General features: G+C 36.3%; 1 pseudogene; it reads left to right on the top strand.

Annotated features, from left to right (window-relative positions):
- Window positions 1–56048: 56048 nt before the first annotated feature.
- On the top strand, window positions 56049–59407 carry LOC122473607 (annotated as a pseudogene).
- Window positions 59408–72089: the final 12682 nt, after the last annotated feature.

The following is a 72089-nucleotide window of genomic DNA, read 5'->3' as shown; positions in this document are numbered from 1 at the left end:
CAACAACTCCAACAAAACTGGGGCTGGGTAGGACTTTTCTGCCCTTGAAGAGATGGAAGAAGTCTGTGACTGCTGCCTGGGGCTGTGGCTTTTGAAAGCTGCTAGAGTGAGCAGAAGCAACTAAACAAGCAGCACTTGGGCCAAACCACCTGCTGATTCAGTGACTAACTTTGCAATTCCTCCAATGTCACCCTGGAACAAAAATCCACCTGTGGAAACAGAGTGGGGGATGTGGAGAAAGGGAATGGTAAGTCATTTCCACTATTATGAGCCTCAACATGAATCTTCCAATCACATACAGAAAATGTAACATTAAGAAAGAGAAGCAACAAAATTAGCAAAAAGAAGTTGTATTCACTACTGACAAAATGCAAATAATATAGAATCTTAAAATGACTTAACTGTATATTAACAATCCTAAAACTGGTAAGGATAGGAAATTAACCATAAAAATAATGATAGAATACAAATAGCTATAAATTAAGGTCAAACCAATATGAAAAATAACCAGCTAACAATCCTTGAAATGAAAAATACAGTCACTGGATTGAAGAATTCATCAGATAGGAATTCTAGATTGGATCCAATCATGGAAACAATGTCATAGTACCTAAAGTTCAGCCTAATGAAGCACAGAGAGAGGAGAAAAAAAAGGAAAATCTAAGGAATGATAGTTAGATGGAAAAGCTCCAATGTATTTCTAGTAATAGTTCTAGTAATAGAGAATATGGGAAATTGTGAAGAAACTGTCAAAGAGATAATGGCTGAGAATTTCCAGAACTGCAAGAAAAAACTCAGAACTTCTTAGGCTGAAATAGTACAAAAAGAGTAGGGCAGAATAAATAAAATCTACATCCATGGGATACATCATAATGAAATTGCAGAACATCAAGCCTAAAGAGATAATCTTGAAAGTTACCAGAGAGAAAAGACAGGTGTCCTGTAAAGGGTCAACAACTAGACTGACAGATTTCTTACCAGCCAAAATATATTTCAAAAGTAGCCTGAAGTAAAAGTGTTGTTGTTGTTGTTATTATTATTAGTGACTTAATTTTTTAAGGAACAGTTGAGGTTTACAACAACATCGAGAAGAAAGTATAGAAACTTCCCATTTACCCTTTGCCCCTACATATGCATAGCTTGCACCATTATCAACTTCACTCACTAGAACTGTACATTTTTTTTAACCAAGGATGAACCTACATTGACCCATCATAATTACCCAATAACCATTTTTTACCTTAGGGTGGCTTCACTTAGGATGTATTTAAGTTTCTCCCTGTCTTTTCATGGTTTCATATTTAATTTCTTTTTAGCAGTGGGTAATATTCCATTGTCTGGATGTACCACAGTTCAATTCTCCATTCACCTACTGATGGACACCTTGGTTGTTTCCAACTTTCAATAATTATGAATGAAGCTGATATAAATAAATTGGTGTGCAGATTTTTGTGTGACCATAAGTTTTCAATTCCTTTGGGCAAATATCAAGGAATGTAATTATGAGATCATATGGTAAGAGTATGTTACATTTTGCAAGAAACTATCAAACTTCCTTTCAAGTGACTGAACCATTTTGAATTCCTATTGCTCCATATCCCTGCCAGCATTTGGTGGTGTTAGTGTTCAAGATTTAGGCTATTCTAATAGGTGCATATTGGTATCTTGTTGCTTTGATTTGTATTTCTTTTAAGTTTTTTTTTCTTAATGTTTATTTACTTTTGAGACAGAGGGCATGAATGGGGTAGGGACAGAGAGAGAGAGGGAGACAGAATTCAAAGCAGTCTCCAGGCTCCAAGCTGTCAGCACAGAGCCCTACGCTGGGCTTGAACTCATGGACCTCGAGATCATGACTTGAGCCAAAGTCAGATGCTTAATTGACTGAGCTACCCAGGTGCCCCTAATTTGTATTTTTATGATTATATATGATGTGAAACATCTTTTCAGATGTTTATTTGTCAGTTGCTTATCATTTTTAGTGAGGTGTCTACTAAGGTCTTTGGCCCATTTAAAAAAATTCAGTTATTACTGTTTTAGGAGTTCTTTGTATATTTTGAACAAGAACCCTTTATCAGATGTGTCTTTTGTAAATATTTTATCCAAGTCTTGGCTTGTCTGTTCATTCAGCTGGTATTGTCTTTCACATAACAGACATTTTTAATTTTAATGAGATCCAACTCATAAATCACTTCTTTCATGGATCATGTCTTTAGTGTTTTGTCCAAAAACGCCCCACCATACACTGAGTCATCTAGATTTTCTCCTATGTTATCTTCTGGAAGTTTTAGTTTTTGCATCTTACATTTATTTCTAAGAGCTATTTTGAGTTAATTTTTGTGAAGAGTGTAAGGTCTTTGTCTAGGATCTTTTTTTCCCCCACTTTGGGATGTCCCATTGTCCAGCACCATTTGTTAAAGAGGCTTTGTTCAATTGTATTGCCTTTGTTTCTGTGTCAAAGAAAGATAAGTTGACTATATGTTTGTGGGTATATTTCTGGGCTCTCCATATCATTACATTTATCTATTTGTCTTTTATATTCCAAATACTACACTGTTTTGATGACTGTAGATTTAGCATAAGTTTTGAAGTCAGATAGTTTGAGTCCTAACTTTGTTTTTCACTTTCAATATTGAGTTTGCTATTCCGGGTCTTTTTCCTTTCCTTATAAACTTTAGAATCTGTTTACTGATACCTATAACTTGCTGAGATTTTTACTGAGATTGCATTGACTCTATAGATTGAGGTGGAAAGAACTGACATCTTGACAGTATTTTTTTTCTGTCTATGAACATGGAATCTCTCTTCCTTTAGTTGATTTCATTTATCTGAGTTTTTCAGTTTTCCTCATATAGGTTGGCTACATATTTTGTTAGGATTATGCCTAAGTGCTTAATTTCTTTGGGAGCTAATATAAATAGTATTATGGGCTTTTTCCAGCTTTATTGAGATAGAATTGACATACAACATTATGTAAGTTTAAGGTCTACAATGTGTTGATTTGATACACCTATATATTGCAAAATGATTACTGCAGAGCATTAGATAACACCTCCATCCTGTCACATAATTACTATTTCTTTTTTTGTGATAACATTTAAGATCTGTCCTTTTAAGGGTGCCTGGGTGCTCAGTCAGTTAAGCGTCCAACTTCAGTTCCGGTCAGGATCTCATGTCTCATGGGTTTAAGCCCCGCATTGGGCTCTGGTGCTGGCAGTTCAGAACCTTGAGTCTGCTTCAGATTCTGTGTCTTACTCTCTCTCTCTCTGCCCTTCCCCCTCTCACATTTATTTATTATGTTTAATTTAAATATATTTAAATTAAATATTTAATTTAAATATATTTAAATTAAATATTTAATTTAAATATATTTTAAATATAATATTACAATATTGTTAGTTATAATAACTATGTTGTACATTAGATCCCCAGAACTTGTTAATCTTATCATTAGAAGTTTATATCCTCTGACCAGCATCTCCCTATTTTTCCCACCCCCTTGTCCTTGGTAACCACCACGCTACTCTCTGTTTCTCCGAGTCTGTCTTTTTTGGATTCCACATATAAGTGATATCATACAGTATCTACCTGTGTCTGACTTACTTGACTTAGCATAATGGCTTCAAGATTCATCGAAGTTAGTTGCAAATGGCAGGATCTCCTTTATCCATTCATCTGTTGATGGATCTTTAGGTTGCTCTCATATCTTGACTGTAGTGAATATTGCTGCAATGTGGGTGTGAATGCATTTCTTCAAGATCCTATTTTCATTCACTTTGGATATATACCTAGAAGTGAGATTGCTGGATCATATTATAATTCTATTTTTCTATTTTTAATTTCAAATTCCATGTATTCATTGTTGATATACAGGTGAATAAATAATTTGAAGTTTATTTGTTTATTATGAGGGAGACAGAGACAGCATGAGTGGGGGGGGGGATGAGGCAGAGAGAGAGGGAGACAGAGAATCCCAAGTAGGCTCTGCACTGTCAGTGTGGAGCCCAATGTGGGGTTCAAACCCATGAAGCCGTGAGATCACAACCGGAGCAGAAACCAAAAGTTGGATGCTTACCAGACTGAGCCACCCAGGCACTGCAGGAGTAATTTTTGTACATTAAACTTGTATCTTGCAACCTCATTATAATCATTATTTAGTTCGGGGTGGGGAGGGGTTTTTGGTTTTTTGTAGATTCTTTGTATTTTATACATAGATGATCATGCCATATGTCAACAAAAACAGTTTTATGTCTTCCTTCTCAATATGTATACCTTTTATTCCTATAGTAGCAAGGATTTCCAGTACAGTGTTTAAAATAGAGGGGTGAGAGGAGGCATCTTTGCCTTCTTCTTGATCTTAGTGGGAAAGCATCAAGTTTCCTACTATTAGGTATGTTATTAGCTATAGGGTTTTGTTTTGTTTTCTTTTTCAGATAATCTTTATCAAGTTGAGAAGGTACCCTCTCTATTCACTTTATTCCTACTCAACTTAGAGGTGTTTTTTTTTTAATTTTTTAATCATGAATGGGTGTTGGATTTTTCAAAGACTTTTTCTTTCTCTATTGGTAAGATCATGTGATTTTCCCCTTTTTGGTCTGTAGTGTGATGGATTATATTGATTGACTATGAATGTTGATTCAGCCTGGCATACCTGGGATAAGTCCCATTTGGTTGTGATAAATAATTGTTTTCATACTTTTTAAAAATGAAATTTGCCAATATTTTTTAAAGAATTTTTCATATCTATGTTCTTGAGATATATTGGTCTGTAGTTTTCTTGTAATGTCTTTGGTTTTGATTTAGGATGATGCTGACCTCATAGAATATGTTAGGAAGTATCCTGTCTCCTTTTACTTTTGAAAGAGATTGAAGAGAATTGATATAATTTCTTCCTTAAATGTTTGGTAGAATTCACCAGTGAACCCATCTGAACCTGGTACTTTCTGTTTTGAAAGATTATTAATTATTGATTCAGTTTTAATAGATATAGGCCTATTCAGATATTTCTTGTGTGAATTTTTATATTTTAAGGATTATATCTTTTAATAAATTAATCCATTTCATCTAGGTTATCAAATTTGTGTGCAGAGAGTTGTTCATAGTGTTCCTTTATTGACCTTTTGATATCCAGGGGGTCTGTAGTGATGTCCCCTCTTCCATTTCTGACATTAGTAATTTTTGTCCTTTCTTTTCTATTTTTTCTCTTAGTATGGCTTATCAATTTTATTGATCTTTTCAAAGAACATTTTGGTTTTCTTGATTTTCCTTATTGATTTCCTGTTTTTAATTTCATTGATTTCTTCTTTAATTCTTACTTCTTTTCTTCTGCTTACTTTGGACTTAATTTGCTATTTTCTAGTTTTCATATGTGAAAACTTAGATTATTAATTTTATTTTATTTTTTATTTTTTTAAATTTACATCCAAATTAGTTAGCATATAGTGCAACAATGATTTTAGGAGTAGATTCCATAATGTACCTTACCTGTTTGGCCTATTCCCCCTTCCACAACCCCTCCAGTAACCCCTCTGTTTGTTTTCCATATTTAAGGATCTCTTATGTTTTGTCCCCCTCCCTGTTTTTGTATTATTTTTGCTTACCTTCCCTTGTGTTCATCTGTTCTGTGTCTTAAAGTCCTCATATGAGTGAAGTCATATGATATTTGTTTTTTTCTCACTAGTTTCGCTTAGCATAAGACCAAGATTTCATTCTTTTTGATTGCCAAGTAATACTCCATTGTATACATATATACCACATCTTCTTTATCTATTCATCCATCGATGGACATTTGCACTCTTTCCACACTTTGGCTATTGTTGATAGTGCTGCTATAAGCATTGGGGTGCATGTGCCCCTTCAAAACAGCATATCTGTATCCCTTGGATAAATACCTAGTAGAGCAATTGCTGGGTCATAGGGTAGTTCTTTTTTTAACTTTTTGAGGAACCTCCATGCTGTTTTCCAGAGTGGCTGCACTAGTTTGCATTCCTACCAGCAGTGCAGAAAGAACCTCTTTCTCCACATCCTCGCCAACATCTGTTTTTGCCTGAGTTGTTAATGTTAGCCATTCTGACAGGTGTGAGGTGGTATCTCACTTCATACCCAACATATCTCCAGGGGCAAGGGAAACCAAAGCAAAAATGAACTATTGGGATCTCATCAAAATAAAAAGCTTCTGCACAGCGAAGGGAACAATCAGCAAAACTAAAAGGCAATCGACAGAATGGGAGAAGACATTTACAAATGACATATCAGATAAAGGGTTAGTATCCAAAAATCTATAAAGAACTTATCAAACTCAACACCCAAAAAACAAATAATCCAGTGAAGAAATGGGCAAAAGACATGAATAGACACTTCTCCAAAGTGTCCAAAGAAGACATCCAGATGGCCAAACGACACATGAAAAAATGCTCAACATCACTTATCATAAGGGAAATACAGATTATTAATTTTATCTTTCTTCTTTTCTAATACATGCATTCAGTGTTATAAATTTTCTTCCAAGCACTGCTTTCACAGCATCATACAAATTTTGATAAGTTGTGTTTTCATTTTCATTTAGTTCAAAAATTTTTTATTTCATCTTTAACCTATGTGTTATTTAGACATGTGTGGTTTAGTATCTATGTATTTTAGAATTTTTCAGTTATCCTTCTGTTATTGATTTGTGCTTTAACTGCACTTTGTGCTTTAATTCCACACTGAGCAGACATGTGACTTCTATTCTTCTAAATTTCTTAAAGCAATTTTCATGGCTCAGAGTGTGATATATCTCAGTGAATGTTGATGTGAGCTTGAGACTATGTGTGCTGCTGCTGCTGTTGGATCTGTTTATCTACAGATGTTACTTATCTACCGTTGATTGACAGTATTGTTGAATTCACCTATGTCCTTACTGATTTTCTTCTTGCTGGATCTGCTTATTTCTGAAAGAGTGGTGTTGAAGTCTCCAACTGTGATAATGTAGTCCTCTATTTCTCCTTGCAGTTTTATTAGTTTTTGTGTCACATATTTTGTTGTTCCATTAGGCACACACACATTAAGAACTGTTATGTCTTCTTTGAGAACTAACTTCTTTGTCAATATGCAATGTCCTTCTTTCATGCTTGACAACTTTCCTTAGTTTGAGAACTGCTCTATCTGTCCCTGAAAGCTATTCCTGTTTTCTTTTGATTAGTGTTAGCATGATATATTTTTTCCACTTACTTTTACTTTGTATGTGTCCATAAGGTAGATTTCTTACAACATAGTTGGGTAAATTTTTTTTGATACACTTTAATAATGTCTTTTAATTAATGCATTAAGATGATTGGCATTCAAAGAGATTGCTAATATAGTTGGACTAATACCTACCATATTTACTCTTTTTTATTTGTTGTCTTATTTGTTGTTTCCATTTTTCCCCATTCTTTTTCTGCCTTTTGTGGTTTTAATTAAGCATTTTATGTGAATCCATTTTCTCTCCTTTCTTAGCAAATTGCTTATACTACTTTGTTTTATGTTTTTAGTGGTTTCCCTAGAATTTGTAACATAAAACTAGTCCAAGTCCAGTTTAAAATAAAAACATACTACTTTATGGGTAGTGTGAGAACCTTATAATAACAAAATAATCCTAATTCCTTCTTTCTGTCCCTTGTATCATTGCTATAATTCATTTCACTTATATATAAGCATACATAGAATGTATATATGTGTATGCACATACATGGGTGCTCTCTCACACACAAACAATTGTCTGTTAGGTCAGTTAAGAATAAGAAAAATAAAGTTTTATTTTACCTCACTTATTCTTTCTTCAATGCTCTTCTTTATGTAGGTACAAATTTCTGACCTATTTTATTTTTCTTCTCCCTAAAGAACTTCTTTTAATATTTCTTGCAAGGTTTGTCTACTGGCAACAAATTCCATCAATTTTTGTTTGTCTGAGAAAGTCTTTATTTCTCCTTCACTTTTGAAGGAAAATTATGCAGAGTACAGAGTTCTAGGTTGATGGTTTTTTTCTTTCAACACTTTCAGTATTTCACTCCACTCTCTTCTTGCTTGTATGGTTTCTGAGGAGAAGCAGATGTAATTCTCATCTTTATTCCTTTCTAAGGTGTTTTACCCACCCCCCTTGGCTTCAAGACCTTTTCCTTTATCTTTGATTTTCTATAAATTGAAAATGATATGTCGAGGTACAGGGTTTTTGTTTTGTTTTGTTTGGCATTTACTCTGGATCATGTTCTCTGAGCTTCCCCAATGTGTGGCTTTGTGTCTGACATTAATTTGGGGAAGTTCTCAATCATTATTATTTCAAACTTTCCTTCTGTTCCTTTCTGTCTTTCTTCTCCTTCTGGTGTTCCTATTACATATATGTTACATGTTACATAGTTGCCCCACAGTCCTTGGGTATTCTGTTTTTCCATCTTTTTTCTTTTTGCTTTTTGGTTTTCAAGGATTCTATTGATAAATCCTCTAGTTCAGATTCTTTCCTAGCCATGTCCAGGCTAATAAGCCCACCAAAAGCATTTGTCATTTCTGTTACAGTCTTTTTGATCTCTAGCATTTATTTTTTTTTCTTAGAATTTTCATCTCTCTGCTTACATTGCCCATATGTTCTTGCATACTGTCTATCCATTAGAGCCCTTAGCATATTAATCATAGTTGCTTTAAATGCCCTGATAATTCCAACATCCCTGACATGTCTGTTTCTGACACTTGTTTTGCCTCTTCAAATTGTGTTCTTTGCCTTTTGGTATGCTTTGTGGTATTTTATTTTTTTATTATTTATTTATTTTATTTTGTTTTGTTTTATTTTATTTTTATTTTATATTTTGTTTATTTCATATATATTTTATTTTATTTTATTTTACTTTTATTTTTATTTTTATTTTTATTTTATTTTATTTGATAGCCAGACAAGATGTGGTGGTAAAAGGAATGGCCATAAATAGGCCTTTAGCAATGTGGTGATGAGGTGTGGGGGAAGGGAAGCATTCTATAGTCCTATGATAAGGTAGGTCTCAGTCTTCTGGTGAGCGTATGCCTCTGGACTATGAGCTTCACAAATGTTTCTCCCTATCCCCCCCCCCCCAACCTTAGCTGGGACAAGATGGATAGTGTGGACTGAAGTTTGTTCCCCCTTGAAAGGCTAGAGCTAGCTGAAGCTGAAGTTGGGTAGGTATTTCTTTTCTCCAGGTTAGTTAGGCTGTGATAATACCCCAGCAGGTTAAGCTCTGGTTAACTAGTTCCCCTGAGGGCAGGCCTTGTGAAAAACAGAGTGCTCTGGCAAATTTCAGGATGGTTCCTTTTCCTCCCCCCCCCCCCCCCCTCCCAAGCAGGAGGTGAGTTTTCTCTGATTTTTACTGAGGGAATCTAGTCCAGCTCCTGGAAGTAAATCTCACAACATTGAGGGGGCCTCTGGGTCCCCCCGAAGTTTTTAATTCTCAAACTTGTCCACACTGAGCCTCCAGCAATTCACCAATGACAGTTCAGGTTTTCTTACCCCACCACTGGTTCTGGTGAAGGTTTCTGCTCCTGAGTCTCTGCTCTAAGTTGTGACACTCTATTTGTCTGTCTGATTTTCCAACCATGGGGGCAGCAGTTTGCCTAGCATTTCCACCTCTTATGTATCCAGGAAGAGTTCATTTTTCAGTGTGTTCAGATTTTTGTTGTTGTTAAGATGAAGTGACAATATCTAAGCTCCTTCCATGTGGAATGGGAAACTGAAAGTCTGAAGGCAAGTTTTCAACCTCAAGACAACTGAGCATAAGTAGTAGCATCTAGGCACAAAGCTAAATTAGTCTTGCATGAAAGGTAACAGTTGAAAGGAGGGAGGATTTGAGGTGAACAACGATTCTGGGATCATGTCTGAACTGAAGGGAAAGCAATTAAGACAGAATTAATTTAGTTTCCGCTGCTGGGAATATTGGTGTTCCATCATTGATTAAAGGGGAATTCTGGAAGCTCTCTTCTAGAGCAGCATTTTCCAAACCTATTCCACGGAACACTGATGAATGAATAAAAATCTCTGTTAAATCTCTGTTAAGGAGCTTCCATTGTCAAATATTATTGGAAAATTCTGGGTAAAACAAAATTAGGTTTCTTCACAATAAAATTTATCAGACCCTTTACTATATGGATATGCCCTGCAAATTTCCAAGACAGGTGTTTAGAATGCAGGGTATTTAGATTTTCAAACTTTGAATTTATGTGGCTATTTCTTAATAAGGGCTAATGAGGTAATCCACAGCAGATGCTTTGGAAGAAAAGCTTTAGATTTATCTGGTCTTTACCTTTTCACTATATTTTCTGACAAGTCTCTGGTGACACAAAGTAAAGTAAGCAAAGTTATTCTCCCGTACTATAAAACTCACCACAAACTGCCCACCCTGACAATTAAACACCATGTTAGTTAAGATAGAGTCTTACATATGCCAGGTTGCCCTGTAGTTCAGTCATACTTTTGTCTATTTTGCCTTCCAGCCCTCTTTGCCTTCTTTGATCCAAGGTGGAGTGGTTTTGCAGCTAAAAAGGCCACTCATTAAAGACCTGGTCATTCTTTACCTGTTTTACTATTTAAGGAAATTGCTAAAAGTGCGACTTAATGCAATTTCAAAATTATGTGTTAACCTACACATAACTAGTTTAATAACACTTTCTACCATTAATGGGAAGAGTCCACAAATGATGGATACTTCATCTGGTCCTCTAGTTCAGGACTTTAAAGTTGCTTTCCTTGAATAAACAACCCAATGCCTTTTGGAAGAGTACTACTGAAATAAACAGAACTTCTGGTTTGTTATCATCCTAACGGAAAATGGTATTTTATATAATGGTAATATATTTGACACTCAGAGAAAAATATACTTGGTTAGGGTAACATTCTAGAAGATGAACCACTCATACAATCTTCCCATTCTGGTCCCTAGAATGACAAGTGCAAAAGTCAGGTGGATATACCAGTACAGATATCCTCATATAATAGGTCCTGGAGGGGTCTCTAATGTATGACTGCATATAAAAAGAAAAAAAAGGATTATACGACAATCATTAAAACCCTAATAAAAAGGCGCCTGGGTGGCTCAGTTGGTTGAGCATCTGACTTCAGCTCAGCTTGGAGCCTGGAGCCTGCTTTGGATTCTGTGTCTCTTACTCTCTCTGCCCCTTCCCTGCTCATCCTCTGTCTCTCTCTGTCTCTCAAAAGTGAATAAATGTTAAAAAAACAATTAGAAAAAAAACACAATGAAGATGGGGCGCCTGGGTGGCTCAGTCGGTTGAGTGAGTGGCTCAGGTCATGATCTCGCGGTTTGTGAGTTTGAACCCTGCATCGGGCTCTGTGCTGACAGCTCAGAGCCTGGAGCCTGCTTCGGATTCTGTGTCTCCCTCTCTCTCTGCTCCACCCCCACTCACACTCTGTCTCTTTCTCTCCTTCAAAAATAAACAAGCATTAAAAAAATTAAGAGAAATAAAAATAAAACCACAATGAAAATAAAAACTAAGTCCACCTTTCTATGTAAATAACAATAACATCTAGCACTTTCATTATGATCCCCGTGGCCTTGATATGTAAGCACTTTCAGTACCTGAACCCATTTAACCCTCACACAAACGCTATGAGAGGGAGAAATTATCCTTAATGTCTGGAAAAGACATTATAAATGTCTTACAGAGCTTGCATTACAGTATATATGTTCAATGTGCTGTGCAAAGCTGCAGTGGATGTGGCATGTTGATTCATTCCCATCAATCCTGCATGTGCATCTGCGATGTGTTGCCTCAGATGATCTGTTTTTCCACTGAATAAATCTGTACTTTTAATAAACTCCAGAAGTAAGTCGGAGGGATTCAAAATTTAAAAATAAAACACAATAACATAAGAGCGTCTATGCCTCTGCATTTTATGGGTATTGCATACTATTATCTCCATTTTAATACTGAGGACTTGGTGGCTCGGAGAAGTTAAGAAATTTGCCCAAGGTCATAGACCTGTAACTAGTGGAGAACTGATTTAAAGGAAAGCCATTTGAGTCTAGAATCCATGCTCTTATTGGAACTATAAATAAATAAAACAAACAAATAATGCATAGTAAGATTTTGATATGAATTTGCATCCTCTATGCTGGTCCAGTGCAAATTTCTGGCCTTCCCCTCCCCTGCCCCCACATTACTTATCTATTTGTGCCCCACTCTGTTCTATAGCAGAGGAGTGATTTCTTTATTTCAGGTCTTTTATCGTTTATATTTACAAAAATTGTCAAGAGTTTTTCAGAGCTAGTCCTAAAGATGTTCATAGTGCAAAACGACTGTTCCAAGCTGCTCATGAGCAACAGGATGGTCCTGTCCTGCTACTTTGCAAGCTGCCATAGTAATACTCTATTTTGTTGGGAAAGAAGAACTCCAATGGGGTCCAAGCTGAACAAGAACTGAGTGCAGGTGTGGATACCATTATACTTCCTGGCAGACTCTATTAAATGGCCACCAAGGTTCTGATATCTTAAATTGACTATTACTTTCATGACTATTGTCAGGCAGGTCCCTCTCCATGTCACTATATTCATGTATACATTCACATACATCTATAGTAAAGTGGAGAGAATTGCAAAGAAACAGTTTTCTGGTTGCTTTTCACATGTTAACATGATTTCCCTATTCTATTTTTTTTTAAATGGCAAATTCCTGAATGGTCTTACTCTGAAGAATGATGCCTCAGACCAAAAATAAATTTTGATGCCCAGAGATGTGAAAAGTCAATTGATTACAATAGGCTTTCTTATTGTAGGTCCATGTACAGTTATGAGAAAATTACAATAAGCTATTAAATTATTAATTGTATAGTTTCCACAGAAATATGTCATAAAGTATTTAAAATCTAAAAGAAATATGAATTGATATGAGGGAGAAAGGAAGAAGAAAGGGAGAGAGAAAGAAAAGGGAGGGAAGACAGCAAGATCAAAGATTTAGAGAATTGATGAATGTCTGAATTGGGGGTGGGGGGCACAGGAAGTACCTGGCTTCAATAGGGCACATACCGTTAGAAAAACAGATATTGTTGGGGATATTGTTTTCAATATTTTTTTTGGTTTATGAAATTTTTTTATTGGTTTATGAAGTTTAATATCTATGGCCAGAGAAAACTCACTATGAATAAGAAGGAATGATGGGGCTGGATCGTCTTTGCCTGTGACTTGACAGACACATTCCTAATTATCAGGAATGAGTTACAAAAATAGCTAGATCTGGAACAGAAGGAGGGAGAGTGGTTATCCTCTAAGGAAGGTTACTATTCATGTTTAGATAACCTGTTTCAATAGCCCATCCTTAGGTTACAAAGAACCTTAATAAAATTGGATCTATAATATTTAATGCTGTGTTAACATACATATTTGAACTTTTGATTTCAGTGACTAAAAATTTAGATGCTAATAAATGTCTCTGTTTTTAGAGTAACTGAGTTCTATTGTAGAAGGGATAGGCACACAGGGATATAGTATTTGTTTCTGAATTTAAAAAACCCTAAGTCTAAAGCATCAGTCAAACATCCAAAAAATATTTTACATGGAAAGTTTTACTCTGCAGTTTTAAAGTAATGACCTATGTCTCAGCCATTAAAGTAGCAGCTTAGCCCCATTTACTTTTTTTCATTAGGGTTAAAGACTCATAGGAAGATTCTATGGAAAAACATAAGTATGGGATATTAGAACTATAAGGAGCAATAGAATATTTTAAGAAATCAGCATTTTGCCTCTCAGCATTCCTTGTGCTATGCAATATGCCTAATAAGAAGGTGGAATATAATTTAATCCAGTATTATAGCAGTAGTATAGTAACTACTCCTTTAGTCTTTATCATTATTATTGTTGTTACTTTTAATTTATGTCTGTGCCCCATACATTTTATCATGTTACATATAACTTGTATTTTTTGATGTATTGAAATTCAGAATTGGGGCTCTGACTTAGTTGACCAGACTTCTCATTAAAAGACTTGGGAGGATGCACCCCTATGTTTATTGCAGAATTATGTATAATAGTCAAGATAGGAAAGCAACCTGTGTCCATCTATGGATGAATGGATAAAGATGATGTGGTGTGTGTGTGTGTGTGTGTGTGTGAGAGAGAGAGAGAGAGAGAGATATTACTCTGCTCTAAAAAGAATGCGATCTTGCCATTTATGACAACTAAGATGAACCTAGACTATATTATTCTTAGAGAAAGACAAGTACTATATGACTTCACTTACACGTGGAACCTAAAAAACAAATCAGACAGAAACAGACTCCTAGAGAACTAGTGGTTGAAAGAAGAAAGGGGAGGTGGAGGAATGGGCGAAATAAGTGACAAGGACTAAGAGGTACAAACTTCCAGTTATAAAATAAGTCACAAGGGATGAAAAGCACAGCATAGGGGATATAGTCAATAATATTGTAAAAGTTTATGTGGTGACAGATGGTAACAACACTTATCATGGTGAGCATTTCATAATGTATACAATTGTTGAATCACTGTGTCATACACCTGACACTAATATTCTGTGTCAACTACACTTCAATTAAAAACTTAAAAAATATTTGTGAGGATCCTTTCCTTTTGGCTCATACAAGATGATTTGGTTTTACTTATGTGGTGTTAAAGAAATCATTTAAGATCTTCTTAGCTACTGATTTGCTTTCCTAATTTATTTTGCAAATCAAAACAGCACTAACTGACCATTCAAAATCCTTAGCTTGATACTGATGATACCCGCTTAATATGAGGTCATACATATTTTCCAAGATTCCTAGAGATATTTTACCAGTAGAAAAAGTTTCTTTGAATGTCCCAATCCCTGTAACCCACAGAAAGTAATGGTTTGTGCTAAATTGCCCTCTTTTCCTTAATCCAGTGACAAATGGGACAATTACGTTAAGAGATACAAAACTATTCTTGTTCACTTTCTGCCATGTCACGTTTTCTATTTTAGGAATGGAGATCACAGAGATGTCTCTGCTTTATTCATGCATTGCCTCAGATAACACCATATGCTTGAGAGTTCTTAATACATGCCATTTGATGATTGATTTATACACTCCATTTATAAAGTGCTAATGTAAAAAATGGCAAAATTCAGTCTCCTGTTAAAGTAGTTTTTACATTTTTACAGGAATGTCTTTTATAAACAATACTAAATATTACTTTAAATTCATCATCAGCTCTTGGTGATTCGTTGATATTCTGTGACAACAGAACGTACATGAATTGTGCAAATAAATATGTTCTGTGTTAGGCGAACAATGCACAGATGGTTTTAAATTTTTAAGATGGATTCGTGGCCTGTATATTTTATAAAGACTCTTTATTGCAACTAGTCTGGAGAGTCATTCTGAGAGCTAGACTATTACAAGCAAAATTTAATAGAGCTTTAGAAAGAAAGGGGGACTAGAAACACTTTGCTTCATCAGTACAGCAAAACTCTGATTTTGTCTAGCACATAGGTCCAACATTCGTTGCATGCACCAGAAATGGCCATAATTTTTTGCCAGTTGTTTGCCATACAAATAATGATTTGAGAGGGAAACATTTATAAAGCAATTCAGGTGACTTTCCAGGTTATGTAATATGGTTGAAAATAGCATGAGCTTCTGAATCCATCACACCAATAAACCTGCCTCTCTCTCTGACATTCACATTTGTCATCTGTAAAATGGAGGAAATATTATGTACCTCAAAGGGTTAAGATAGTGAAATGAAATAAATTATCACACACGAATGGTGAGATTTCAGTGGGTAAAATGAGATGAATGAGATGCTCAGTAAGGACAGTTATTACCATTTTTATTATGTCAGCTTCTCTCTCCCTAAATATGTAGAACCAGCATAACAAAGGCATGGAGAATAGAAAATGCAAAAAGTTAAATATCAGGTGAGAAACTTGGAATTTTATTCACTAGTAAGAGACCATTAAAAATTGTTTTAGGGGGCACCTGTGTGGCTCAGTTGGTTGTGCGACTGACTTCAACTCCTGTCACGATCTTGGATCTTGGCGTTCAGGAGTTCAAGCCCCCCATTGAGCTCATTGCTGTCACCCTGTCAGCGCAGAGCCCACTTCTGATCCTCCCCAATCACTCTCTCTCTCTCTCTCTCTCTCTCAAAAAATAAATAAAACGTTGAAGTCTTCATTAAAAATGCTTTAGAAAGAGCAAATAACTTGATAAGGCTATTATACTTGCCTTATGATAGCAATTCTCAAATTTTAGGGTACGTGAGAACCATTGGGGTATGATTGTTAAAATTGGAGTTTTGGGGACATCACCCTAAGAAGTTATGACTAATCAGGTCTCAAATGGGATCTGATCCTATTACAGAAAACCCTGGAGTCACATTTCATGAAGTGTAACTTTAGAGAAATTAACCCAAATGCAATATTTAAGGGTGCTTTCGGAAAGGGAGAAACTAGACACAAGCAGGTCACTTAGAAGCCTGCTACTCAAGCCATGTTTGGCTGGCCTGTTGCATTAAGAGGACATGGGCACTTGGTAGAAATGTCAAACCTTGTGCCAAATACAAAACCTACCAAGTTGGAATCTGCATTTTTTTTTCAGCTTTATTGAGGTATAACTGATAAATAAAAATTATTTCTACTTAGAGTGTACACTTTGGTGTTTGATATACATGGTGAAATAATCATCACAATCAAGCTAACTAACACATCCATCTATCCATAATCTCACACAGTTACCGTTTTTTTCTCTTCCTCCTCACCTTCTTCCTCCTTCAATGAGAACACTTAAGATATACCCTCCTAGCAAATTTCAAGTATACAATACAGTATTGCTAACCATAGGTATATTGCATTTTAATAAGATTCATACATAAATCTTCTACATGTTAAATATGAAATGATGAACCTATGATAATTGATAGCACAGATGGAAACCAATAGAAGCCTGGAATTGGGCAGGGGCAGAGGGAGAAGAAAGAATTTAAAAGGAGAGGAGATGTCCTAGTTGACATTATAAATTGTCAACTTAAAAATTCAGCTCGCCAAGGTCCCCTCTCTTTGGGTCAGGCTCAGTTCATAATGGAGATCGTTTTTTACAACACGGTCTGGGACTCACCACCTGCGTTGTGGACAGAACTCAGTGGATCTGTAAGAAGGAGTGAATGCTCACCTTGGATGGGCCTCTGCTGTTCCTGCACACAGCAGAAGTGGAGTTGAGTATCCTCCCTATCAGTCTTAAGAACAAATTTCAGATTTAAGTAGAAATGTAATGGAGTAGGGGCGCCTGGGTGGCGCAGTTGGTTGAGCCTCCGACTTCAGCCAGGTCATGATCTCACGGTCTGGGAGTTCGAGCCCCACGTCAGGCTCTGGGCTGATGGCTCAGAGCCTGGAGCCTGTTTCCGATTCTGTGTCTCCCTCTCTCTCTGCCCCTCCCCCGTTCATGCTCTGTCTCTCTCTGTCCCAAAAATAAAAATAAAACGTTGAAAAAAAAAATTAAAAAAAAAAAAAGAAATGTAATGGAGTAGACTTATTCTCTTGAATAATTATTTTTTAATTATATGATTTGTGTTGAAGAAGTCCTTAGTTGTGTCTCTTAGGAGCCTATTTGTCCTTCTATTGTGGTTATTTTGATTCTGGTGTTTAGCAGCTTTTTCTTTAAAGAAATTCTGCAAGCCAGGCTGAGACGCTTTCAAATAACCATCTGGCCTCACCTCCCACCCTGGTGTGGCATAAACACGGAGATGACAGAGGAGAGGCAATTATCAGAATCATTTCAGGAAAGCAAAATGAGACATTTGAGGGTAAATGGGTACTTGGCAAAATTTGGGCATGAGTATGGGGCCCTTTTAAAAATGCCTTCTTGACACGGTAGCTTCAAGAGGTTGACAAAGATACTCACATCTCCTCCTTTGACTCCCTGAGCGATTCTCATTTTCCAAACTGATGTGCTGAAGGTGCTAGGATATTGTTTCTATGACGATGAAATATATTATTACCCACCGAGTTGAGTCTAGAAGTCTGTAGCTGCACAGCTGCCTTACTAATTACTCTCCTAATGTGATAGAGGGAAAAGTACACTGTAATTCTGATGTACAGTAGTTTCATGAACATAGCATTAGTGCAGAACTTCAGGGGTGCCTGTATTAGCTGGATAGTGAGGCTGAATTAAATATGGGGTAACTATTGAGCTAGCAGAGGTGTTCGATTAGCTTAATGGCGGAGCATGCAATTTAGAAGCTATAGGCTCTGAGTTTTCTCTCAGCAGCAATGTCTAAACATAATTAATCAGTTGCTTTTCCCAGTAAGTGACACTAATTAGTTGCATTCTAATTGCCCTGTGTGGTGTAATGTTACTCCATTCTAAGTGCTCTACAGAGCAGTGACATGGGATCTTTAATACATTATCATGGATTTCCATGTAATTACAGTCCTTTCCAATGGAGTGAAAGGAAAATATTGTAGGCTCTTTCATCAGGATTCAATAAATAACTTATACCACCTCTATTAAGAAATAGAATGATTGAACCCCTTCCTTGTTATTAGCATGTGTGTGATTAGAATTGTATATAGTTTCAAGTGCCAGACATTGGAGCTGAAAATACGCCCTTTTCTACCTATAGTCTTGCTAGATGATTTTCTCTCCCAAAGGAAATTATTCTAATTTGTCTTGAATTTTATTAATTTCCTAGAATCAGACACATAGAACTGACTTGATTTGATAAATGGAGAAAAGGAAATATTGAACTTGTAATCTAATTTCAATGTTAGGTGCTTAGTCTGTATCTGGTTGTATTCTTTATTCTTTATGACCCATTTTCCTCCTTGGTAGAAGATTAACTCATTGTTTTATATATTTTACATTGTGCTTTGTGCTTTAGTATTTGAATTGCCTAAGCAATTCTTGAGCTTCTTTCTAGAATGCTTTCTTCCAAGCATTCATGGTTCTAGAAAATCTTTCTTTAAAAATGATTTTAAACTATAGCTGAAAAGGGAAAATGTTCTTGGGTCCTTTTTAAGTTTAAATCTTATAAGGTAAAAAATATGATGTGTGCTCTAAAGAAAGAAATGTGATAAAGCAGAATAAAGGAAAAAAGGAAAAAAAATCTTTATAAATGTGCTAAAGTATTAGAAATGAGAATAGGACTTCCAAACTTGATAACTTAGGTAACTTACTAATTCTTCTAAAAGCCTAATTCATGTAGATTTTAATTATTCTGGTTTTGTGTGGATTTGATTTTCTCATTCCTTTGAATAATTATTTTTTTATTTCATGATATACAGTGAAGAATTCCTTAAATGTTTCTCTCAGGAACATATGTTTCCTTATGTTGTGTTTAGCACCTTTATCTTTAGGAAAACTCTGTCTCTTCCTGTATCTGCTAAGTCATTCTGTAGGTATGAGAACTCTTCTTCAATTCTGAGGTTTATGGTATGTACAAGCTTTAGAGTCCTCTAAAATATATATGACCCGTGAAGAACTTAGTGTGCAGCCTGGTGTAAGGATATTTCCCTAGTAGGACTTCCTGAGGTTCGTATGTTTGTTACTGAGTGTATTTATTTGTCTTCATTAGAAATGTAAATGACTGAAGAAATTTGCAAATTAGATTTTCTTTTCTAAAATTCTTTTAGCTTTTGAAAACAGAAAAAATGGTTTAAATTATAGGTAGAATCTTTTCTAGTTTCCAGCTTTTCACATTCCTATTATTAATGGATAATAATATTCATAATGAATAGTAATGTCATCACTGTATCAGTGCATGTCCCTAAATTCAGTTTCTTCACTAAAAACATGGAAATAAAAACTGGGTGAAATGGATGGTTTTCTAAGACAATATGGTACCAACAGTGACTCTGGGAAAGAAAGAAAGAATTGAAAAACTCAATTTAACCAGGAGAAAAAAAGAGAGAGAAAGGAAGTTTTCATGGGGCAACCCACCTAAAGCACCATACTTAGCTGACTTTCTAGATTTTATAGGGTAATTCAGCTAAACCTTAAAAAGCACATAATTCAATGCTCTTTTAACTGTTTCCAAACATAGAAAAAGAAGGAAAATGACCAAGTTTGACTTAGACTGTTACAAGTCAATTTCATTTTTGAATATAGATACAAATACCTAAAGTAAGCACAGAATCCTTAAGCACATTAAAAGAACAATACTTTGGGACCATGATGAATTTTACAGGAAAGTAAGGATGGCTTAATGATAAGAACCTATTAATATAATCCATCATATGAATACATCTAAGAAGAAATAACTTGTAATACTGAAAAAGCTCAACATGTTGCTTAATTAGAATTTTTTAAAACCTCCAATAAAAATAAGACTAAACCAAATACAGCAAACACGATAAAATGTATCTTAATGAACTTTTCACTAAAGTCAGGAACGAGATAAGGATGTCCACTATCACCTCTGTTACTTAACATTTTACTGGAGATCATAGCCAAGACAGAGACAAGAGAAAAAATCAGAAGTAAACACATTTTCATGGAAGAGATAAAACTCTATTTGCAGATGTGATATATACAGAAACCAAAGATGATCATTTTAAAACCATTAAAAACAATAAAAGGATTTAGAAAGCTGGTGAAACAGAAAATAAAACAAAATGAAGATATTAACTGTTCATATACACAATATAAAATTTAAACTATAATGGAGGGGTATAGTATTTTAGTTTTGCAAGATGAAAATGTTCTAGACATCTATTGCACAACAATGTGAACATGCTTAACACTACACTACATTCATAGGATATATAAAAATATATATTTAACAGAATAGTTAATATCCTGTTTATAAAAGCAACAAAAATGTTAAAAAGACATCCTTAGAAAAATAGTTCTATATGAACATAACTTTAAAATGCTATTTAAGAATACAGAAGACTTGGGAAAATGGAAAAACCATACTTGGATATGATATACCTGTCATTTCTCTCTACATTACTCTATACATTTAAATAATCACTGCAGGTATTGATTTTTTTCCAGTTTTATTGAGGTATAATTGACAAATTGTATATATTAAAAGTGAGTGTACAACATGATAGTATACATTGTGAAATGATTACCACAATTTAGTTAATTAATATATCCATTACCTTACATAGTTACCATTTTTTTGGTAGTATGAACACTAAAGGTCTACTCTTAGCAAATTTCAAGCATAAAATATAGTATTAACTATAGTCACCATGCTGTACATTAGATCCCCAAAATTTATTCATCTTACAACTGAAAGTTTATACACTTTGACCAACACCTCCCTATTTTGCCCACTTCCTAGCCTCTGACAAGCACCATTCTATTGTTTCTATGACTGACTTTTTTTTTTAAAGATTCCATATACGTGTGATCATACAGCACTTGTCTTTTTCTGATTTATTTCAGCTAGCATAGTGTTCTCCAGATGGATCCATGTTGTTACAAATGCCAGGATTTCCTACTTCTTTATGGCTGAATAATATTCTATTGTATATACAGATATAAATATATATACAATATACAGATATATATTTATATCTGTATATACAGATATACGTTTTCTTCACCCATTCATTTGTTGACAGACACTTAGGTTATTTCCATATCTTGGCTATTTGATAATGCTATAAAAAAAATGGGAGTGCAGATATCTCTTTAAGATAGTAATTCCACTTCCTTTGTCTATATCCTGAGAAGTGGGATTGCTGGATCATATGCCAGTTTTAGTTTTATTTTTGAGGACTCTCCATACTGTTTTGTATAAAGGCTGTACCAATTTACAATCCCACCAACATTGTGGAAGAGTTCCCTTTGCTCTACGTCCTCAGCAGCACTTGTAATCTCTGTGTCTTGGATAATATTCATCTTAAGAGATCTAAGGCAATATCTAATTGTGGTTTTGGTTTGCATTTTCTTGATCATTGGAGATGTGGAGTACCTTTTCATATGCCTGCTGGTCATTTGTGTGTCTCCTTTGGAAGATGTCTATTCAGGTCCTTGGCCCATTTGTAATTAGATTTTTTAATTTTTTGGCTACTGAGTTGTAGGAGTGCCTTATACATCTTAGATATTAACCCCTGTGAGATATATAGTTTGGAAATATTTTCTTCTATGTCACAGTTTGCCTTTTCATTCTGTTGATTGTTTCCATTGCTGCATAGGATCTTTTTAGTTTGATGTAGTCCCATTTGTTTTTGTGTTTGTTGTCTGTATTTAAGGTCACATTAAAAGAAAAATAGTATTGTCATGATCAATGTCAAAGAGCTTTGTTCCTATTTTACTTTAGAAGTTTTATAGTTTTAGATCCTATATTTAAGTCTTTAATCCAATTTGAGTTGATTTGTGAATGGTGTGATATAGGGGTTCAGTTTCACTTTTTTTCAACAGTACCTAAAAACAATCATACCATGATGAAGAGGGATTTATCTCTGGGATGCAAGGAGATTAAACATATGAAATCAGTCAATGTGATATATTATATTAGCAGAATAAAGGGTAGAAATCACCTGATCGTTGCAATAGATGCAATAAAAGCATTTGACAAAAATCAACATCTTTTTATGAGAAAAAACTGTCAACAACTAAGGTGTAAAAGAAACATACCTTAACATAATAAAGGCCATGTATGGCTAGTCTATAGCTAACATCATACTCATTGATGAAAAGTTGAAAGTTTTCCTCTAAGATCAGGAATAAGACACATTTAAGCACTTTTATTCAACATAGTACTAGAAGTTCTAACCAGAACACTTAGGTAAGACAAAGATATAAAAAGCATCCTAATTGGAAATAAGTAAAATCATCTCTGTTTGCAGATGACATGACCCTCTATATAGAAGAGAAAACCGTAAAGTCTCTACCCAAAAATATTAGAACAAATAAATTCAGTGAAGTTTCAGAATACAAAATCATATAAAAAATTATTTGTGTTTCTATGTACTAAAAATGAACTATCAGAAGAGGAATTGAGAAAACCATACCATTTACAATACTATCAAATATTGTGTACTTAGGAATAAATTTAACCAAGGAAGCAAAAGACCTATACACTGAAAACTGTAAAATGTTGATGAAGGAAATTGAAGATGACACAAGTAAATGGAAAACTAGCCTATATTTACATGGATTGGAAGAATTAATATTGTTAAAATGTCTACCCGTAGCAGCGTACAAATTCAACAAAATCCCTATCAAACTCTGAAGGCATTTTTCATAGAAATAGTAATAATAATCCTAAAATTCACATGGAACCTCAAAAGACCAAAGCATTTTTGAATAGCTAAAGCAATCTTGAGAAAGAACAAAGCCAATGGTATCACATTTCCTAATTTCAGATGATGTTACAAAGCTATAGTTATCAAAACATCATGGTACTGGCATAAAACCAGACACATAGACCAATGACAAAGAATCTAGAGTTCAGAAATACAACCACACATATAGAGTGAACTAAATTTTGATAGGGGCACCAAGTGGGAAAAGGATAGTCTTCAATAAATGGTATTGGGAATATACAGTGGAATATTACTCAGTGATAAAAAATGAGATCTTGTGATTTGTGACAACATGGATGGACCTAGAGGTTGTAATGCTAAGTGAAATAAATTAGCTGAAGACAAATACCATATGAGTTCTCTTATATGTGCAATCTAAAAACAAAAATGAACAAAAAAATAGAAACAGACTCATAAATACAGAAAACAAATTGGTGGTTGCCACAGGGAAAGTGGTGGGGGCCTGGGCAAAATGGGTGAAGGGGAATGGGAGGTACTGACTTCCAGTTAGGGGATGAATAAGTCATAAGGATGAAAGGTATAGGATAGGGAATATAGTCAGTGGTATTGTAATATCATTGTATGGTGGCAGATGGTAGCTAGACTTGTGGTGAGCACAGCATAACCTACAGAATTGCTGAATCACTATGGTACACCCAAAACTAATGTAACATTGTATGTCAACTATACTTCAATTAAAATCAATAAAATAAATGGTACTGGGAAAACTGGATATCCAAGTACAAAAGAATTATTGATTTATTTATTGTTTTGTTTGGAATAATACAATCTAACTCACTGGAAAGATAAACAGCAGACATACTTTTTAAAAAGGAGCAATGTATGTGAACTAGCTCTACCAGATATTAAAATATAAAATGTGACTAGAAAGACAATGGGAAAAAATTGATAGTCAAAAACGAAAACAAAACCCTAACATTTATATGAGAATTTAGCATTTCACAATGGATCCAAAAATGGAACAAAATAAAGTTGGATCCATATATCACATTACACAATAGGAAAAAGGGCAAATTACATTATATAATAAGAATAGTAGAAAGAAATATCTGAGAATTCCTTTATAATCCTATAATGGAGATAGCCTTCCTACCTCTGAATCAAAATCCAGATATCATAAAAGATTGGCATGGAAGGAGTCAATATGGTGGAGAATTAGGGGGGCCTGAAGTTCCCTCATCCCTCAAAAACAGCAGTATTGAGGCCAGAAGACTTGGAATTCCAGGAATCCAGGCTGCAGAGTGACAGAAACATCTCCAAGGGCCCACGTGGACAGCTTGGTGGGCCATAGGTGTGTGATTACAAACTGGGAGAGATAAAATGGGAGCTATAGGCCTGGAGGAGAGGGATCCCCTTCTGTGGAGAGACAAAAGGAAGAGAAAGAGAGGCTGTGGAAGTGTAGGATTGTATTTGGACAAGAGAAAAAACCTCTCCAGATCACTGACCAGGGAATGAAAAAAACAAAGAACCAATTTCTAACTTGGAAACAGCCTTAGAGGTGACAACCCAGGGTTGTGGGACTTCCTCTGGACTGGGACCAGCTGCCCTGTACATGCACCTGGGGGAAGGGGGAGCCAGCCCCAGGCTCAATAGCGAGCTCAGAGGTACAGTCAGAAAGCACAGTCCCTTCTCTTGAAGAAGGTGGGAAGAAGGTGTAAAGGCTCTCCAAGAAGGACAAAAGACCCTGCAGGCACCAGCCAGCCAGAGGCCCTTTGTCGGTGGGGCAGAGTGCCACTACCCTGGAACCGGTGCACATGAAGCAGGAGCCTTTAAGATGTCGGGGTTTGAATCCCACCAGAGCACCTGGGAGGCATGGAAGATTGTGGAGCAGGACAAACTAGCTGCCTTGGCACTGTGAGGACAACCTGAACAGAGTGGTCTGGGATGTCCAGTCTGGGGAGAAGAAACTGGGGTGTCACCATTTTTCTCCCCATCACCAACAAGGTAGGGCTTCAGGGAAAGGGACAGCTGGTCCACAGTGTAGGTGGAACCTGCCTACACCAAACCACACCCCTCTATGCCTGGTAACTGGGTATCTAACAGAACAAGTTTGACACTGATCTAACCAGACAGCTCCTCCTTCAGATCAGCACACCCACTGGTTCCAAGGCATCATCAAATATTGGTCCAGAGGTTTTGCATTTTCTGATTTGATTCTTGATCAATTCTTATTTTACCTATTTACACATATTTTTTTTCTTTCTTCCTCTTATTTCTTCTCTATTCTGGTTGTTGGTTTGTTTAAGCAGATGTTTTTAAACCTATTCTTTTTACACCTCTTCTGTATGTCTTTATTTTCCTCTCTCTCTGGATTAAGCCATATAGTTTCTCTGATTCTCTTCCTGGTCAATTTTTTTTCTCTTCTTTTTCCCCACCCCTGTCATTTCTCTCTTTATATGGGACAAGGCTTCTTCCACCACACCCTTATTTAAATTTTTTCCAGGATTACTTAAATGAACAAATTAAAACACACCTGGTGGAAGGTCCAAATCACCACTATGACTAGGGAGATAAAGCAACCAGAGTCACAACAGAGAGCACACAACACATTCCAAACACATCTCTTGAAGGGGCCAGGCCCTGGACAGTGTATGACTTGTTTTTAATATAGTAGTGCTCGCAGGTGCAGGACATATAACAAGCTATTAAAGGACAGAAAACTCGCCAAAATGGCTAAGTAGAAGAATTCTCCTCAAAAGAAATTCGAGGAAGAAATGACAGCTAGAGAATGGCTCAAAACATATAAACAATACATCTGATTTTAAAAAAATTAGGATAATAGTCATAAGATTAATAGCTGGGCTAGAAAAAAAAAGCATAGAAGACAGCTGAGAATCTATTGTTGCAAAGATCAAGGAGCTAAGAAACAGTTACAACAAATTAAGAAATGCTGTTAATGAGGTGCAAAATAAACTAGATGCAGTGACAGGAAGAATGGAGGAAGCAGAGGGGAGAATAAGTGAAATAGAAGATAAAATTATGGAAAATGATGAAGTTGAGAGAAAAAGAAGAAAATACTAGACCATGAGGGGAGAATTGGAGAACTAAGTGATTCAATGAAATGTAATAATATCTGTATCATAGGAGTTCCAGAAGAAGAAGAATTAGAAGAAGAATTAGAAGAAGAAGAAGAGGAGAGAGAAAGGGGAAGAAGGTTTACTTGAACAAACTATAGCTGAGAACTTCGCTAATTTGGGGAAGGAAGCAGACATCCAAATCCAGGAGGCACAGAGAACTCCCTTCAGATGTAACAGGACTAGGTCTCCACAGCATATCACAGTGAATCTGTGCTGCGAACCTTGCAAAATACAAAGATAAACAGAATTCTGAGAGCAGCTAGGGACAAACAGGCCTTAACCTACAAGGGTAGACATATAAAGGTAGTAACTGACCTGTCCACTGACACTTGGCAGACCAGAAGGGAGTAGTAGGAAATATTCAATGTGCTGAAGAGGAAAATTATGCCCCCCCAAATCCCTTATCCAGCAAGGCTGTCATTCAGACAGTGGGATGTATAATGAGGTATGAACTAGGTGAAACTGGGAGCCTTGGATAAGAGTGATTGTTTTTATAAGTGAGAATTTTTAAGTACTTTTTAGTATGTTTTAAATTTTTGAACCAGGTACATTAACTATTTAAAAATTTAGATGAAAAATTCATACTATAAAATATTTAACATGAAAGGATGTGACAAGGAAAGAAAACGTTAACTCAGGTATGCAAAATAATAACAGCAAGACCCCTTGAAGGAGTCAAAGTGGTAACATCAAGGAGCCTGCAGGGATTTTGTTAGTGCTAGAATCTCCTTCACCACGATTTTCCCCATTTTTGTTCAGTGGCTGTGGGAGCCCAGAATGAAGATGCTGTTTGTGAACAGAGTCGGAAAGAGAAAGAAATGCTATAGGATCAGAATACCTGCAAGAAAAGAATAAGAGGGTCTCTGCTCCCAGAAAGAGCAAGGAGAGCTCTTTTATGTGTTTGTTTTACTGTGCTAGGAGATCTCTCCTGGCAACTTCTAAATTTGTTGGTTTAGTCTAGGGCTAGACAAAACTGACTTCTTGACGATTATCATGGTCCCTGCTTTCATACTTGTGCTCACATGGATTACCAGGTACAGACAGGATCTGGGGCACTGCAAGAGAGAACACATTAACCTTAAACCATCATATGCCTAAGGATCAGAAGCCCAAGAATCAGAGTCCGAAACTGCTCAGAGAGATTTCATTTTCCTTACAAGATGATGATCTATTCACCAAGAAGGTACGGATGATTCATTTGGGAAAATTTGCTTATTTCTATTTGACTAAACAGAACAGGAAGGAGGGAGGAAGGGGTGTCTTTACTTTTCTCCTTTTTTCCTTCAAATGCTTCTTTGCTCCCTTCCATGAAACTTGTATCCAGCTCCTGGTGTTCTGTCTTCCCTTGAAAGTCTTCTCATTTCTTATTAATAACTTTTCCAACTACTTGATTTGGACCTGGTTTTCTTATTGAGGGTGTGTGGGGGTCACTCATAGAGTTTTCTAGCTATATTCTCCCAAAAGAATTGCAATGTTATCATCACCAACCTCATAAGTGAAGGATAGTAATTTATACGTACATGTGCATCTTCAGTGCATATTATTGGCTCTTGATAAAAGGCAAATAGTAATGATGAACATTGAAATACGCCTTTGCAAGATACCAGCCAGCAAACTGCATGAGCCATTTTGAAAACAGATTCAAAGGAAGATGTCCTGAACTTTCATTTCCCGTCTGCTGGGTTTCTTTGAAGTGGGAGTTAACCCTGACATGAAACAGCTCCAGAAACTGAGCCATGCCTAGTTGTTTTTGGCCTGATAATTCAACCCCCAGTGATGACTCCCACACACAACTGGGTGTCTTTGATGACTCAGTCTTCTCCTCTTCAAGATAGGCCTCTAGACATTTCTGTTTCCTATATTCTGCACTACAGCCTTGGTGGAAGAAGAGGATAATAGCTTCATTTAACAAATAAAATCAAATGCATTGTCTGCTCCCTCTCTAACACAAGCCCTTCTTACATAGAACCTTCCCTCCTTTGTTCTTGTTTGAACTCTTTTAATCCAGAGTCTGTTATTCAACTGGACAGAGAACTCCTCTCCTGGATGGCAATAAGCTGAAGGAAGATGTTGAATGAATAACCCAGGTAGAGTGATTTGAAGCTGTTTTTCATTTTTTCAAGGATAAGATAAGAAAAAAAAATGCTTTGTTTGTAAACACCATGGAATTTGGTAAAAAGTCTTTAAGACTGAAGCCTATTTTACTCCAGCTTCATTGAAGACTGAGGTACTGGGGTGAGTTTAGAGAAGAATCTCAAAACTTCACCCCCTGTCATTGCCACACACACTAGACTAAAAACTGTAATTAACACCTGCTTGGAAAAAAATAATCCTCAAAAAGCAGAACATGGATCCTTAGAAAGGATTCATATTCTGTAAATTATTTTAAATCAGGGTCAAAAGTGATTTCCTCTAGGAGAACTAAATTACTACCTTTTGAAATCAATTCTTAGTTTCTTCTGCTTTACTAAGTAGAGCGTTTTTATTTATTTTTATTTTTATTTTTTTAAATGTTTTTATTTATTTTTGAGACACAGAGAGAGCATGAGTAGGGGAGGGGCAGAGAGAGAGGGAGACACAGAATCTGAAACAGGCTTCAGGCTCTGAGCGGTCAGCACAGAGCCCGACGCAGGACTTGAACTCACAGACTGTGAGATCATGACCTGAGCCGAAGTCGGACGCTTAACCGACTGAGCCATCCAGGAGCCCCCCTAAGTAGAGCATTTTTAATATAAGAAAGTCAATAAACATGAAACTCACATATTAAATTATATTTCTGACACATCAAGCACTCCATCTTCCTATTTCAGACTAAAATGTTAAAATAGATGTATTATTTTTAAAATACGCTTATTTTTCTTTTTTTTCTTAAAACGTGTGTTGACTTTATGGAGCTTTTCTTTTATGTGTGTTCTTTATCTTATTTGGAAATAGGCCAAAAAAATTGCATTTTTATAAGTGGAGAAATTCAGCTTCTCAAGATAGAGGTCCTATATAGTCAAATAGGCTAGAGGTCCTATAAAATCTCCATAAAAGCTCTAGTTCTGTATTATTCTGTCTTTGGCCACGAAGATTGAATAAATATTTAAAAGATTCTTTATACAAATGGCATGCTGGATTTTAACGTGGCAGGTTTTTTACAGAAATCTATGTTGACGTACTGTTACACACTTACTAATATATAGTTATCAATGCACACACTTAACTTATTCTCTAATTATCTGAGGTATTTAATGTTTGCTGTCTCCCAAAAGATGGACCCCTTGGGTCGAAAGGCCTGTCTCTGTCTCCTAGAGAAACTGATATATTGTTAAATAGTAGAAATTGAAAAAAACTTCACAATCCCTCTGCTCAACTCCTAATCCCGCCTCTTACTACCATTCAGATTCCTTGACTATAAAATGAGAATGTGTTTCTATTGCATAGGGTTGATGAGACCGTGATGTGACAGGGCTTCATGAACTATAAAGCCCTACAAAAATATTTGGCTCATCCTGGAAGGGTGAGTAGCACTCAGCTAGATGAAAGCTTTGGAGAGGAGGAGGAAAATCTGGGCAACACATAAAAGAGAGGGAAGTGGCCAATCTCAGCTCTCAGGCCTTAGCGTTTCCTGGCCAGTTCTTTCAGGGCTAAGTCACTGTCTGATGTTCATGCTGCTCTGGCCTCTGCTTGGAATAACATCCCTTTGTCTCCACAGGCCAAAGCTATCAGCAGGTTTCTGTCAAATAAATAGATCATCCTTCGTACCCCAGAAAGCTGTCAGGCTCAATACTTTGCAACCATCTGTGCATCCTTCTTGCCTTTTCTTCATCCTCCTGCATGAGCAGGGCTGATGACCATGTGAGTATTGTTTCATGGCCATTTTTTCCTTTCCATGTTCATAGTCACTATCTTACTCCAAGCTCTTGTTACTCCATATAGAGAATGGGAGAGATGCCAGAGGATTGGACACAGGTAAATGTCTCCCTCCCCCACACCCTCGAAACAAGAAGGAGAAAGATTCATTAACAATAGTTTGGTGATTTTAATGTCAAACCCATCCCCAAAGTTTTGAAACTTAAAAAATTAGTAACCATTGGAAGGAGATATGATCTTATTTGATTCCTAGCATTATTAGGCAGCAATATGTGACGTGCTGTGGGTACTTTGTGTGTGAACTCAACATTTGACAGAATGCATTCTCTCAAATCATGTGAGTTAAGCACAGGCATGTGTTAGAGTTATATAGAGGTCAGTACTTATATTCACCATACATAATAGGCTCATACTCTAATGAAAGAGAAAGCCACAAATGTGGAATATGGTACAGATTAATATAAAATGATACAAAGAGTTTCAGGGATGGGCATGTGATATTGCAGGCACCTGGGAGAGCAGCAGCTAACTCTGCTGAGACCAAAGGATCAAAGAAGACTTTTTGGCTGGGGGGAGACCATGACCAAAAGCAATAAGGCAAGCAACATTCTGATGTGTGCAAATGAACTGCAAACAATTTAGTGTTCCTGGGGTCCACAGTTCCTATCAGAGAAGGTCACATCTTGGGGTCAGGAAAGGGCTTACTTCTTTCCTAATATTCTGAAATCAAAATGAAATACATAGGCTACAAGTGAGTAAAATAGAATGAATTAGTAACCCGTAGAATATTTCTGTCCAAAGATGCTGATTAGTGGCAAGGATAAGGAATTAGATGGGGATATGCTACAGGAGAGTTTTTGTTGCTTTATTAATTCTTACATTGAATCTACCATTATTTACTAAGCACCTAAGACTCACTAGATGTTGAGATTGAAATGGCATTGGAGAAAGAATCCTTGTCCTCAAGGATTTTGGAATCTAATGAGGTGCCAGTGCAATACAGTTTGGGTAGTGATTTAAATTGAACTAACGAATGCAGATAAAGTAAAACTGGAAACAGTAATTTATGACTTATAAGAACCAGGGTCCCCAAATGTTCTGATGGGTTTCATTGACAGGCTGACTCTAAGCAGGCTGTGAATAGTAACGTGTTGACTATTTCTGACCAATGGAGAATGATTCAACCTGTAAGGTGCTCTTTCCACCAACACATTAGGGCCGAGGACTTTTCTATTCTTACAGAAAGAGACAAACACAGGAACATCATTCATACAGCACTCAGAGAGGAAATGAAAAATACTGGAGAGAAAGAAACCATTTTAGGGTAACATTTTTCTTATCAATTTATATCCAGCATAATAATGGTACATAAGAATGGTGACCATTTATCTAAATAGAAAATGTAACATGCAATATTAATGCATTTTACTCTGATTGATATGATGTGGGTAAGGCACTGGAATCTAATATTTAACACAGCTCTTGGGTTATTTCTATGCAGGTGGTCTGAATTACTCATTGGGAGGAACACTGCTTAGGAATTAAACCCTGAAGGTGAATTTGTTCAAAATGAGTCAGCAGCCTGAATTTTTAGTTATCCATTTGCTTAATAATTTTGATATAATTGAAGTCTAAGCTGAATACAATAAAATGCACAGACCTTTAAGTATTATGTAGGTCAATCAGTTTATAGCCCCATGTAACTGCCGATATATAAAAATGTAGACGAGTTTCTTTCACTACAGAAAATTCTTGTGTGTTCCTTTTAGTTCAGACCACCACCACCACTTTCTGATTTTTATCAGTACAGATAAATTTTCCTTATTCTTGGGTTCAACATAAATAGAATCACACAGTTTGCACTCTTTTTTGTCTGGATTCTGAATGTTTTTGAGATTCATCCATTTTACTGGAGGCAGCTGTAGTTTTCAAAATTTTATTTATAGTGACTGAGTTGTATATCACAATTGCTTATCCATCTCCTGCTGATCAATAAACTGTTTCAAGTTTTTGGTTACTGTGAATAGGTTTCTGTGAATATTCTTTTTTTTTTTTAATTTTTAATGTTTATTTTCGAGGGAGAGAGAGCGAGCTTGAGCCAGGGGAGGGGCAGAGAGAGGGAGACACAGAATCTGAAGCAGACTCCAGGCTCTGAGCTGTCAGCACCGAACCCTAAAGCGGGGCTCGAACTCACGAACTGTGAGATCATGACCTAAGCCGACGTCAGAGGCTTAACCGACTCAGCAGCCCAGGTGCCCCTCTGTGAATATTCTTGATTTGCACTGGATTAATACCTAGATGTGGAATTCCTGGGTCATTGTGTTTAACTTTACAAGAAACTGTTAAATAGGATTCCAAAGTGGTTGTACCACTGTATATTCCACTAGCAACATACGAGTTTTCAGATGTTCCAAGTCCTCAAAAACATTTATTGTTGGTTGTTTCAGTCAGCTCAAACTGCTTTTATTACCAAAAAAAAAAAAAAAATACCATAGACTCAGGGGCTTACAGTTCTGGAGGCTAGATTGGGCTAGTCCAAGGTCAGGAGCAGGTTTTAGCATGCTCCAGTTCTTGATGAGAGCTCTCTTCCTGACTTGCAGATGGCCACTTTCTCCCTGTGTCATCACATGGTGGTAAGGGAAAGGGAGAAGATGAGAGAGAAAGGAAGGAAGGTAGGGGAAAGAGTGAAGAGAGAGGGGGCAGAGGATCCAAAGTGGGCTCTGCACTGACAACAGTGAGCCTGATGCTGCACTCAAACTCACAAACCATGAGATCATGACCTGAGCTGAAGTCGACACTTAACCAACTGAGCCACCTAGGTGCCCCTCTCTTCCTCTTCTTACAAGAACATCAATTCCCTTATGAGGGCCTTACTTCAATGACTTCATCTACGCCTAATGACTTCCCAAAGGCTCCACCTCAAATTCCATCACATAAGAATTTTGCAGAAGCATAAATCTTCATCAGTCTTTTGATTTTACCAATTGTAGTAGATGTGATACTGTAATGTTGTAGTTTTAATTTGCATTTCCTTAATGGCTAATGATGTTAGGTACCTTTTAATAGGTTTATTGGGCATTCTTTTTTTTTTTTGTAAAAAATCTTTTCAAAATTTCTGCCCATTTTTTAAGTTGGATTTTTTGTATCTTCACAACTGATTTATGAGTTCTTTGTATATTTTGTATAAAAACCATTATCAAATATTTTGGAAATAATTTCTTCTAAACTCAATGAAATTCAATTTATCAATTATTTTTATGGTTACTCTTCTTATTTGTGTGTATGTGTGTACAGTGTAAGAAATTTTTGCTATCCTAAAGGTTGCAAAGATATTTGCATTTTCTTTTAGAAAATTTGAGATTTTAGTTTTGACATTTAGGTCGATGAGCCATGCCAACTCTTTCCATATAAAGTGAGGTAGGGCCTAAGGTTCATTTCCACCCACTCCCCCCACAACCTCCTATAAAGTTAGCAAGTTGCTCTAGCATTATTTATTGAAATGACTTTTCTTTATTGAATTGCCTTTGTGCTTTTGATGACAATCAAGAAAGGATATACATGTGGTTCTATTTTTATATTCTTTTTGTGTTCCCTTGAGCTATTATTTGTGTGTCTTATGCCAATACCTCACAGTCTTCTTCATTCCAAAATCTATACTTTTTATTTCCTTATTTTGCCCTATAAAAGTTAAACAACAAATGTAGTATTTAATAGTAACAAGTAAAAATGATAAATTTTATAGTATGTGTTTTTCATCACAATTAAAAAAGTACATTTAAGGTTATCATATTTCCTGTAAGTACCTTAGTTGAATTAAAAATATATATATGTGACATTTTTATTATTCAGTTGTAAAATGTAGATGAGGATAATACTACCTGTCTCTTAGGATTGTGGATTGTTATGAGAACTAAATGAGTAAATCACTAAGAAATGTGCTGAATATGTATGTGCTTATGAGAAAATTTAAATTTGCCTTGTCCTGTCTCTTTCCTTCAATTAAATAGATTGAGGATATTTTTTCATTTTATTTCTTTCTCATTCTACTAGCCTCCACTCATTTAAAATGTATATTTTATTTTAAAAAGTATATCTTTTTCTTTTCCTTTGATCTCACAGTAGAAACATTGACATGCATAGTTAAAGACTAAAAAGTTAGTCTATTTACCCCAAGGTCTTTAGAATACTCTAGTGCCATTATTTCCTTCCTGGGTTAATAGACTCATTATCTAATACTTTTGCTTATTTTTAATGTTACAACTAATTTAATGCTACAATTATAATTGGTTTATATATTCATTTTTGTTTACATTTATCCATGTTTTTAACATTTTCTTATCCTCAGACATTTTTTGTGAGACAGAAGAAATCATTTAGGTCTATATTTTTTTCACTGACACTTTTTTTTCATATACTTGAAAATGTTTTACTATTTCAGTTACTATTAAAATATAGAGTTGCTAAGCTTTGAACTCTAGGTTTTCACTTTTATTTCCAGGCTTTAAACATATCAGTCCAGAGTTCTATGGCTTCCATCTTTGCTATTAGGAAATCAGCTGCCAATCTCATTAGGATTTTTTTTTAAGGACCCTCTTTTCTCTTTTTCTTCTTTAGAGTAATATTTTTGATGCATTGTACTTTCACTATGATATTTCCAGGTGTGAATTTTTATTTATACATTGTGTTTGAAATTCTTAGGGCTTCTTGAATCTAAGCATTCATAACTTTTATCAATTCTGAATAAAATTTGCACCATTTTCTTTTAAATATTTCCCCTCTTCCATCTCTCTCATCTTCCATGTTGATAAATATTTAATATTTACCTTATTTTAATTCTGTGCTATATTCTGAGAAATTTTTTGTGATGGTATGATTGACTAATTTTCTCTTCAGTTATGCCTAACCCATTATCTATGTTTTTGACTTGAACTATATTTTTCATTTCTAGGGCTTTTCTTAGGTTCTTTTATAAATTTTCCTGCTTATTTAATTTTTCACTGCTCATATTTTTTATTTCCATCTTTTATTAAGTGTACAAGGCATAATTATTTTGTATATTGTAACTGATGATTTCAGTACTAGGAGACCTGTTTTAGATATTGTTTTTTTGCATGGATTTTTTGAAACATGAATTGGATAATACTTCCTCCACAGTTAAACTGCATTCGTTTTTGCTAGGTACTGAAGAGCATTACAGACCTAGATCTACATTCTTTTTTGGATTCAAGAATTTAAAATTATGCAACTTATATTGATTCAGGCATTATACCCATACAAGTCTAGCCAGTGGTCCTGTAATTGATCAGAAGACTTTTATTAATCATTACCTAAAGTGTGAAGGATGAGAGGGCCAATTTTCCTTGCAGTTTTGTGTTTTAGCTTACCCACCTCATTGAAGGTGTAGCATCTCAGGACTGTTTCCAGTGTGACTCCTGGCACTGCAAATCCAAAGCTTTATCCCCAGAATGCTTTGCTCTAGAAGACCAATATGGCCAGAAGTTTTAGAGCCTCCTTATCTCTCTGCAGTTTTGTTCTTGTTTTGATCCTGGAACTGGCACATTTTATTATTATTTCACAGGGTTGTTTATTTACTTGAAAGTATGGATTTAATCAAACACTTTTATATGTTTATAGCAGGAGGCTTTCAGTGTCTCTGGTTTGCCATATTGCCAGTAACAGACGTCTAAACTGAAGAATACTCTCCATATAATAGATACAATATATTGGTCAGTTTTAGTATTTTATTTAACTTCTCTCCAAGATTACCATTTTGCTTTATAATAATTTTAATGTATTCAAAGTTTTATTTTTTAATTAAGATTTTGAATCATGATTGAAAACTAATTCCCTATCACGAGTTATAAAGAAATTATATATATTGTCATATAAATGTTGAAAGATTTTTTTCTTTATTTAGATCTTACTTCCAATTGGAACTGACTACTGTGTATGAAATGAGGTAAGTATAGTATCTTTCCATATACATAACCAGTTACCAAGCACCACTTATTGAATAGTTCATCATTTCCTCATTGGTCATGGAAGTTTTTATATATATGTACATTTTTATTAGAGACCAGAATTTGATTAATGACTAAATGTATGTAATGGTCATCTTTCTAGGTTTTTTTATTTCTTATTACATTAATTTTGTTCCTTTTAATTAAAAAAAAATTTTTTTTAAGTATGCTTCACATCCAGCCCAGAACCCAACATGGGGCTTGAACTCACAACCCTGAGATCAAGACCGGAACTGAAATTAAGAGTCAGATATCAGATGCTCAACTGACTAAGCTACGCAGGCGCCCCTTGTGTCTTTTAATTTTTTTGGAAAATTGTATATCTATTTAAAGGATATATTAGCATAAAGTTTATAGTGGTTTGTTGTAACTTTTTAAAATATACATGAATTTAATCTTCCTTTTGAATCCTGATATGTCTTTTTCTTTTTAGCTTTAATCTGACACTGCCCTGGATTGGGAGCAGTACCTTCAAGTTTAAACTTAATGGTCCATTTTGACCTGAACTTCTTACTTTAAAAAAAAAAAATTATATCTCTTTATTCTTGGTAGGGAAATGTTTTTGTGACACTATAATTTGTGTTTCCTTGATTTATTACTGAAGGTGAGTAATTTCTGTCTTGTATGTATGACTTCTTTGGCCTATCTGCTCAGGTTCTTTGTCCCCTCTCCTCACTTTATTTTTTTTTATTAGCATCTTGATATTTTTCTTTCTCATGAATAAATATACACTATTTATATATTAAATATGATAAACCCTTATCTATCATATTTGAATGATTTTCCCCAGATATTTGCTTAGTTATGTCTTCAGTTGTATTTTTTAATTTGTATTTTATTCTTTCTTTGCATTACATCACCCATATCCACATATATTAAAAATATGTGTGTGTATTTAAGTATATGTGTGTCTGTATACCTTATTACTGTGGCAAATGTCTAGAAATGGATGAATTCCTTTTCTCAGGTCACAGACTGTTTTGAAAGGATTTTAGAGTTCTATAAACTGAACTGTTAAAATTTATCTGCGAAGGTATTAAGATGGTATGATAACATTTAGGGTTTATGTTACTATATTATAGGATATGTGGTATATATATATATATATATTTGATACACCAGTTGATTTCGCTGAAGTTGGTATATAATAATAGGTATTTTTTTAACATAAAAAAGAATGTTTCCTAATGGGGAAAAGTTAAACAAAAGTGCTCACTTCCTAATTATTTTCTTTTGAAAAACATTACAAATGTATGATAACCTGACTTTGATTGCAACAAAAAATGTCAGAAGTGACATTTCAACATTTCAGTATACTAATCATCTCAGCTAAAAGAAATGTAAAATCAACCAAGGCTACTGTCATTAGTATTTCCAGAGTCTCACAATTAGAGGAATAAACAATTAATATGTTAAAATTATTCACTGTTAACATATCATTACTATCCCTAAACATCAGCCTACCCATGTTGATTGGACCCTGACAGAATGGGCAAAAGTGCCATTTAGTTAATAATGTTGTATTGCTAACAAGCTAATAAAAATTGCATTCCAGAGTGTCAGATTAAGAGAGTGGAAGGGGATGGGAGAAGTGTGTTTATAAAGCCAAAGTGGTATGCAAACGATAGCACTGACAGGGTCAAGGAATCAGTTTAAGTAAAATTAGTCATTATACACTACAGACTAATCAATGTATTTCATGTTTTCACTACCATCTAATCATAAGCCATTTACCTTGACCCTTGAAAGCATTCTCTCAGCAAGACTCCCTCATAGAAGAAGCTGTTTAGGGTAGATGAGACTTGATACTCCAGAGAATTCAAAGGAAGATGTTCTGTTCTTTTGATCCACAATTTAATTGAAACACAGTAGTACTTAACCTGGAAATACTATGCCTTGCATTTGTCCATGTCACCATCTGTAATCAATCATATCAATGAGGTTAATTCCACAGTTTCCAAAATATTTTTGCTGAGTTAAAACCCTGTTATTTTTCCATATGAAACTTTGAAATTATATATATACCTATATATGTATATAAATAATTTATATCTATCTGTAACAGCTTTTAACTTATTGGTTTACATTTTCCCACTCTGAAGTATCAGGTTAGAAAATTGATATGGAAGTAAAAATTATAGATATCAATTGAAAGAAATTTACGAGTGCTTTATCTTAGAATGACACCCAATAGAGGCAGTGTTAATTCTAATAAGCTATTCTCAAGACCACCCCCATCCTTTTTTTTAAAGCTTATCAATTGCTTGGCTCCAGTGGAAACTGTCCTCCATATCATCCGTTCTTCTTCTGAGTCATTAATTCATTCATTCATTCACTCACTGTGTACCAGCACTATTCAGAACGCTAGAGATAATATGATAAGTATAAAGAGACACCATTTCCACTCTAGTGAAGTTTACAGGCTTGTGGGAACACAGTCATAAATCAAATAATCAGGATAATGAGCATGTAATTACAAACTGAGATAAATGCTCTGAAGGAAAGGAACAGGTTCTAGGAGAACATAAGGAGGTCTAGACTGGTGAGGAAAGGGGGTTTCTCTGGTAAAGTGACCCTTGAGCTGCAGTTAACTGGAAGTCGGAAGGAGGAGCATTCCAGAAGAAACAGCCAGTGGGTAAGAACCATGTGACCAGAGGAAGCCCAAAGCTATTCCTCTACTTCCTCCTCTCCAGAGCCCCAGGGCTAGTGGATTACAGCCAAAGGAGAGTGTCTTGCCAATGTTGTGGCTGCTGCTATTTAGTTTAAGGCTGAATCCATGACAAGGAAATTTCTGGTTGAGGTGAGACAAGTTGAGTTGCCCTGTGCCTGAGACAGTCTGAGCTCTCCTCCCAAAACACACCAGAAAAGACATGAACTTTAGCCCTTGCCTAATAAGAACAAATCTTATTTCAACAATAGTAACTGATCAGTATGTGACGCCTGAAGCAAAATTATTGAAATAGCTCAAAATTTTTAAATAAGTATAATATGCACAATTTTATAATATAAAAAAAATTATAAATAAGTATAATATGCTTTTTCATTAGCAATCTGAAAAAGCCCTTGAATTCTGTATGTTCGTTATAGACTTGCCCACCTTTATATGGCTACTCACCGGCCACCACTGCTTAGTCCCTAAGTTCTTAAGGTACAGGGCTGATATGATCTCCTTATGCTTTTTTCTGGCTTATATTTGTTCACTATAAGAAGCCTATGATTCCCAGTTCATTCCACATCTCCCGTAGCTTTTATCTCCTTCTACTCCCTCCTCTGACTCATCTCCTACCCTTTTCTAAAGTCCTGAAACACTTCCCCTGGGGCCCGCAGATGTCATGATCAGTCATCAGCAAATCACTCATATCCTTGACCTTTTTGCCATACCTTTCCTTCACCTACATGCTCTAAAATCTGGGTAAGCCCTGAGGATACTCTTTTCCCAAGTCTTCTCACTCAGTGGCTCTCCTCTCTCATACCCCTCTTACTTCTGAACCTGAAGATAACTGTAGGTGCCTTCCTAACATTTCATCTTTGCTTCTAGTTACCAGTGCTGTCCCTTTCCCCAAATACTTTCAGCTTTGACTCTCAGGTCAACCCATTATCCCTTTTTTGCTGTAGTCATCTACTGTGCTTGTCATGCCCTGAAATTCTAGCTCCTGGTCTTCTATCCAATGCCACCCCTGCAATATGCATATAGATGCTGTTTATGACAGTTGGCCTTCTAGAACCAAGAACTCTTCTCTTTGGATGAGGAGGGTGTCCTTCCTCTACCTCTACCCTCACTGTTGGAGGCTTTCTCTAGACCTTGTCATCACTGATAACTGCAACCACTCCATAATCTCACTTACAAGCATCATATTCCAAACCAAGCCATGAACTTCACTCTAATTAACATTGACAAAAGCATGTGTGGAACATATTTCCCTAGGAAGTATATTTGCTGTTCAGAAGAATTGGTGAAAGTTGCTATAAAGAAGAACTGATCTTTAAAGCTGATGTGAGTTTATAGCAAAAGGAGGAGAAAGAAGAAGACAAGGCAGAGGAAAGAGCAAAGGCACTGAAACAGCAGTCAAAAACCTACTTCCAAAAAGCCTCAGTCCCAGATAGTTTTGTAGGTATTTTCCAGCAAAACTTGTAAAGAAGACTTCGTCCTATTTTGTAAAAGTTATTTCAGAAGAAAAGAGTGAAGCCTATCTAGCTCATTTGATCAGATTAGAATAATCCTATACAATGGGATAAAAACAATAAAAGTAGTAGAAAATGAAGGGTAATTTCATTTATGGACATAAATGACTTAGGAATAAACTTGACCAAAGAGGTAGCAGATCTGTACTCTGAAAACTATAAAACACTGATGGAAGAAGTTGGAGATGACACTAACAAGTGAAAAGATATTCCATGCTCATGGAGTGGACAAATGATATTGGCAAATGTCCACATTACTCAAAGTGCTCTACAGACTCAATGCAATCCCTATCAAAATACCAACAGCATTTTTCACAGAATTAGAACAATCAGAAGGTCTCAGGACCTTCAGATTATGAGACTGATGCACTGCTGCTGCACTGGAGAGGGCAGCTTTAAATAATACTAAAATTTATATGGAACCTCAGAAGACCCCAAAGCAGTCCTGACAAAGAAGAACAAAGCTGGAGGTATCACAATTCCAGATTTCAACATATACTACAAAGCTGTAGTAATCAAAACAGTATGTGGTACTGGCATAAAAAAACAGATACATAGATCAAGAGAACAGAAAAGAACCCCCAGAAATAAACTCATATTTATATGGTTAATCTATGACAAAGGAGGCAAGAATATACAATGGTGAAAAAGGGACTTTTCAGCAGATGGTGCTGGAAAAACTGGGCAGCTACATGTAAAAGAATGAAATTGGCTTATTTTCTAACACAAAATACAAAAATAAGCTCAAAATGGATAACATACCTAAACATGAGACATAAAACTGTAAAAATCCTAGGAGAGTACACAGGCAGTAATTTATTTGTTGTTAGATGTAGCAGCATTTTTCTAAATAAGTCTCCTAAGGTAAAGGAAACAAAAGCAAACTCAAACTATTGGGACTACATCAAAATAAAAAGCCTTTGCACAGCAAAGGCAACTGTCAACAACATAAAAGACAACCTACTGAATGGCAGAAGTTGTTTGCAAATGATAAATCTGATAAGGGACTAATATCCAAAATATATAAAGCACTTCTGTAACTCAACACCAAAAAAAAAAAATCTGATTACAAAATGGGCAAAGGACTTAAATAGACATTTTTCCAAAGAAGACATACAGATGGCTGACACATGAAAACATGTTCAACATCACTCATCATCAGGAAATGCAACTCAAAACCACAATGAGATATCACTTCATACCTCTCAGAATGGCTAAAATCAAAAACACAAGGAACAACAGGTATTGATGAGGATGTGGAGGAAAAGGAATCCTCTTGCACTGTTGATAGGAAGGCAAACTGTTGATGGGAGGAATCTCCATTCTACTGGAGATTCACCCAGGTGAATTGGGTGTTCACCCAGAGAAAACAAAAACACTAACTCACATATCTGTACTCCTATGTTTACTGCAGCATTATTTACAATAGCAAAGACAGAGGTAACAAGTGTCCATCAATGGATGAACAGAGAAGAAAAATGTGGTACATACATATATACACATGCTAGAGTATTACACAGACATAAAAAGTATGAGATCATGACATTTGAGACAACATGGATGAACCTAGAGAGGGTATTATGCTAAGTGAAACAAATCAGAGACAAATACCATATGATTCCATTAAAAAATTGGATCTTAAAAAAGTGAAAAAACAAAAAGCAGGATCAGAAATATAAATACAGAGAACCGATGGTTGCCAGAGGGATGGGGGTTGAGCAAAATAGGAGAAGGGGAGAGAGAGATACAAACCTTCAGTTATGGAATAAGTCATATGAATAAGAAAGCAGAGCATAAACAATACAGTCAATGATACTCTAATAGCAATGTAATGGGACAAATAGTAGCTACATGGTGAACAGAGCATAGTGTATCAAGTTTTCAAATCACTAAGTTGTACACCTGAAACTAATGTAACATTGTGTATCAATTGTACTCAATTAAAAAATCCTTAAAATATTAACTGAATCTTTCAGGTATTTATAAATACAGTTCAAATAGGAATCAAAGAGAGTTCATCAGAAATACTACCAATGTAACTCACCATATTAACAACCAAGTGACAAAAACCATATAATTATGTCAATCAATGCATAGAGAATATTGATAAAATTCAAGAACCATGATTAAAACTCAGAAAACTAAGAATGGAGGGGGACTTCCTTAACTGGATAATCTTACAGACAAAAAAAACCTGCAGTAAACATACTTAATAGAGAAAACATATTTATTCCCTGTTAGATGTGGATTATGACAGGGTTGCCCACCATCACCACTAGTCTTCCACAGGGTAGATCCTGGCTAATAGTATAGGAAAAGAAAGAATAGGTGTAAGCTTTGAAAGGGAGGACGTTAAACTTTCATCATTTACAAACAATACAGTTACCTTCCTTAACCCACAAGTTTCAACAACTAATAGTGGTAAGGGAATCCAGCAAGGATTTTTTTTAATTCACAAAAATTGATATAATTTACATCAACAGAGATTATGTAACAATTGTATATCCATAGCCTCTGTCATATAACTAGACACTACCATCCTCCAGCCCCCATTATGGCAGAATATACTTGCTTCCAAAGTGATGTTGGCATTGGCTCTGTGATTTGCTTTGGCCAATGGCCTGTTAGTGGACTGAATGAGAACAAAAGCTTTCAACTTGCTTGCATGGTTCAGTTTGGTTCTCTTGCATTCCTGCTAGGCATCAAGAGAAGAATATTCCTTGGGTAGCCACTGTTCCAAGGAGAACGAACAGACATGTATAGTGGATCCGCATCCAATCTGTAGCCCACAGGCAAGATCAGCTCCTCTTAGTCTAGTCCTGCACGGCTCTAACTAACCTGAAGACACATGAGAGACCAGACAAGGGGAAATAGACATGTTTTGTAAAACACGGCGTTTTGGATTGGCTTGCTTTACTGCATTGCTGGAGTAATAGCTAATATAACCAGCAAGAAGCGATTTGAAATATAATCAAAAATAAAAAATCTTTATTATGGTCACTGATCTTGTTGGTACTTAGGTTGTTACTTAGTGTTACTGTGGTAATGGCTGAATAAAATATCAACACATTGAAAATATAATAAAAAATGAGATTCTAAACTTCCTACCAACCAAAAAACTATATTTCTAGATAACAAATAGGCAGATATAAAATATCTAGGCATTAATCTAACAAAGAACACAGAAACCTCCGTCATGTAATCTCTATCATGTAACATAAAAGATAATAAGTGGAGAAACTTTCATTAATTTAAATGAATAATGCAGGCCAATATTTTGTAAGAACGCATATAACTAAAATTTATATGAATGATATCAGAATAGTAGCCTCTGGGTGGAGGGAAGCAAGTGAATGTTGGAAAAGGAGATAGAAGGCAATCAGTCAATTAAATCAGTACCTTTTCTTGTCAATTGATGGTAAAAGCCATAAACCAAGGACTGTGTTAGTTCAAGCCTCTACACCCAAGGTCCAGAAACAAACAATGGGAAAAAAGAAAGCACCCTTTCTGGAGAATACTGAATACTAAGAAGAAAGTATCGCGTATAACATACATATACAAAAAGCTTCCTTTTTGTTCAATTAAATACCTTCCAAAGCAGAGAGCATTTAGAAAGGGGGAAAAAAAAATCAGAATCTCATTTCTTTTTTTCTTTCAAACTTCTCATTTTGTATGTTTACATATGACTATTTGTGGCTGGCTTTTCAGACACCTGGCTCCTTTCAAGTAAGAAGCACCAATAATTTCTACATCTGTACAAGCTGATACTAATCCTCAGAATCAGCCAAATCCACGGGAATGATCTTTGGGGACTGCAGGGCCTACTTTACACAGGACTTGGATTGCGCAATCCAGAGTGCCCCACACAGCTGCTTGGGGGGAAGAAATATGTGCTATTTTGAAACTGAAAAGGGACATGAAGACAGGCCAGTCAGGAGGAGCACTGGGCAGGTTCCTTCTCTGCCATGCCTTTCCCAGGGCTTCCTCCCTCCTGAGTCTGGACTTAGGAGATAGAGTGGCTTCCCGCAGAAGCACAGAGCGGGCGGGGGGGGGGGGTGCAGATCCTGGAGGGAACCAACTTGCGTCTACCGTGACACAACAGATACTTTCTGTTATATATTAACATATGACAGTTATATATTGATAATAAGCACAACGTAATGTGTACATTCTGTGCTCAGCCCAGTGCCAAGTACTCAGCTTATTCTTCTGTTTTTTTTAACAGGTAAAGAAACTGAGGCTCAGAGAAGTTAAAGTAATTTATCCAGGGCCATGCAATTAATTTTAAGAACCGGGGTATGTCTGATTCCAAAAGGTCCTTTTGGCTAGAGGATCCTGCCTCAGATCACATAACTGGTAAAAGGCAGAAATGAGATTTAAAATGAGGTCTTGACTACCACATTTTTCTTTTTCTTTCTCTCTCTTTTTTTTTTTTTTTTGCCACTCAATGAAGAGTTGAGTTTATGAACAGATGAGTGAAGTGATCCATCAGTGCTGTTTCATTTTAAAATGAAAACATACTTGGTGAATATGGGGAGTGAATGTTGAAAATATGCTAATATCATACTTTTTTTTAATCAGATTTGAGTAATACATGTTACTGTTGCCAGGGGTTAAAGGCAGCTTCGAGTCTTAAAACAATTGATTCAGAATAGGTTTTTGAAATCAGTGAGTTAGGACCCAAGACGGGAATGAGTGTAGGGACACCAGAAGGAGATTACAACATAATCCTACCACATAACCATTCTGCACTAAGAAACCTTGTAGCTGGAGTTAGAAAGATGAGTAGGGATACTGTAAAATTAAATACACTTTCATGCCTCAGTTTCCTGAGATGGGCGTATCACATGAACTTAAGAAATGAAAAAGCAAAATTCTATCAACTCTACAGCAGTGTATATTTTTCTGAAATTAAATATGTACACCAAAACTCTGTCTCTGAGAAACTAGTTTTGAAAATCCAATAAAAAATCTGAAGTGTGTAATATTTAAATTCAAAACCACTTCTTAAGCAGAGAGAGGAGTGGCTATATCCAGTCATTGAGGGAGAGTGGGACTTAATGACAGCCCTTTCTAAGGTTCTGTTCCACATTACCTTCTTGTGACCTGAAAATGTCACTGGATGCCGATTTCTCATTCCAATCAACTGCCAAACTGGATAAAAGCAGTTCCTTACAGAAACCCAGATGCTGCCTCTAACCTAAACTGAGCTCAACGAGTACATCTTAGCCTCCTGTTCCCCCTTTGCAGTCAAGGAAATAGCAGTTGATATCTTAATTGCTGTATCTGGCAGAAAAATCATACACCTGTTGACGGATTGGCTCAAAACAATTTTAAAAGGAAACTTCAGAAGTAAGACAAGATTCTTCTCCGGCCAGCACCACCTGAGACAGGCTACCGAAAGATAGACGCAGTGCCCTGGGTTGATAGGATGCTTTTCCCCATGAGTACAGGTGCACGTCACCTTGCTTCCTGACTGATGTGCGGTCAGCACCTCCTCAGACAATATTAGAACAGGAAATCCCACAGAGACCTGCCAGAAATCATCTCACCAGGACAATAGTTCCGGTTTGTGAATAATGCCTGGATAATGTATTTATAAAAGATGTTGGAGATTTTGAACCTTGGCAAATGATATATGTTTATAAATCCATTCTTAAGTGGACACATATTGTAAATGGGCAGGTCAGCTTACTGGGGATATCCTGTAAAATGTCTTTAATAAATATGTAATTAAGGAATAGGGCTTGATGGCTTTTCTGGATGGAATTCATGTTACAGCTACCTTCAAATCCAATAGCTCAGGCTTGTTTGTTGAAGCTTCTTCTGACCTCAGGAGAATAACTGTATTCCCCAACTGCTACCACAAACGTTTATCTCATTCTGTGTTTTCTTGGTTTTCTAAAGTCTAATTGGGCCACCTCTACCTACACGTGCTCAGCTTTCCAGTGATTTATTTCATATGTTCCTTCTGCTCATTTCAATTTGGAATTTGTTCCTATCATTCCCATATGTCAACAGGTTACTTTAAATTCAGCTGTCTTATGTAGGGCCCCAAGAAGACCATGATTTTCATACCAGGGAAAACAGTTACAGAAAAATAAGTTCAGTATTTGCGTGAGCTAGTTAATTCCAAAGTGTTCATTTCCCACAGATCCCTAACTCCTGCACAAATGAAACTTGAGAAACCTGTCTCCTCACAGAGGCCCTAATGGTGTCAACTCCTTCTGCTTCTCAGACAAATCTTCTGTTTTCTTTTCCGTGCAACCCCAACTCTCTTCTAAAGAGTGATGATGCTGAGTGCTTCATAAACACCCTCAGCCCAAAGTGGAAGCATATGCTACTCAGAAGCTTTTATCCCCAAATTCTGTAGATCAGCTTCTCGACACAATTGTCTCACGTGGATGGCTCCCAGAGTCAGCTGTTCTCATCCATCTCCTTCTTCTTATTAAGGACTACTGTTCAACTGTTTGAACAAATGGAATGCTCTGAAATGTTCCTTTAAGAAAATGCTATAGCTATTTTATTTTTTTAAAAGACACAACACCATTTAAATATGAGATTGTATTGGGGCACCTGGGTGGCTCAGTCGGTTAAGCATTCAACTTCAGCTCAGGTCATGATCTTGCTGTTCGTGAGTTCAAGCCCCATGTGGGGCTCTGTGCTGACAGCTCAGAGCCTGGATCCTGCTTTGGATTCTGTGTTGTCTCTCTCTGCTCCTCCCCTACTCATGCTCTGTCTCTCTCTCAAAAATAAACAAACATTAAAAAAATTTTTTTCATATGAGAATGTATTAATTTTACCAGAGAAATGATGACTAAGTATTCAAAAGACTTAGTTCCCATAAAAGATATAACACCAGCACTCTTGTGGTGCTCAATTAATGAAGCGTTTGAGTGATGCGGGAATACCAAGGCTTTGTCAACAAAGAATGAGAACATCTGGGTGAAAAAGTCAAATAGCATGATGCCAGTAGTTCACACTGAGAGGTCACATTTCAGATAGAAATGTTTCTCTTTTAACTAATCATTTTGTTATTTTAGCATCTCCATCAATAAACTTACGCAGCATTTGGTATAAAGCAATTTCTAAGCTCTTTGCTTCCCCTAATAGCCCTCCTGACAAGGTAGCATAATATTATTGCCATTTGATAGATAACAACTGATACCTACAGAGTCAGCTAGGTTTGACTGCCTCATGGCCAAGACCGGAGAGTAGCATGGCTCTAGCCTGATTTGTCGCGGTAGCATTTCAGCTTGACTGCAGTATTACTAACAATGGGTATTGGCCAGCCTTGCTTCGGTAGCCTCTTTTTTTTCTTTTTTTAAAAAAATTTTAAACCTTTATTGATTTTTGAGACAGAGAGAGAGAGAGCATGAACGGGGGAGGTTCAGAGAGGGATGGAGACACAGAATCTGAAACGGGCTCCAGGCTCTGAGCCGTCAGCACAGAGTCCGACGTGGGGCTCGAACTCACGGGCTGTGAGATCATGACCTGAGCCGAAGTCAGACGCTCAACTGACTGAGCCACCCAGGCGCCCCGGTAGCCTCTTTTTAAGCAGGGATTTTGGCAGTACACTTCAGAGCAAAGTAGTCGTCTCTTTTCTGTGGCCAGGGAAGCTTTGCAGCCATTTTTTATTCCATGATGTTACCTTGTTAGTTCTTCGGCAACAGCAGACACACATTGCATTCTTTTCCGTGTTGCTTGTGAGTAGTTACTGAATCTGACCTGTTTTTTAATGCAAACATTATGCAGACTGCAACCAGACAATGGGAAGTCTGTTTGCAACCTGAGCAGGGCTGGATGCAGTCTTTCCCAGTGGGTATCTATCGTTTCAGGTGCTGCTGAAGAATTCATTGTCGAATTTTCATTTTTCAACTGTTTGTTAAAACCACATACCAAGTCAAATTTAATTAGTTATATTCATCCGGCAGATGGTACAATATTCTATAATAAAGTATAAATTCCTTTACTTAATTGAGTAATGCATTTCATATGATCTCTTTTACAAATATCAAAACTGATTCTCCTTAAACAGGCTTGCGCATTATTTGGATACAGGCCCAAACAGGTTAAAATTGATTTAATACTTTCCCCCTCAAAGAACATTATGTAAATGAAAGCATGTCTGCCCTGAGTGACTTATTTTAATGTCTGCTTCTACATGAATTACATCTGCATCTGGGAGAAAGAGGTGGGAGTAAAATTGTGCGGGAATAAGTTTCTGAAACTTTGAATGCAACATGTTACAGAGACGGTTGTATTTAAATAATACAATTTGTTTCTCACTGGAAGAAACTAATATCCATTATTAGTTTCCTGAAATCAAGTCTTTGATAATATTAGATATATGCTTCATAGATCTGCTGATTTTCCTTCTAGGACAGCCAATTAATCTGGACATTAGAACTGGGATGGGGGTCCTATCTCTATATGTTAATTGCACATTATTACAGGCATCTGTAGCACCCAAACCATTATGGACAACATGGGATAAATAGAATATTGAATTGTTGGTAGATCCTGGATTGCTTCTTTACCACCCAAGGCTCAAAGGGATTTCATTTCTCCCCTAAACATTGTATCATCACTTGCTGCATGTGCCCGCTTTTTCCTCAGGTAGAATCCATAAAAGGGTACAAACTAATTCACCGAATGCAGAAGTGGAAGAAATTTTATGCATCTTTTATTCCAGAGATGATATATATTCTGTACATCCACTAGAACTGCTTTGCTCCAGTGCCTGTGGTAGCCGTTGGTAATCATGGCCCATGTGGCTTCTTAGTCTTCTTTGACAAAGCCCTCCAGCCAGGAAGTGAAACTTGTCTGCCATCCTCTTTGTTTCTAACTCTTTTATTATGCTCATAAGGAACTTAAACCACAAAGACGTTTTGTAGAACCCTTTAACTCAGAAGTAACTAACGTCCAGGATAAGGCTAATAAATATCTCAACTCCTAGCCAGATATTTTCCCACCACATTATGTTACCTCCTGAATGAAAAAAAACCTATGGCACAGACTGATGGGGAGGAAACAGAACTTTCCTCCACCTTAGTACGTTAAGTAGCTAGGGCCTACTAATTAAACTGGCATAAAACAGATGAACAGGAAAAAAAGTTGCAGTTTTTACTGATGTGAATATTTTTTTTATGTGCATAGGAGAAGTGACAGAAAAGATGTGAAAACGCAAAGAACTAGTTAGCAAAAGAGATTATATACCATTTTAACAAACGGCAATACATTGTAGAGAAGTGACTAGAAAGGGGAAAGGAGATTTGGGCTTCTAGTGGTGATAAGTTGTGGGAAGGTGAGTAGATGTACAAGGAATAAATATAATGGAAGACAAGAGTTATTTTGGTAAGGTTTGTTTATACTGATTCCTCTCAGTGTGACCCTCTGTCTTTGGTTGTAAGAGTTGGTTTTCTCTTCCTGGAGTCCTTCAACAAAGCAGAATTTATGCCCTGATTTTAGACATCTGAGGGGAGGGCAGAGAACTCTTCTTGCGCGTGTTAATTCTCAGTTGCCTTCAGCTTAAAGTAATCATTATGCCAAAGTGCGTCTTTCGCATATTATACATCTTTTGGGGTAGCACAGTCCGATCCTTTTTAAACTATGGAGAGTGAGGATATATAGCCACTATGGCTTCATGTTTCTTGGCTAACTTAGTGAAGGCACTAAGCAATCCTTCCAGCCACATTCACAAGCCATCTGCCCACTATCACCCCCCATTTAATCTCTGGGTGTTCTTTCTAGGCCCTGCCACTTAAAGTTTCTACATTCCAGCTTTACTAGTCATCTGTAAATTATCTAATATTTTTAATTCTTTCAGTTTCTAGATGGAAAAGATTCTACTTGTCTGAGCCTTTTGTGCATCTCTTATGGACCTATGCCCTCAAGTTCCATGATCAAACAGTTCCCTTACTCCTGGTTTCCTGGACTAGAATGTACTACACAGGCTGATCTCTCAGAAACCCTAGTGAAGTGCAAAAAGTATGTCTTCAGGGAGACAGATTTTGAATCTAGTCCCTGTTCTGCTAGATACTGGCAGCAAGACTTTAAGCAGAACCATTATGGACACCAAATTTCAATTCTTGTATGTCACCCAGGCCAGAGTTGAGGCTCAATAAATGATGAATAGTGTGGTTTTGATGATGATGATGATGATGACCACAACTAGTGGTGATACACTCCTCTGTTTTATATAGTTTTCTCTAAAAGAATCTACTTAATCATCTACAGATTTCTTCCTTTCCCCTATTTCTTTCCCCCATCCTTCCCCTTTACATACAAATGAGACACAACCTTACTCAAATGCCTATAATATTCACTTATTTTGAAAAGACAACTATGTCTTGACTTAGATTTCACTGACTTCATTACATGCTAAGATGTAACATTTAACTGTCTTACACAAAAGTCAACTTAGGCATAGCTCTTCCTTTAGGCATCAAGAAGATAGGCCATCAGCAACTGGCATCCAAAGGCTGTGTTGGTCTCTCTCCCCTATTCACTCATATCTCTTCCCTGTAATCTTTGGAGGAGAGTTAGTGGCTAGTTCAGTGTGTTTTACATCATAGTAGGCAATTATTTCTCAAAGAATAAATGAATTAATGTTATCTGGAATGGGAGATAGGAAAAAAATAAGGTCAATTCCCCAGCTGCTATGATTTGGGGATAATGAATATTTGGAAATTATTTGGACAAAGAAATGAAAATTACTTAATTGACAGTGATTAAAGCTATTTAATTGACCCTTTTCCCTTTGAAACATAAATAGATGATATAACAAGTTCCCATTTAGATGCATTTAAGCAGAAAGATTCATTTTCTTTTCTTTTTTTTTTTTTATGAAAAGCCAAAGCACTGGATGATTCATATTTCTAGGAAAATATTCCTATAGGCATTTTCATCTCTGAATAAACATTCATCTTCAAAAGTATGTTTTTAATAAAAAGGAAGGCTTGTGCATTTATTTTATGACATTTCATGGTGAATGAGCTCCAGAGATTTTTTTTTTTTAAAGGTCTGTAGGGAAAAAGGGTAAGGGTGCTTGAGTGGCAGTAGGTTAAGTATCCGACTCTTGGTTTTGATTTAAGTCATGATCTCATAACTTTGTGGGTTCGAGTCCCACATTGGGTTCTGCACTGGCAGTACACATTGGGATTCTCTCTCTCTCTGCCCCTCCCGCACTCACTCTGCCTCTCTCAAAATAAATAAATACACATTAACTAACTAACTAACTAGGTCTATAGGGCTCACCCTAGACATGCCTATGTCATAGGAAAAACTTGTTCTTTGCTTTCTACACACAGGACCAATCAATCCTAGCAGCAGGCAAAGAAGATGGCATAATTGTGGTATAACAGGAATTGTTCTGTAACATTGAACTTCTTGGCATAATGAACTGGTAATAAAAATCCAACCATTAAACCTATATTCTTTTGACAAGCTATTTATCTCCCTGTTACAATGTAGACAACCCTGTTCTGGGAGGGAAATATTTATTATGTTCTTTCTCAGGGAACATTTTCACTGAAGGAAAGTTCAAAAACATGCCACTGAGTGGGAAAGGATATTTCCTATATATTCTCAATAAATGGCTCATAGATAGAATGAATATGCTAAACATATTTAAAGAAAGGTAGATAACCCAACAGAAAAATAGGCAAATGGCTTGAATAAGCATTTACAATACAGGGTGTTCTGGTCATGCCTATCATTGCTTAATAGGAAACCCTCAAAAAGATTAAATTTGTTTCCAAGTCAATCACTGAGTCCCCAAACAAACCTCCAAAATAATCATAGAAAGACAAAAATATCCAGCACTTGACAAGTGAAAATTCACACCATCTAGCATTTAATAGAAAATTACCAGTTGTGCAAAAAAAAAAAAAACACAGAAAAATATCTAGAATGCAGAGAAAACTCAATAAGACGAGACCCCGAAATCACTCAAGTAATAGTAAAAAACAATATTAAAACAACTTTTATAACTGTATTCCATATGTGTAAGAAGGTAGAAGAAAACATGAATATGTTAATGACGGATTGGAAGATAAAAATGAGCAAAATAGAAATTCTAAAATTCCAGAGAGAAAGAAAGAAAATTTCAGGAGAGAAAAGTGAACCAAATGGGATTAATAGGAGGTTAGATGTTGCAGACAAAAACAGCAGACTTGAAGATGTAACAATAAACTTTGCAATAATATTAAACACAGGAAAAATATGGTTTAAAAAAAGTGAGCTATAAGGCAACTTCAAACTGCTTACCATATTTGTAATTAAAGTCCTTGAAGGAGAGGAGAGAGATAGAAGCCAGAGAAAAAAATTTAAACACTGGCCAATTATTTTTTCAAATTAGATAAAAATAATAAACTTATACTTCATAGAAGTACAACAAAGCCACTCCCAGAAATACGAAGAAGCTGATACCAAGATACATCACAATCGAGTGACTGAAAACCAGAAAAATCTTAAACCAACAGCTAGAAGAAAAAAATAGAAACACTATGTACATGGGAGCACAGGTATCAGTGATTGCCCTGGGAGAGCGGAGAAAAGGAGCAATAGGATTAAATAATTACAAAGGGGCACAAGGAAACTTTTAGGGGTGATAAATACATTCATTACCTTGATTGTGGTGATGGTTTCACAGGTGTATACCTTCGTCAAAACTTATCAAACTGTACATTTTAAACATACAGCTTATTGTATATCAATTATATCTCAATAAAGCTATTAGTAGCTTCATAATGAGAAACTACTACACAGCCACTAAAATAGATAAAATTAAAAAAATAGTACCAGGTATTATTAGCAAAAGTCAAATGTTCACACACTGTTATGACAGCATAATCAATAAATCACTTTGAAAAATTCTTTGACAGTGTATCTGAAGTTGAACTTGCAGCATACACTGTCCACCAATAATTATGCTATGAAGTGGATAGCCAGGAGAAATAAGTGTATATGTCTACAAGATTACATGTGCACGAGTAGGACTACTCATAACAGCCTCTTCTGGAAAATCTCAAAATCCAAAAAAATAGAGTGGGTAAAGTATGGCATATTCATAATATAGAAAACTGTACAGAAAGTGAAGGAAAGGCTGCTAAACATAACCATCTGGATGACTCTTAGAGACATAATGTTTAGCAGTAACAAATGAGTATGTATCATATGGTTCTAACTATATAAAGTTCAAATAGGCACCACTAATTTAGGGATAGCAGTCATAATGATGGTTCCCTTTGTGGGAGGAAGTGACTGGGAAGGAGAACTAGAGGCAGTTGGGGTGCTGATTATATTTCTTCATCTGGAGACTGGTAACACATTTGTTCAATTACAATTTAAAAAGTAACATACATTTTATAAAAGACCCACAAAACAAAAGGAAATATATTGAACACTTAAAAAATTTTGTTTATGGTGGGGAGAGGAAAGAGAGAGATGGAGATAAAAAATGGTAGGAGGATATGAATAAAGAAGATGTGTCATATAGATATACACAATGGAATATTACTCAGCCATCAAAAAAGAATGAAGTCTTGCCATTTGCAATGATGTGGGTAGAGCTAGAGTGTATTATGCTAAGTGAAATATGTCAGTCAGAGAAAGAAAAATACATATAATTTCACTCATATGTGGAATTTAAGAAATAAAACAGATGAACACAGGGAGAAAAAGAGAGGTAAACCAGGAAATAGACCCTTAAGTATAGAAAATAAACCATGGGTTAATGGAGGGGAGCTGGGTGGGGGATTAGCTAAATGGGTGATGGGGATGAAGGAGGGTACTTATTGTGAGGAGCAGTAGGTGTTGTACATAAGTGATGAATCACTAGATTCTACTCCTGAAATTAATATTATTATATGTTAACTGGAATTTAAATAAAAACTTGGAGAAAATAACAAACAAAAAACAAAAGTGATGCATAGAAACATGAAAAAAAGGTGGAAGGAAGGAAGGAAGGGATTTAACTGTGATGTATCTGCTTATGAAGAAGGTTATTCATATTTATAAAATATACTGTTAAGTATGAAATAGTATGTACCATACAAGGCATTCTTACTTTTTCAGGCCCAGATCTATCCTTATCTAAATGTCTACACTTGCTACACTCCTCCCATCCACCCTTTTTACTACCATCTTCCCCATTAACAATAACAACAAAAAGTTGACATTAATTATTTGGTGGTAAAATTAGATAGTAGGTATAGTTCCAAACACAGTTTAAAGAAATCCTGAAATCCTTCAACCAATATGGCAATATCCTGAGATCCCCATATATTTAATTATATCATTTGTCCTCAAAACCCATACTTTCATACCCTTTTTTAGAAAATTCTGAAGCTACTACATGTCTCAATAGTAGGCAGCCCACTAATTAGATAAGAAGTCCTAAGAATATTCCAAATTCTTAAAGAAAGTTTAACTGTGAACCACTAAAAATCAATAAAATGCACAATGAGGGGCACATGGCTGGCTCAGTCAATGGAGCATGTGACTCTTGATCTTGGGGCTGTGAGTTCGAGCCCCATGATGGATGTGGAGATTACTTAAAAAATAAAATGCACGAGGAAAAACAAGCTTACAAATCCTAAATCTAAATGAAGATTTCCTACTGAGAATGGAAATATTTATAACCCCCCCCCCCCATTTCTAGCATACTTTTAAATGTTCAGACGCAGAGGGCCTTGTAATTTTTACTGTATTCTCTCTGAAACTTCCCTACCATTCACCTTCAACAGATAGATAAAAATGTCTATCTGTGTACAAATAGAGATATAATGGAATATTATTCAGCCCATGAGAAAGATCATGTGTGACAGTGTGGATGGGAATTATGCTAAATGAAATAAATCAGAGAAAGACAAATACTGTTATGATATTACTTATATGTGGAATCTAAGAACGTGAACTCATAGAAACAGGGTAAGTAGAAGGTTGTTATAGAAGGGTGGATGGAAATGGAAAGATGTTGATAAAAGGGTATAAACTTCTAGTTATAAGGTAAATAAGTTCTGGGCATTTAATGTACAGCATGAGAACCATAATTCACAATATTGTATTATGTACTTAAGAGAATACATCTTAAATGTTATCACCACAAAAAGAAATGGTAATTATGAAACATGATGGAGTTGTTAGCTAACGTTGTGATGATAATCATTTTACAATATATAGATATATCACATCAACACATTGTACACCTTCAACCTATACAATGCTACGTTTCAGTTATATCTCAGTAAAGCTGAAAAAAAATAGGAATACCTGAATACAAATAGATAGATAAGTAATATGTGATATATTCCTGTACTGGCAGATCATACACCCATTCAACAAGAAAAAAAATACTGTAAAAACTGTAAAAAAAACTGTAAAAAAAATAAAGTATATGGATTATCAGGTAGAACACTGAGCAGGAAGCTAGTGTCAAAGAATAATGGAAATTTTTGCTACATAGAAATTCAACTGTGAATCTATTATGAGCATAAAATTACAGTAAAAAAGTTTAAACTACTACATCAAAGTTTGAAACAAATGAGAGTAGGCTCATGTACTCCGACAGAATCAGATTACATATTACAATATGAAGTGACGTTAGAGAAAGGTGTTTGTTCAGAATTCCATGAGAAATTTAACTCTAGTAATAGGTATCTATAATGAAATGGCACTTTATCAAATTACCGCAGTGTTCACTGCCAGGTATGTAATACATATTCAATATTATAAAATCAGCTTAAATGTGGGGACTCTAACATTCCAGTGCTGAAAATATAGACGTCCCTGCCTTTGACTCCAATCCCCCTATATATATGTCTGCCACCTAGTCTGGCTTTAGATGTCAAATGCAAATATTTCAAATTTGTTAAAATGAACGTTTGCCTAATGGTGAATGTGGTAACTTTGTCACTATTCTTCCTCATCACCGATAATTAAAAACTTAACTTCTTGCAAGATGATACTTTTAAATGACTTCTTACACAACACACTTGTTATTACTTCATCACAGGACATCTTATGACTTTATGTGAGCTCCATATCCTAGCAGTTAGAGATACATAAACAGCATAAAAACCTATGTCTTATGCAGTGTTCAGCAAACTATAATTGTTCTCTCTTTGACATTTGCTTCCTATCTTCCATATCTCCAAGTCCTTGATGTGCACATTGAAAATGTCACCAATTCCTCTGAAATTAACCACATCTTCACATTTGAACCAGACAAACCTTGTTTATTTGCTCAAATCACACATATTCAGGGAATTCCAAACTACAGACAGCTCCTTAAATTTGTATTAACTGTCTAGAAAAACACATATACTCATCCTGGTAGAAACAACATTGTCTTTCGTGAGAAATGTTTTCTGGCAGGGTAGGAAGAATCCTTTAAAACAAACATGTGTTCCTATATACTGCAGAATTATTAGACTTTGGTTAGATTGTTCTTTTGTTGGAGTGGGATAGTGTATCAAAGAATGAAGTCTTTTCCAGGCAGGGCAGTAAAGAGAAAACACACTAGTGAAAAAAGATCAATCCATACTGACACTTTGATGGCAAAACAAACTTAGGATCTAACCAATCAATCTTTTTCATCATTGCACACTCAGATCTGGCCAAGACAGCAATGCAAAGAGATGTGTTCATCTTCTCTTACTTCTGATGTTATGAGGGTAGTTTGCTTTTAAGCTATTTTGTAAAGTTGGGTGCTAATTTATTCCCTAAAGAACCTAATTTACATCATGATTATTTGTTATGCTCTAAAGTCAGATAATTGTTCTCACCTTTTCCTTCCCTTAACTCAGCTTTTTAACACCTTTTCTAGAGTCTGCATAGATGATTTTGTCATTTTAAAAATACTCTTTCAGGACGCTGTCTATCCAATTTGCAAGTTAAAGTACATGAAACGTGTTACTATCAGCATTTATAGATTTGTTTTGTATTTGACTACCATAAATTTTGTCAACATTTTTTTGACACTGAATGTAGACCATCCTAGACAAATGGTAGGTGCCCTCTCTGGTCCAGAGGATTGAAAATGATAGACACACATACATGTACACATATGCCCTGTTGAAAAGTTAATCATAATAGTTACAAAGTAACTTTTCAGAATCAATTTCAATTCTCTGAAATTTTGAATTACCTATTAAACACTCTTCCTTCGCAAATAGTAATGAAAAGAAGAATGTATATACAATGTGTCTTACTTTCTATTTTTAACATTCATTGAAAAATATGGCCAAGTTCATTACCTCAAATGAAAGGAAAATTTCCATGCCATTATTTATTTTCAGAAGAACTCAATATCTACATTTAAATTCAAAACACAATAATATAGGGGTGCCTGAGTGGCTCAGTCAGTTGGGCATCTGACTTCAGCTCAGGTGATGGCCTCATGGCTCGTGAGTTCGAGCCCCACGTCAGGCTCTGTGCTGACAGCTCAAAGCCTGGAGCCTGCTGAGGATTCTGTGTACCCCTCTCTCTCTGCCCTCCCCTGCTCATACTCTTTCTCTCCTTCAAAAACCAATAAACATTAAAAAAGACAATAATATAGAACAGAATTTCATCCTTTATATTAGTATTTCTTAATATAATTTTATTGCCTTATTACCCACTTAGGATTGTCTACACATTTTTTTTTTCTTTTCTGGTTACTTACATGAAGCCATTTTTCAAGGAATATAATTCTGCATAGTATTGGCTTTGATAGAATGCATAATGTGTTCCTATCACTTATTATTACTATATTATATATTACTAATAATATTTTCATTAAATATAATATTCCTATGTAGGTAGAAATCTATTAACACTTTTTAGAGGGTTAACTATTTTTGGTGGGGGAAATAACTTGACAAACAAGATGCAGAATGTAGGATAATGAATGTGGACTAATACAGAACCCTCCCAAAAAAAGATTGAAAGAAGAAATAGTTAAAATCTGAAGAAGAAATGAATAGAAATCAAGAGAAGCAGGGTAAGGAAGACTAGAGGTAAGGAGGGAGAAATACTACAAAAAGATAGAAGATGGAAGGCTAAGCAGCAGGGCAAGGAGCCAAGAAGAAGGAAGCAGAAGGGAGGGAGCTGGAGAGCCAGTGCGAATTCCACATAGTGGAGCCCGCTGGCTCTGACCCATGCAGGGGAGGGGTTCAGAGCTCTGGGGCCAGGGTGTTAGGTCAGCTACCTTAATGCGCAGTGGGAGCAACTGCCATGCTGTGAAATCATCCAGGAGAGTGAAGTCAAGGTGTCCTGCACGCTAAGGCAGGAGAGATCTTGGTAAAGGAGACCAATGTACAGAGGGTGGAGTCGCAGGTCACAATATGTGGCGACATCCATGGACAACTCTATGACTTCAAGGAGCTGTTCAGTGTGGGTGGTAAGACCCTAAGACCAACTACCTTTTCATGAGAGAGTTTATGGAACATGATTTCTAGGCATTGAAACATTCCTCCTGCTGCTGGTACTTAATGTTTAATATAATGACCACATCACCAAGATCCTGGGGAACCACTAGAGTTGCCAGATCCCCCAAGTCTATGGCTTCTTTGCTGAGTGCCTGTGAGAATATGATTTGGTGACCGCATGGTGCTACTGCCCTGAGCTCTTTTGACTACATCAGTCTGTCAGCCATCATTAATGGCAATCTTTTGCGTGCACGGGTACTTTCTCCCTTCAATCAGACTCTAGACCAGATTCAGATGACTGACTGAAAGCAAGAGGTGCCTCATGAGGGGGCCATCAGACCCTGAAGAGAGCTTCTGGTGCTGCCTACCTATTTCATGGTAATAGGCAGCCAAGGATGTTCGCCTGATCTGCTGTGCCCACCAAATGGTGAGGGAAGGTTACAGGTGACACTTCAATAAAACTGTGCTCACTGTGCTGTTTCTACCATTCTAGGAATGTGGCAGCCATCCGGGAACTGGATGAACACATCTCTGGAAAGATTTCATTATCTTCCAGGCTGCCCCGCAAGAGACATGTGGCATCCACTCCAAGAAGCTCGTGGATAACTACTTCCTGTAACCTTTTGACCCCTCTCCCCCTCCAATTCCTCTGGCCTCAGGCCACTGTGATTCTGCCCTCTTCTCCAAAAAGAAGCTGGGCTTTGGGGCTGGGGGACCATCGGTGACTCTGCTGTCATCCTCAAAGAGGACACTTCAAGAATGAGGACTTTTCCTGGAGAGGCTTGGAGCCTCAGCTCCATGTTCCTCTTGTTTCTCCCACTTGAACCATTAATGTGCCATTTTTCTCCTTCCCCCCTTTTTTCTTTGGTTTCAGATAAAATTTTGAGGAAAAAATGTATTGAATGAGTTTTAATGAGTAGATTTAAAGGAAAATACTAAATAATAGTTCAGGAGTTATTTAAATATGGAAAACCATGAAAATGTGGCTCCAATTTAGAATACAAGTTAGAATACACTCTTCTATTTCACACTTCTTTCTGAGAAAGGTCCCTACTTTAAGGTTCCCTAGCTTGTGAATGACTCGAGAGTTAATTCCCATAAACTCTGTTATATCTCAGTCTATCAGATAAATTTATTTAATATTTATGTTGCGCTTGGAGATACATGTTTCATTCATTAACTTCATGATAAACTCTGGTGGGAAGCGATGCTCATCAGTAGAGATGAAATAAGATGTCTACAAAGTTTATATCAACTTATAGATTCCAGCCTCGAGTCTGTTCAAGTGCCCACCTCCAATGAACTTTACCCCTTCACCCACAAATTTGGTGGCCGTATTATGACATTCATCACATTCTCAGGTTTGCAGTTCATGAAAATGTGTGCACAATAAAAGAATGACTAATCTCAATACTTTTAATACAGATTTGAATGTATAGTTTTGCAGATGACGCTGCCTATGCGGTACGATATTGGTCAATCAAGATGTATGTCAGAGTTCCATGAGCAACAAGTTGGTCTCCACCTGCCCATTTTTAAAAACACAAGTGTAACATCTAGATTGTTCTTAAGGTAACTTCAATACCAAAATCCAATATTCATATCTACCTGCATCCTTTCTCAAGTTGTAGCTTTCTTCAGGTTGAGAAGCTTTGTGATTACAATGATGCCTTTTAGCTCAAGTGCAGTTTTGGGGACGATCAATGAAATTCTGCTCTGGAGCATACACTGTGACATAATGGGATTCAGTTTCTGGCTTAGTTTAGCTTTGAGTCAGGGGCTGAAGTTTTTGCAGCTTTAGTATGATGTTCACTAGTTTGCAGAACTTTGAGATCTATGCTAGAAAATAATTACACAAAAAAATAGGAAATGTACCCTATCTTTATCAAAAGAAATAAAAAAGAAAAGAAAGAAAAGAAAAAGAAATAAATGAGAATTTAACAAGGCTGGTAAGGTGACATGTATAAATATGTTATAAAAATAGTCTGTAATTAGATCCTAAGTTTTGGTTCTGGATTCAAGAGAAAAACTCTATATTAGTCTACATAAATATTGAGACAATTCAGAGAAAGGAGAGTCAGCATAAACCAAAGCAAAGAACAAGAGCTTTGGAATAAGACAACCCTAGGCTCACATCTTAACTGGGATTTTGATTTCTCCTAGGAACCTTAGTTTTTCTCTTTTTACAAAAAACTGTATTTCTTCTTACCCAGATTGGTGTCTGGCATTTTTCCTATTCTCCTATTCAGGCCAGGACAGCTCTGTTAAGGGTCTAGGTTTTCTGTAGGAGACTCAGTTCCAGCTTCTGCCTCCACACACTATGAGAGTCAGATTAAAATATTAAATTTTATATTAGTAATACCAAAACTCTAGTGCCCAAGACCTAGAGTAGGTCTCAGGTCTCCTGGAAGCAGCTAAAATATAAATGTACTTAACCTTTTTGGCTTAGATTTTTTTATTTGGCTTCTTTTTTTTGAGTAAACCTACGTAATTAAATTGTTTGTAATTTAAATCTTCTACTCATGGTTTTCTTTATGTGTTTGTGGAAGAAAGCTGAGTATCTGGTTAACTTAATTTTCCATACTGCCAGCATCTTCTGTAAGAGACATTTTGAGGCCTCTGTATTCCTGGTTGTACTTCTCTGCCTTTAAAATATTACTGCTGTCTGTTTTGTGCTAAACCTAAAATAGGCAGTTTTGTGATGAATGGATGTAAAAAACTAGAATCTGTCTGGTTTTAAGTGAATGAACCCATTGCTAGGAAAATACATTGAGGTAGTATCTGGACTCAAATATTATTAACAAATTGCTAAATAATGCACTATATAATGAGCTATATTTTATTGAACAATGAGCCTAAACAACTTACTTCAGAATATTAACAAGGAAATGTATGTTTCTTAAACTAAATATTGTCTGGTATGATGATAATTTATATGATGAACATTGAAGATGAAGGATATTTAAAAATTTTTTCATAACTAAAATCAACTTTTAGAAAACAATATTTTATGATGGGAATATGAGAACATGGATCAGAAAATGCAAAATCAAAAATATATATTTCTAATGATTTTATAATTAATTTTGTTACTGTATAATATAGTCTATTAAAATTAAAACAAAAAATATTCTCTCCTGGAAAATTCAACACTATAAAAGTGTCAAATTAGCCCTTCTCTAAATGGGGTATTAATTTCAAAGAAATTTTTCTAATTGTATCTCCTTGATTTTTGTCTGCATCGATTCACTTTTATCTGTATTTAATCCCTGCCAACAACATCTAGTTGAAAATGAAAAGACAATGTCTTCTGTTTCACAAACAATAGTGAGCTTGATTTATTAACAAATTGACCAATCATTCTCTTCTGAGATTTATATGGTTTCAGGTCTCATATTTAGGTCTTTAATTCATTTTTACCAACATGACTGGTTGGTAGTCACAGAACTGGCTACTGCTGCTGGATCAATATGTTGTACTAATTACTTATGAGACTCAGCTCTGATGTTGTTAGTAGCAACACAACTTAGTGAAATCTGTACATCCTATTTTTTTACTTTTACTCAAACCTCACAAATTATAGAAGCTGTTCTTTTCATAACAACTGGGATCAAAATGATCTGAATGTCTAAATAGTATCATTACAGCTTTAGGGAAGTGGTTTTGTACACTGTCTACAAACTTGTGACACTGTTTAATGTCTAAGTATGAAATTATCCTTTGAATGGAGAACCTGTAGAAGATTGCTGAAACTCAAAAATCTATACTACCTCCCTGGTCCAGGTTATTTATATAGATTGATCAAGTAATTGAAAATATTTTCAGAGGTGCGCTTGGGTGGCTCAGTCAGTTAAGCATCTGACTTCAGCTCAGGTCGTGATCTCACGTTACTGAGTTCAAGCCCCACATTGGGCTTTTTGTGTACAGAGCTCTCTTGGGATCCTCTCTCTCTCTCTCTCTCTCTCTGATCCTCCTTCACTCATGCTCTCTCTCCCTCTCTCAAAAATAAACATTAAAAAAATAAAACAAAGAGAAATTATTTTCAGATAACCACAACATTTGACATCATAAAGACTTGACTTCAGAGTAATACACATAATTAAAAAAAAATAATACACTATTTGTGACTTTGTGCAAAATTATTAGCAGTGGAAGATTTTAAGTTTAACTTGCAAGATATATATTCTCCCATCAAAACCTCAACATAATAAAGGTCATATATAAAACACCGACAGCTAACATCATACTCATTGGTGAAAAATGAGAGCTTTCCCTCTAAGGTCAGAAATAAGACAAGGATGCCCACTCATCACTTTCAACATAATTCAACATAATACTAGAAGTCCTAACCACAGCAATCTGACAAGAAAAAGAAATGAGGCATCCATATTGGTAAAGAAGGAGTTAAACACTATTTGCAGATGACATGATACTATACAGAAAATCCTGAAGACTCCACTAAAAACTAGAAGTAATATGTGAATTTAGAACAGTGGTAGGAAACAAAATTAATACCCAGGAATTGGTAGCATTTTTATACACTAATAATTAAGTAGCAGAAAAAAATTTTTAAAACACCACCATTTACAAATGCACCAAAAAGAATAAAATGCCTAGAAATAAACTTAATCAAAGAGTTGAAAGACTTGTACTTTGAAAACTATTAAGCACTGATGAAAGAAACTGAAGATCACACAAATGGAAAGATATTCTACGCTTCTGGATTAGAAGAATTATATTGTAAAAAGGTTTGTATTGCCCAAAGTAATCTACAGAGTCAATGCAAGCCCTGTCAAAATATGGACAGTATTTTTCGTAAAACTAGAACAAGTAATACTAAAATTTATGTGGAATCACATAAGACTCCAAATAACCAAAGCAATTTTGACAAAGAACTAAACTGGAGGTATCACAATAACAAATTTCAAGATACACTACAAACCTGTAGCAATCAAAACAGTATAGTACTGGCAGAAAAATAGACATATATATCAAGAGAATAGAATAGAGGCCCCAAAATAAACTCACATTTATATAGTCAATTAATCTATGATGAAGAAGACAAAAATATACAATGGAGAAAAGACAGTCTTTTCAAAAAATGGTGCCAGGAAAACTGAACCACTTTCTAACAACATACACAGGATAAACTAAAAATGAATTAAAGACCTAAATATGAGACCTGAAACCATATAAATCCCAGAAGAGAATACAGGCATTTTTCTGACGTCAGAATAGCAACATTTTTCTAAATATGTCTCCTGAGGCAAGGTAACCAAAAGCAAAATCAAACTATTGAGACTACATCAAAACAACAAGCTTTTCACAGAAAAGGAAACCATCAGCAAAATAAAAAGACCAATGTACTGAATGAGAGAAGATATTTGCAAATGATATATCTGATAAAGGATTAATATCCAAAATATATAAAGAGCTTAGACAACACCAAAAAAAGATAATCCAATTTAAAAATGGGCAGAGGACAAGAATAGACATTTTTTCCAAGAAGACATACAGAGTGGCCAATAGTCACATGAAAAGATTTTCAACATCACTCATTATCAGAAAATGCAAATCAAAACCGCAATGAGATATCGCCTCACACCTGTTAGAATGGCTAAAATCAAAGTGACAAGAAATAGCCAGTGTATGAAGAAAAAGAAACCCTCATGTTCTGTTGATGGGAACGCAAATAGGTACGGCTACTGTGGAAAACAGTATGGAGGTTCTTCAAAAAATTAAAAATAGAAATACCATATGATCCAATAATTATACTTTTGGGTATTTACCTAAAGAAAATAGAAACGCTAATTTGTAAAGGTGTATGCATCTTTGTTTATTGCAGCATTATTTACAATAGCCAAGATATAGAATCATCCTAAGTGTCTGTCCATCAATAGACGAATGGATAAAGGAAAATGTGGTACATATATAAAATGGAATGTTGCACAGCCATAGAAAGAATGAGATTGTGCCATTTGAGACAACATGGATGGACGTAGAGGGTATTATGTTAAGTGGAATAAGTCAGGCTGAGAAAGAAAACCACTCATAAGTGGAATCTAAAAAAGATAAACCAAATGAATAACCAAACACGAAGCAGAATCAGACCTATAAATACAAAGACCAAAGGATGGTTGCCAGAGGGAGGAGGAGTCAGGGGTTGGGCAAAATGGATGAAGAAGAGGTGAGAGATTCAGGCTTCTAGTTATGGAATGAGTGTCATGAAAAAAGAAGGCACAGCATAAGCAATACAGTGATATTATAATAGCAATGTAACAGAACAGAGGATAGCTATACTTGTGATGGATATAGCATAATGTACAGGCTTTTCAAATCACTAAGTTGTATACCTACAGCTAATCTAACATTGGGTGTCTGATATACTCAAATTGAAAAAAATAAATAACAGAAAAATAAATAAATTTTGATACATATTGTGGAAGAAAGGAAGGCAGGCAGGCTTCTTGCCAAAAGCTAACTAAATAATCTCTGTCTTTTGCTAAAGTGTGTTGGCAAGGGGTGGTGTCTTGGTTATAGTTAGGTTTTCCTAGCAACGTCATTTGGTTGTGCTAATGTAACCACATTTCCTTGGTGACCAGTGGTGTGTGTGAGGCAGAGTTGTTGTCCTAGTTAGTAGCCGTAGAAGTGTGTTTGCTTCTTGAGATACTAGCAGGTTCTCACTGCAGTTTTAACCTGGTATGTGACCCACATAAACACCACATTCACAAATGAATTAATGAACACATGAATCCCCATACGCTATTAATTATGGAAGACAGAGGCAACCTGTTCAGTTTTCAGTATTTGCATGTGCCCTATGCATGTGGAAGAAATGGAATGGAAACATAACACAGAAAATTGTCATCTCAGCTTCATCATCAATCGTTAACTCATTCCATTTGATTTGAATTTGTGCTTGTATGAAATGGAAATCCCATTTAGAATATGAAATGAGATCATTTAAATGCTAAGATTTTAGCTGTCTTATCTCTGTTTTTACTTGGGGAGCAAATGAGGTCATGGGTGGGATTGATGTGTTGTAGGTATGTCATAGACTAGATCTCCCAAGCAAGAGGTCAGGCCAAACACAAATCAAATTTAAGTACCAAGAATTTCAGCCCTGCAGCTGTGTTTCAAAGCAAAGGATAACTCAAAGGTGACAAATTCAAGAGGGAAACAGTGGGAGAAGGAGCTAATGTTAGAGAATAGACCCAGAATTAATTATGGATAATCCAAAACCTGGCAAGGAATTGAGCTTAAATTTTAATTTAGAGCCTAGAGGTGTTGGTGGAGAAGGTGGCCTGTGGAAGAATGGAGACATATATTGGGGCCAAAAGTATCAGTGGGGAGAAGGCATTGACTTTAAGATGCTAAGTTTTCAATAAATCAATAGATACTGGACCTCAAACCAAAAAGTCCAGGACTCTCCCTTTTTAAAATTAGGACCACAGACAATTTTCATAAGCTAACTGTACCTCAATGTCTGTACTTCCGAAACCAAAATAAAAAGCTGACTTCTTTAACATTGTGAGGATAAACTGGGATAATATAATTTAGTTCATAATGGCACTCAACAAATTATTGTTAGTTATTCATTTGGCATATTTTTATTTCTCAACCTGATTGGGATTTTACATACAACAATAAAGGTAGTAAGCACATATATTATTTTCATCAATTATTGGAGCAAAATTTTTCTGTAACATAATGAGAATAGAATTTGACCCCAATAATATTGACTCATCCATCATGGTATCCTTCAGGGCAATGGTTCCTAACCTTGATTATTATTCAAACTTGAATTATTATATGAGCTTTTAAAAAGTATCCACGTCCAGGTGCTAATCCAGAATGAATTTAGATCTAGATGAGGCCCAGGAATCAACATTTTTAGTTTATTTTGAGAGAAAGAGAGTGAGAGCTGGGGAGGGGCAGAGAGAAAGGGATGGAGAGAGAATCCCAAGCAGGCTCTGCACTGTCATCACAGAGCCTAACATGGGACTCAAACCCATGAACCATGACATCATGGCCTGACTTGAAATCAAGAGTTGGATGCTTAACTGATTGAGCCACCCAGGTACCCCAGGAATCAGCATTTTAAAAAATCTCGCCTGGTGTTTTCTTTTTTTTTTTTTAATTTTTTTAACGTTTATTTATTTTTGAGACAGAGAGAGACAGAACATGAATAGGGGAGGGGCAGAGAGAGAGGGAGACACAGAATCCGAAACAGGCTCCAGGCTCTGAACTGTCAGCACAGAGCCCGATGCAGGGCTCGAACTCACGGACTGTGAGATCATGACCTGAGCCGAAGTTGGACGCTTAACCCACTGAGCCACCCAGGCACCCCTCTCCTGGTGTTTTCAATAACAACAATAAAGGTTGTTTCAATGTCAACAATAAAGGTTGACAACTACTTGTGTTAGCTAGGCTGATCTACCATAGTTTTCTCTACAAGGACTTATTCTGAGAAATCATCTGCTGAAGTATAAGAATCAGGAAAACCAAACTCTAATCCCTTTAAATTCACTTTGGAAAATGTTATGCCAATCTGATGTTGCCAAACCTCATGAGGCATCCAAGATTGGCAAATTCCTCTGATATTAAATTGAAACTGCATTTCTTTCTATTTCTTGGAAAAGAAGCTTAGAAAGTACTCATTGTAGCATACAGTCTACCACAAACTCTGACAAAATTTCAGCCAAGCTATGCAAAGAAAAATTCTTAATCTACACACATTTTCTAGAGACATATGATATTTTTAGAGTACTTTTTTGGCAAACACAAATACAGCATCAATATACAGCCACCTTCTACTTTCCATCCCATATACAGACAGCATTCAGATAGAGCCAGTCTCTCTTTACCTTCCAGTGAAAGGAAGAATTCTGTGGGAAGGACAGAGCTGCCTGTAAATTATAAGCATAGCATGCATATGCCATTGCTTAATCACCAGAAGACTTTCTCTGGTCTTCAGAAACCTGCTGAGGCTAAACAATGGGCTGAGCACTAACAATTATCCAGGGAATTTGGAGTAAGCTGACTCTTCTGCATAAATCACTGAAAGTAAGTTGTATGCAGCTCTTAAAAAAAAAAAAACCCAACAAACTAAAAAAGCTAACTGAGATGGGCACCCAGGGCAGACTATGTTTCGGGTGAGAGATCAAGGCATGAAAATTTTTTTTCTGCCTAAATCCAATCCTATAGGTCAATGTTACTCAAAATTTGTCTGTAGACAATTGTCCAAAAATTGTTGCCAGTCGAAGCACAGAAAGTGAAGGCAAGCGTTTAGAAACTCCCCATCAATTTGACAAAGGAATTTTATACCCATTAAATCTAATAACAAAAAATGGGCTTGTATTTTATAGGTCTTTTCTTCATTTTCGTTTAATTTCTTTTTATGGAATGTCAGTGATTGGCAAATTGAAAATAGAAAAATAAAGTGGATTCTTTACCACATATAGTTCTAGAAACACTGCTCTAATTTAGTTCAACAGAAACTTTTGTAAAAGCCAGTGCTTAAATTAGTGTTATAATGAAAGGAAAGACAAATAAATTTTATATAGTTATAATTCCATGCTGCTCTTGAACTTTAAAGTCAAAAAAGTAATTTATCCTGCTTATTGTCTTTGTAAAATTTAACTGTTAATGCCTGCACCATAGGATAAATATAAAGATTAATTTAGATAACATAAAGTAAATCAGTCCTTAGCAGGACATGCCTGGCCTTTCTGACCTGTCCCCTGACTATCTTCACATCTCCCCTGTCCTTACTCCATATGCATATAAAACTCAAATATAGTCGCCTACAAACATATTTCAGTTTACTCTGTGTCTTCCTTAAAAATATTTTAAATGACAACATAAAAGTATTCCAAGTCACCAAACTTAAGAAGGAAATACAATTATATAATTCAAGTAACCATAAAGTAAAAATATACCAATTACTCAAAAGAAGAAAGATTTTACCTGACAGTTATACCAGAAAGCAATTCCTCCCTCTATAACCTATGGAGAAAATACTATAGTGTAATTATTAAACATTTTATAATGCGCCAAATGTAGGATTTAAATAAATGGTTACAAATTCTTTAACACTCCTGCCATAGAAAGATGAACTTTTTATTTCTGTTGGGGCTGTATCAACCAATAAAATACAGAGAAAGTGATATTTTGTGACAGTTGAGGCTCACTCAGTAAAAACTACACAGCTTCTATCTGGTTCTTTGGAATGCTTATTTTGGGGATATTTCCTCTTAGGACACTTCATCTTTGAACCCAGCCTCTATGCTGGGAAAAACCTAAACAACATAGAGAATTCATGTATAGATAGTCTTGTTGAACACTGCTTTTAAGTCATCTCAGCCTTGGTGCTATACATCAGAGTGAAGGATTCTCCAAATGATTCCAACTCCTAGCCATTTAAGTCATCCCAGCTTTCCCAGCTTTCTGATATCCCAGTTGAGCAGCCAGATATCATGAAGCTGAATCAAGCCCTCCCTGCTATTCTTCAACTTCCTGCCCTATATAATTCATAAGTGTAATAAAATGCTTGTCACTTTATGCCTTCAAGTTTTGGGTGCATTGTTTTCTTGCAACAGATAACTCGAGCAGTAAATGATATTTTCACATCTTTGTGGATCGAGATGATAGTGATCATTTTTCCCCTTATTAAACCTTTCAGTAGATTTTGTTGCCTAAATATGAAACAAAGCACAATCAACACTGATGAAAGCTCATAAATGGAGAGGTGCTACTTCTTGAGGAAAAGACTCATTTTAATGACTCTATGCCATTTCAGATACTATCTTTCTGCCTGGGCTACCCACAGTCCCATATCCACCTCTATTTTTAGGCCCTTTCAAGGTTCATCTTAAGATGTTTCTTTTTCTGAGTTACTCCTTGAAGACTCAACCTTACCCCAGCAGAATTAGTGGTTCTCTCCTAACTGTCTGCTGGAGCACTCTTTATTTATTTATTATTATTTTTTAATTGAGCTGTAATTAACATACAGTGCTATATTAGTTTCAGGTGTACAGTATAATAATTCAACAAGTCTATTCATTACTCAGTGCTCATCGCCATATGTGTACTCGTAATCCCCTTTATTTCACCCATCTCCTTACCCACTTACCTTCTGGTAACCACCAGTTTGTTTTCTGTATTTATGAGGGGTTTTTTTGTTTATTTATTTGTCTTTTTTATCTGTTCATTTGTTTTGTTTCCTAAATTCCACATGAGTGATATCATATGGTATTTGTTTTTCTCTGTCATATTTCACTTAGAATTATACCCTCTAAGTCCATGTTGTTTCAAATGGTAAGATCTCATGATTTTATGGTTGAGTAATATTCTTGTGTGTGTGTGTGTGTGTGTGTGTGTGTGTGTGCGCTACATATTCTTTACTCGGAAGGTGGTGGAAGATGGCGGCGTAGGAGGACGCTGGGCTCACCGTGCGTCCTGCTGATCACTTAGATTCCACCTACACCTGCCTAAATAACCCAGAAAGCCGCCAGAGGATTAGCAGAACGGAGTTGCCAGACCCAAGTGCAGACGAGAGGCCCACGGAAGAGGGTAGGAAGGGCGGCGAGGCGGTGCGCGCTCCACGGACTGGCGGGAGGGAGCCGGGGCGGAGGGGCGGCTCGCCGGCCAAGCAGAGCCCCCGAGTCTGGCTGGCAAAAGCGGAGGGGCCTGACGGACTGTGTTCCGACAGCAAGCGCGACTTAGCGTCTGGGAGGTCATAAGTTAACAGCTCTGCTCGGAAAGCGGGAAGGCTGGAGGACAAAGAGAGGGAGAGCTGCTGAGCCCCCGGAAGACAGAACTCAGTTTGGTGGGGAACAAAGGCGCTCGCCAGCGCCATCTCCCCCGCCCATCCCCCAGCCAAAATCCCAAAGGGAACTGGTTCCTGCCAGGGAAATTGCTCGCTCCATGCAAACACCCAACTCTGTGCTTCTGTGGAGCCAAACCTCGGGCAGCGGATCTAACTCCCTCCCACTGCCACAGGGCCCCTCCTGAAGTGGATCACCTAAGGAGAAGCGAGCTAAGCCTGCCCCTCCTGCCCCCCCCTCCCCCGTGCACCTTGCCTACCCACCCCAGCTAATATGCCACATCCCCAGCATCACAAGCCTGGCAGGGTGCAAGTAGCCCAGACGGGCCACGCCACCCCACAGTGAATCCCGCCCATAGGAGAGGGGAAGAGAAGGCACACACCAGTCTGACTGTGGCCCCAGCGGTGGGCTGGGGGCAGACATCAGGTCAGACTGCGGCCCTGCCCACCAACTCCAGTTATATACCACAGCACAGGGGAAATGCCCTGCAGGTCCTCACCACACCAGGGACTATCCAAAATGACCAAGCGAAAGAATTCCCCTCAGAAGAATCTCCAGGAAATAACAACAGCTAATGAGCTGATCAAAAAGGATTTAAATAATATAACAGAAAGTGAATTTAGAATAATAGTCATAAAATTAATCGCTGGGCTTGAAAACAGTATACAGGACAGCAGAGAATCTCTTGCTACAGAGATCAAGGGACTAAGGAACAGTCAGGAGGAGCTGAAAAACGCTTTAAATGAAATGCAAAACAAAATGGAAATGACCACGGCTCGGATGGAAGAGGCAGAGGAGAGAATAGGTGAACTAGAAGATAAAGTTATGGAAAAAGAGGAAGCTGAGAAAAAGAGAGATAAAAAAATCCAGGAGTATGAGGGGAAAATTAGAGAACTAAGTGATACACTAAAAAGAAATAATATATGCATAATTGGTATCCCAGAGGAGGAAGAGAGAGGGAAAGGTGCTGAAGGGGTACTTGAAGAAATAATAGCTGAGAACTTCCCTGAACTGGGGAAGGAAAAAGCATTGAAATCCAAGAGGCACAGAGAACTCCCTTCAGACGTAACTTGAATCGATCTTCTGCACGACATATCATAGTGAAACTGGCAAAATACAAGGATAAAGAGAAAATTCTGAAAGCAGCAAGGGGTAAACGTACCCTCACATATAAAGGGAGACCTATAAGACTCGTGACTGATCTCTCTTTTGAAACTTGGCAGGCCAGAAAGAATTGGCACGAGATTTTCAGGGTGCTAGACAGAAAAAATATGCAGCCAAGAATCCTTTATCCAGCAAGTCTGTCATTTAGAATAGAAGGAGAGATAAAGGTCTTCCCAAACAAACAAAAACTGAAGCAATTTGTCACCACTAAACCAGCCCTACAAGAGATCCTAAGGGGGACCCTGTGAGACAAAGTATCAGAGACATCACTACAAGCATAAAACATACAGACATCACAATGACTCTAAA

The sequence above is a fragment of the Prionailurus bengalensis genome, chromosome B4, assembly GCF_016509475.1.
Source record: "Prionailurus bengalensis isolate Pbe53 chromosome B4, Fcat_Pben_1.1_paternal_pri, whole genome shotgun sequence".
Lineage (NCBI taxonomy): Eukaryota > Metazoa > Chordata > Mammalia > Carnivora > Felidae > Prionailurus > Prionailurus bengalensis.
This window is presented reverse-complemented; position numbering and strand designations above follow the sequence as displayed.